Source organism: Pleurodeles waltl, chromosome 3_1 (assembly GCF_031143425.1).
Source record: "Pleurodeles waltl isolate 20211129_DDA chromosome 3_1, aPleWal1.hap1.20221129, whole genome shotgun sequence".
In the NCBI taxonomy this organism is placed as follows: domain Eukaryota; kingdom Metazoa; phylum Chordata; class Amphibia; order Caudata; family Salamandridae; genus Pleurodeles; species Pleurodeles waltl.
This window is the reverse complement of record NC_090440.1, coordinates 807,526,091-807,598,179: the sequence shown is the minus strand read 5'-3', so window position 1 is coordinate 807,598,179 and position 72,089 is coordinate 807,526,091.

The window sequence follows — 72,089 nt, the reverse complement described above, 5'->3', positions numbered from 1 at the left end:
CCATCCCTGGCTCCAGACACACTACAGGGGGTTATGTAGCCCTTCGTGAGGGCACTGCGCCCACCCTATTAAGGTGTAAGTGTCAGCTCCTCCCTCCTATATTTCCCAGGGTGACACTTCAATATGGTAATGGCCTATCAGGATGTGGATGTCCCATCAGGCACAATTAGCTCTCTTTATGTGTGGCTGTCTGGAAGGAATGCACTAGAGCCCAGCTGTCACCAACCTAGATGTGTATTCAGAGACAGGCAGAGGTACAGAATGTTTAACACCAGCATTGGTGGACTATTATTGTTTCTCAGACTCTCCGCATGGGTGGAGTCATCCTGCTACTGCAGGACACAACTGAACCTGAAGGCTCACTCTCTGGAATTTTCTCTTAGTATTGGCTGGGCCATAAGGTTCCCATAATGGCTCCCCACGCACTGTGCTTTGACGCCTCTGACACCTCAAGGAGTTATGCCCCCAACACCTGCAGCACTAACCGCTCACCCCTAGCCTCACTGTGCTTGTGCACCTGTGCTATTTTCTTTCAGAAGTTAGGAGTGGGTTGCAGCAGCTAGAGAGTTTTGAGGAGGGTTCTATACCAGGAGTGAATATCAGTCCTGACTGGCTGTTTATTTGCAGTAATGCACTGTTGGATTTTAGGATACCAAAAAGCAGAACAGCTGCAGTGTCGCTCTAGGCAGATTATTATGGTGTACTCCATAACATCTGGAGCTAATGTTATGCTAAAAAGAAAAACAAAAACCAAAATACAAGAAAAGAAAAAAGAAAAGCAAAAAATACAAAACAACCTTGGATATTTCCAACTTTTTTCCTGCCAAAATACCGCAACTGAAGGCAGGGATTTGACTGCCTTCAGCACGATAGGCTTGTACAGAACATATTTTTTTTTCAACTCCAATAAGGGTGTAAGAACATTTCTGGACTGTTCTCAGCATGTGTACTATCCATACTACAAGACATTGACCCTGAGGAGATGTCCTATATCGATGACATCGACCTGAAAGGATGATGACCTGGTCACACACCTGCAACAGGTGGACAGCATTGTGTTAGGGTTTGATGAATAAGGCTACAAATTTAATTTCAAGAAAAAAAAATTGCCTTTCTCATTGTCGTGCTTCTGGGATGCAAGTTATCAGATTAAGTAAAGTGCCTAGTGCCCCACTTTCTCGAAAAGTGTGTTTGATTACAGCCACCAAACACCATCAAAAAGCTACAATCATTATTGGTCTTTTACAGTTTTGGCAGAACATACATTCTTGATTTTGCACAATGCATAAAACCACTTCATGATCTGATATGTCCAGACTTTTCAAGTAAATATTAAACAGTTGAAAACTGTTAGAAATGGGGTCTTTTGTTGGCAGTCGGGTTACACACTGTCCAAGCAAGGACCCTCACTCTAGTCAGGGTAAAAGAGAATCACCCTCAGCTAACCGCTGCTTACCCCCTTGGTAGCCTGGCATGAGCAGTAGGCTTAACTTCAGAGTGCTAGGTGTAAAGTATTTGTACCAACACATACAGTAACTTAATGAAAACACTATAAAATGACACAACACAGTTTTAGAAAAATAGAGAACATTTATCCAAACAAAACAAGACTAAAATGACCAATATTAACAATACACAAGTCAAGTTATCAATTAAAAAGCAAAAAGAGTCTTCATGTAGTTTTGAACACACACTAACACTGTTAGCATGAAAATGTACCTTGGGTGCATCAAAAATAACCCCGCACGGGCGAGTGTGCATCAAAAAGGGCTTGTGATGCGTCGATTTCACCAACAAGGAGACTTTGCGTCATTTCTCCTTTTGTCAGGTCGGGCGAGTTGTTTCTTCTCTCCAGAGGAGAGCGATGTGTCGATGCCTTGCGTTGTTTTTACACACCCAGCGGTGTTTGCATTGGAAATCCAGCCGCATGATGATCTGAAAACCACGCAGCGCGGGTTACGATCTCCCAGCCTTTGCCAGAGATGCTGAGCATCGTTTCTCCAGCTCCGTGCATCGATTCTTCGGTTGCATTGCAGGCGAGCATTGATTTTTAGCTGCAAAGCCGGCCGTGCGTCAATTTTTGCAGCGCAGATTGGAGTTGCGTTGATCTTTTCCCTGCACGCCATTCTGTGCGTGGATTTCTTCCTCTTAGGCTGCCAGCTTCTCCTTTCAGGATTCCAGGAACTGGATGGGCACCACAGGGCAGAGTAGGAGTCTCTCCAGAGATTCCAGGTGCTGGCAGAGAGAAGTCTTTGCTGTCCCTGAGACTTCAAACAACAGGAGGCAAGCTCCAAATCAAGCCCTTGGAGATCTTCACATGATGAAAGGAACACAAAGTCCAGTCTTTGTCCTCTTACTCTGGCAGAAGCAGCAACTGCAGGATAGCTCCACAAAGCACAGTCACAGGCAGGGCAGCTCTTCTTCCTCAGCTCTTCTCCAGGCAGAGGTTCCTCTTGGTTTCCAGAAGTGTTCTAAAGTCTGTGGTTTTGGGTGCCCTTCTTATACCCAATTTATCCTTTGAAGTAGGCCTACATCAAAGCAAAGTCTCCCTTGAATGTGAAATCCTGCCTTGCCCAGGCCAGGCCCCAGACACTCACCAGGAGGTTGGAGACTGCATTGTGGGAGGGCAGGCACAGCCCTTTCAGGTGTGAGTGACCACTCCTCCTCTCCCTCCTAGCACAGATGGCTCATCAAGATTTGCAGGCTACACCCCAGCTCCCTTTCTGTCACTGTCTAGTGTGAGGAGCCACCGGCCCAACTGTCAAAGTGACCCAGACAGGTGAATCCACAAACAGGCAGAGTCACAAAAATGGTATAAGCAAGAAAATGCTCACTTTCTAAAAATGGCATTTTCAAACACACAATCTCAAAATCAACTTTACTAAGAGATGTATTTTTAAATTGAGACCCCAAACTCCACATTTTCATCCGCTCCCAAATGGAATCTACACTTTAATCAGATTTAAAGGTGGCCCCCATGTTAACCTATGAGAGGAACACGCCTTGCAACAGTGAAAAACGAATTTAGCAATATTTCACTGCTAGGACATATAAAAAACATTACTATTGGCCTCATTACCAACCTGGCAGCCGGCGGGTAGCTGGCGGTAACACCGCCCACAGGCTGGCAGAGATCCATCAGCTATTCTGACCGTTGCGCAATAGTCACTGCCATACCACCCACCTCTCCAACATAATGCCAGGCTTCCGCCTGGCGGTCATTATCCCCAACCGCCAGCCTGTCCACGGCGGTAAACACCGCCATGGAAAGGCTGGCAGTAAGGGGGACTTGGGGTGCCCCTGGGGGCCCCTGCACTTGGCAGGAGTAGTGCAGGAGCCCCCAGGCACAGCCCCATTGCGCATTTCACTGCCTGAATTTCTGGCAGTGGAATGCGTGACGGGTGCTACTACAACCGCTGCACATCAACATTGCCGCCGGCTCTATTACAAGCCGGGGGCAATGTTGATGTGACTTTTCTGATGGGCCAGCGGACAGAAACACTGTTACCGTCCGCTGGACCAGCGAAAGATTCATAATAGGGAGCAAGATATACCACCAGCACTTGCGGTATACTGGCGCCCACAGCTTCGGCGGTCTTGGAGGAAGACCACCGAAGTTGTAAAGAGGGCCTATATGTCCTATCTTAACCATACACTGCACCCTGTCCTTGGGGCTACCGAGGGCTTACCTTAGGGGTGTCTGACATGTAAGAAAAGCGAAGGTTTAGGCCTGGCAAGTGGGTACACTTGCCAAGTCGAATTTACAGTTAAAACTGCACACACAGACACTGTAATGGCAGGTCTGAGACATGATTATAGAGCTACGTATGTGGGTGGCACAACCAGTGCTGCAGGCCCACTAGTAGCATTTGATTTACAGGCTCTCGGCACCTCTAATGCACTGTACTAGGGACTTACTAATAAATCAAATATGCTAATCATGGATAAGCCAATTACATACACATTTTGTTTGGGAACACTTGCACTTTAGCACTGGTTAGCAGTGGTAAAGTGCCCAGAGTAACAAAAACAGCAAAATCAGAGTCCAGCACACATCAACAACCTGGGAAACAGAGGCAAAAAGTCAAGGGAGACCTCACCAAAGATGAAAAGTATAACAAAAACACATTTATTCTCAGAGGATTACAGCAGGACATGCTTAAAGCACAACATTTACACACACATGGCACCAAAACAAATTTGGTCATCAGAGTAATTGCTGGCACCGTTGGGTTAACCTATGTAACATTCAATGAAGGTGATACCGTTACAATGGCATACAAATCACATTTATATTCCATGGCTGAACAATGCTTTTATCCCACGGAGAAAGTTCTGACTGCTGTTCAGATGGCTCTCATAAAGGAGAGACCTCTGGCCCAGGGGAAACACATTATCATCTTGAACTCAATACCAGCCTTAGAGGCTGTCATAAAAGTCAGCGTTCCAGTTGCAAAAGCATTATATCCATGTGGGATCCAATGAGCAATGTCTCTGACGGTCACTGATGTTGATTAAGTTTTTGATTCAAAACTTCAGACTCAAAAGTTCCTTCATTATGAACTTGAATACCCAACACCTACAAACATTTTGGCTCTTGATCAATACCAAATGATTACCTTCATTGATGGTTCAGCACAAGCAGCAGTAGGCATTAAACAACAATAAGCCACCACATGCGCAGCTGTGAGCTGTTAAATGAGGGATAACAAGTTCAGATGGATCCTGAACTTCTAACACTCATTGTGTGCAATTCATATTATTGTGTTATTGTGGTCCATCTTTTAATGAATATCTGCATTACTGGAGAAAGAATGGGTTCAAAAATTCAAAAGAGAACACCATCAAACACAGACTTCTGGGTGAGAAGGTAGAAGATCTAAAAGAGACATTAGCAAATACCCATGTAGTACATACAATCACCCATCAATGTGTAGGAATACACGTTGCAGGAAACACCTTAGCTGATGAGGCAGCCAAGTCCTCAGTAGCCACGGCTTCTGTTGCTGCAGTTACTCATTCTAGGACGAGGTTTGATGATGAAACACTAGCTGCTGTGAAAGCTTCAACTGACAGCAAGCCTTTGCCAAAGGTGTATCCTGCCAAATATTCGAACCATCTAAGCTCCCAAATTGTTGCATTCATAACAATACCAGGGGTGGGTGATTGCTTGATTCCCTACCAAGATCAAAGTTTAGATCTAATAACAGCAGAGCATGACGGAGCCACTTCTGCCCATGCAGGTGTAACTGCTACAATTTTGTTATTGCAAAAATGCTATTGGTGGCCAGCTCTATACAAACAGGTCAGACAGTATGGGGGTCGTTCCGACCCTGGGGGTAAAACCCGCCAGGGCCGTGAATGACGGAAAGCACCGCCAACAGGCTGGCGGTGCTTTCCTGCCCATTCTGACCGCGGCGGTAAAGCCGTGGTTAGAAAAGGGGATCCGGAGGTTTCCCGCCGGATTTCCCCTGGCTGGGCTGAACCTCCATGGCGGCGCTGCAAGCAGCGCCGCCATGGGGATTCCGACCCCCTTCCCGCCAGCCTGTTTCTGGCGGTTTTTACCGCCAGGAACAGGATGGCGGGAACGGGTGTCGTGGGGCCCCTGGGGGCCCCAGCACTGCCCATGCCACTGGCATAGGCAGTGCAGGGGCCCCCTAACAGGGCCCCAGCATGATTTTCACTGTCTGCATAGCAGACAGTGAAAATCGCGACGGGTGCAACTGCACCCGTCGCACCCCTGCAACACCGCCGGCTCCATTCGGAGCCGGCTTTTGTGTAGCAGGGCCTTTCCCGCTGGGCCGGCCGGCGCTCCCTTGGCGGGCGCCCGCCGGCCCAGCGGGAAAGTCTGAATGGCCCCCGCGGTCTTTTGACCGCGGAGCGGCCAAGTGGCGGCGTAAGTTTGGCGGGCGGCGACTGCCGCCCGCCAAACTTGGAATGACCACCTATGTCCTTTGTTGTGACATCTGCCAACAAATAAGAGTCCACCCTGAAACGCCTAATGAAGACACCCATACTAATTTCCAATAAACCATTACAATGTGTGTCTCTGGACCATTGTGGTCCCCTGACACCTGATGGTGCATAAAAATACATCTTAGTCACTGTTGATTCTTGCTCCAGATTTCAATGGGTAAGGCCACAATGATCAGATGATGCACAAACTGTAAGTCTTCATCTGGACATATGCAGTTAAGGCATTCCATTCAGACCATGGTCCTGCCTTTGCCTCCATGCATTCAGGGACACCACGGTGATGATGGGTGTCCAACTTCATTTCTCCCCACCATCCCAAGGGAAATGCAGAAAAAATGAGACTTGAAGCAATCCTTAACAGCAAGGTTACTAGGTACGGACTGTAGTTGACTTAGACAACTGCAAGGAGTCCAAAGAGCACTCATTAACCTGCCCAGAAGGTCCATGGGAGGGCACACCCCATATGAGGTTCTGTTCGGCATACCTATGTATGCCCCAGATCTTGATGGTTTTGGTGCAGTAGCGGTTGACACACCTTTTGACTTAAATGAAGTTGTCAGTTTCTTGCAGAACGTACAACAGTTCTGTAATGAAAACTCATCTGCATGTGCCACAGCCTTGGGAATGACCGGCTGGATTAAAAAAGTTGGGGATCTAGTGTGTGAAAAGATTGTTGTATAAACATAATTTGGCCCTGCATATCGAGCTCTGGTTCCAGTCCTGGGAATACATAGTACCAGACTTGTCCTTCTACCACCGCTGCCTGGATTGAAAGAAAATTGCATTGTGTCAATTTACAAGGTCAAGTTACACCATGTGGCCAGTTCTACACAGTAGACCACGAGGACTCCTGGGCAGTTCTCAAACCCTTCTCACTCCAAGCCAGGATGTGCCTCTTCAAAATTTAAGCAACAATGATTAGAATTCTCCGAGCTTGGGGCGGGTGGAAAATGAACTTTCATTAATACCTATCTTTACAGCATCAACACAAGAACTCCAAATTCTGAGTTGTTTTTCTCTGACTCTACACAAAGATGACATTGTTTACTACAAACCACCAAGGGATACATCTGACAGTTTTCCTTCTCTGACACCAGCTCCAGTCTTTGCACAAACTGCTTCTGGATATTTTGCCGACATCAACAACTCTTTTTGAAATTCTTCAGCATCTTCAACTGCACCTGTATCAAAAGCACGTAAACCATTCAATTGGCTTAAAACTAACTGTAAGGAAATGCCTCCTTGGCATGGTTGCCCCCTGACTTTTTGCCTTTGCTGATGCCAAGTTATGATTTGAAAGTGTGCTGGGACCCTGCTAACCAGGCGCCAGCACCAGTGTTCTTTCCCTAAACTGTACTTTTGTCTCCACAATTGGCACAACACTGGCACCCAGGTAAGTCCCTTGTAACTGATACCCCTGGTACCAAGGGCCCTGATGCCAGGGAAGGTCTCTAAGGGCTGCAGCATGTCTTATGCCACCCTGGGGACCCCTCACTCAGCACATACACACTGCTTGCCAGCTTGTGTGTGCTGGTATCAAACTTCTCAGCACAATAAATGCACACTGATGCCAGTGTGCACTTTATTGTAAAATACACCCAGGGGGCATATTAGAGATGCCCCCTGAAAACATACCCGACTTCCAGTGTGGGCTGACTAGTTTCTGCCAGCCTGCCACACACCAGACATGTTGCTGGCCACATGGGGAGAGTGCCTTTGTCACTCTGTGGCCAGGAACAAAGCCTGTACTGGGTGGAGGTGCTTCTCACCTTCCCCTGCAGGAACTGTAACACCTGGCGGTGCGCCTCAAAGGCTCACCCCCTTTGTTACAGCACCACAGGGCATCCCAGGTAGTGGAGATGCCCGCCCCCCCGGCCACTGCCCCCACTTTTGGCGGCAAGGCGGAGGAGATAATGAGGAAATCAAGGACGAGTCACCCCCCAGTCAGGACAGCCCCTCAGGTGTCCTGAGCTGAGGTGACTCTTACTTTTAGAAATCCTCCATCTTGTAGAAGGAGGATTCCCCCAATAGGATTAGGGATGTGTCCCCCTCCTCACAGGAAGGAGGCACAAAGAGGGTGTAGCCACCCTCCAGGACAGTAGCCATTGGCTACTGCCCTCCCAGACCTAAACACTCCCCTAAATTCAGTATTTAGGGGCTTCCAGAACCGAGGAAGATAGATTCCTGCAACCTAAAAAAGAAGAAGGACTGCTGACCTGAAGCCCTGCAGTGAAGACGGAGACGACAACTGATTTGGCCCCAGCCCCACCGGCCTGTCTCCCTACTTCGAAGAAAACTACAACAGCGACGCATCCAACAGGGTCCAGCGACCTCTGAAGCCTCAGAGGACTACCCAGCACCTAAAGCGGCCCTGTTCAACAAACTGCAACTTTCTGCAACAAAGAAGCAACTTTTAAAGACCACATGTTTCTCGACGGAAGCGTGAGACTTTCCACTCTGCACCTGAGGCCCCCCCGCTCGACCTGCAGAAAAATAACACTACAGGGAGGACTCCCCGGCGACTGCGAGCCAGTGAGTAGCCAGAGTTAACTCCCCTAAGGCCCCACTGCGACGCCTGCAGAGGAAATCCAGAGGCTCCCTCTGACCACGGCTACCTGTAACAAGGAACCCGACGCCTGGAACTAGCACTGCACCCACAGCCCCCAGGACCTGAATGAATCGGACTCCAGTGCAGGAGCAACCCCCAGGTGACCCTCTGCCTAGCCCAGGTGGTGGCTACCCCGAGGAGCCCCCACCCCTGTGCCTGCCTGCATCGTTGAAGAGACCCCCGGGCCTCCCCATTGATTCCTATCTGAAACCCGACGCCTGTTTGCACTCTGCACCCGGCCGCCCCTGTGCCGCTGAGGGTGTACTTTCTGTGCCTGCTTGTGTCCCCCCGGTGCCCTACAAAACCCCCCTGGTCTGCCCTCTGAGGACAAGGGTACTTACCTGCTGGCAGACTGGAACCGGAGCACCCCTATTTCCATTGAAGCCTATGTGTTTTGGGCACCACTTTGACCTTTGCACCTGACCGGCCCTGAGCTGCTGGTGTGGTAACTTTGGGGTTGCCTTGAACCCCCAACAGTGGGCTACCTTGGACCCAACTTTGAACCCTGTAAGTGTTTTACTTACCTGTGAACTTAACATTTACTTGCCTCCCCCAGGGACAGTTGATTTATGTGCTGTGTCCACTTTTAAAATAGCTTATTGCCATTTTTGTCAAAACTGTACATGCTATTGTGATTATTCAAAGTTCCTAGAATACCTGAGTGAAATACTTTTCATTTGAAGTATTACTTGTAAATCATGAACCTGTGGTTCTTAAAATAAACTAAGAAAATATATTTTTCTTTATAAAAAACTATTGGCCTGGAATCAGTCTTTGAGTGTGTTTTCCTCATTTATTGCCTGTGTGTGTACAACACATGCTTAACACTACCCTCAGATAAGCCTACTGCTCGACCACACTACCACAAAATAGAGCATTAGAATGATCTCTTTTTGCCACTTACCTCTAAGGGGAACCCTTGGACTCTGGACTCTGTGCACACTATTTCTTACTTTGAAATAGTATATACAGAGCCAACTTCCTACACTAATTATCTGATTCAACGTTGTCTATGGGTCCTGTTAAGTCTGCTTGCCTTTTTTTATTTGGATTGAGTTTGTCAACTTTTTTTTCTGCTGATACATGGTCACTGTCTTCCTGAACGCCCTGCTGTCAAGCTGGTGGATGAGGTTTTAAAACCTTACCTATCCTCACATAAAGTCTGAAGAGACCTGCTCCTAGTGAACGTTTCTGCTGTTCCAGTTCCAGATGGGATTGTTTGGGATAAAATTGCTTTTGATATATTTAGGCTGACAGAAAGGATTCACGTTCCATATATATTAAAAGTTTCAATGAATGATGTAATAACACATGGGATTGTTTCTGATGACTGGGATATGAAAAAAGTTTATTCTATGGATTCTCAGCTTGAATACTATACTGTGTTTGAAAGTGAAGATGTTTACCAAATACCAACAAATTATGGGGAAATGTTCTGTTATCATCATTTCGGACATCATTTTATACATAAAGCTATCACCCCGAAAACTGTTTATAATTACACACAATGAGAACATCTTTCAACTGCGCCAGTGGGTATTCTAAAACATATGTAGAAAAGTTTGCATATTTTACTGGGCATGATGTTAAAGATGCTGAGCCTTCTTATTTTAAATTGCCTCCTATGAAATTGACAAATGTCCTGTTAGGAAATACCAAATTAATTTATTCTGATTCTTTTGTTTCCCACTTAGCTATTGAAGGCTATGAACTTTGGTTGAAGTCAATTGACTTAAAAAGTACGTGGGGAACTAGAAATTGGCAAATACAGGGATGAGAAGCTTTGTTTAGAGCATGTCTTATTCTATTGCAAATTATGGGGGTCATTCCGACCCTGGCGGTAAATACCGCCAGGGCCGGGGTCGGCGGTAGCACCACCAACAGGCTGGCGGTGCTCCGCCGGGCATTCTGACCGCGGCGGTACAGCTGCGGCCAGAAGCGGAAAGCCGGCGGTGTACCGCCGACTTTCCGCTGCCCATGGGAATCTGCCATGGGGATTCTGACACCCCATACCGCCATCCTGTTCCTGGCGGGTCGCCCGCCAGGAACAGGATGGCGGTATGGGGTGTCGTGGGGCCCCTGGGGGCCCCTGCAGTGCCCATGGCATGGGCACTGCAGGGGCCCCCGTAAGAGGGCCCCACAAAGAATTTCAGTGTCTGCTTTGCAGACACTGAAATTCGCGACGGGTGCAACTGCACCCGTCGCACCTTCCCACTCCGCCGGCTCCATTCGGAGCCGGCTTCCTCGTGGGAAGGGTGTTTCCCACTGGGCTGGCAGGCGGACTTTTGGCGGTTGCCCGCCAGCCCAGTGGGAAACCCAGAATGACCGCCGCGGTCTTTTGACCGCGGTACGGTCTTCTGGCGGTTCCCGCTTGGCGGGCGGCTCCCGCCGCCCGCCAAGCTTAGAATCACCACCTATATTGGTAAATGACACAGTACAACAAACAAGTTGTTTAGCCTTAGCAAAGACCTAGGGTTAACCTGATAGCCTTAGGGTGGTCACCCTCAACTTTTTGCCTGCCTTCCTCTCTCCAATTTTTGGACACTGTTTTGTTGGGTTTAGGACTCTATGCACTTTACTACTACACTACATGGGCCCAGGGCCTGTAGATTAAATGCTACATTGGGCCTGCAGCACTGATTGTGCCACCCACATAAGTAGCCCCTCAACCATGTCTCAGGCCTGCCTTTACAAGGCCTGTGTGTCCAGTTTCACTGCCAATTCAACTTGGCATTTAAAAGTACTTGCCAAGCCTTAAACTCCCCTTTTTCTACATATAAGTCACCCCTAAAGTAGGCCCTAGGTAACCCATATGGCAGGGTGCTAGGTAGTTAAAAGGCAGGACATGTACCTGTGCAGTTTATATGTCCTGGTAGTGTAAAACTCCTAAATTCGTTTTTACACTACTGTGAGGCTTGCTCCTTTCATAGGCTAACATTAGGGCTACCCTCATATACTGTTTGAGTGTTAGAATCTGATTGGAAAGGAGTAACAAGGTCATATTTAGTATGGCAAACTGGTATACATAATCCTGCTGACTGGTGAAGTTGGATTTAATATTACTATTTTAGAAATGCCACTTTTAGAAAGTGAGCATTTCTCTGCACTTAAATCCTTTTGTGCCTTACAATCCACATATGGCTGAGTTAGTTTACAGCTCTCTTGTGCATTTCACTCAGACAACCCCAAACCCAGGACGCTCAGTCACACCTGCACACATCTGCATACTGAATGGGTCTTCCTGGGCTGGGAGGGTGAAGGGCCTGACACGTGTCAAAGGACAGTGGCCTGCCCTCACACAATGGACTGCCAAACCCCCGACTGGGACCCTGGCAGAGACAATGGAACTGAAAGGAGACCTTGTGCACTTCTAAGCCACTCTTTGAAGTCTCCTTCACTTCAAAGGCACATTTGGGTATCTAAAATAGGGCCTCTGACCCTACACACTGAGACACTTCTGGAACTGAACCTGCAACCTGTCAAGAGGAACTGCCTGACTGACTGCCCAAATGACTCACCTGACTGCTTTTCTGGAAAGGACTGATGCCCTGCTGTTGCCCTGCTGCCTTGCTGCCCTCTGGCTTTGCTGAGAAGTGCTCTCCAAGGGCTTGGATTGAGCTTGCCTCCTGTTTTCTGAAGTCTCAGGGCCGAAAAGACTTCACCTCTGCAAAGAACTCCTTTTGCGGTGACTTTTTGACGCACAGCCCAAGCCCTGCATGCAACACCAATGCATGGACACCCTTCACAGACCTGCAATGACACCCATCACTAAAGCATGCACATTAGAGAGAATCACCGAGCCCACAAAATCACTGCTCACACAAGGCAAAGCTGCCAGGGCAATAACAACCATATAGGGCAACACACCCATGCACAAGAATACACACAGAGAAACAATACCACTGCATTTACATCCTCACAGGTCCCCCACCCAACGTCACCGGAGAGGAGGTGCCAGCAACTTCCAGTCCACCCCCAGAAGAGGCCCACAGTGATGACAGCAGCTTTGGATGCCTGGATCTGGATGATCAACCTGGCCCATCAGGGATCTCCAAGACAGTCGGTAACCCAGACACAGTCCCATACCACCAAAGAGCCTCCCCCCTGAGGAAACGCCAGCACAGTACCCACCCAGCAGGCCCATACCTTTGTCCCTAGGACACTTCAATCAGCAGTGTGTCCACCACTACTGGGACCCCAGGCCACCCCGCAAACACAGGATGATAGGGGACCTGGGGTGAGTGACAGTGGGCACACGGTTCAGGGGACAGAGGCACAGGACAACAGGGAAGCTGGGGGGACTGCTGTGTGACAGGGGGAGGGCAGGCCCAGGGAACCAACTCTCCAGGAGGCACTCACCAACATCCTGAGAGCATACCACCATTCCTAGGAGACGATGGGCCAGATACTGGACAAGTTGCAGGAGACTCAGCGGCTGTGGGAGGGACAGTACCTGGGGATCAGGGAGGACTTGAAGGACATCAACACCATCCTAGTCTCCATTGCAGGGGTGCTGGCAGACATGGCGAACACCATGAGGGAGGCAGTGGCACACCACAGGGCCCCTGACACTAGACAAACGGATGAACAGCCTTCCACCTCCGCTGCCGCTAGTGGACAGGAGGCCTCGCCACAGGAACAACAGGCCACCAGCACCCCATCTGCCTGCAGAAGGAGAACCACCCCACAAACGATCCAGGCAGAAGCCAGAGAATATTGCCAAGATCCCAGCCAGGAAATAAGAATCTCCTGAATGTCACCCTTGTGTCCCACTCTGTCACCCTGTCCACCTTGAACTGCCATTGCTCCCCTTCTTATGCCCCCTTGGACAATGCACCTGTGATACAAATAGACTGGACTCTATCCTGGACTTTCCTCCTTCATAACCCCAGCCCATTGCACATCCCCCTCTAATCATCAGCACTTAAATAAACACCATTTGAATAAATACAAGTATAGAGTATGTCAAATCATTTAACCATGTATTCATTTAACAAGCTTTAAACACTGCAATATAACTGTACGGTAATGTTTACATAGGAATGACCTGAAGCTAGCTGCAGTCAACACACCAGGAGTGATAGTGGGGCACAAATATCTGAAAATAGAAATGGCAAAGGGTACAGTAAGTGGCCATAGAAGTAGGAAAATCAGCCTGCCAGTGACAATGTCAAATACAAAACTATCAATGTAAAGTGTAATTACAGTGTCTTACCTGTGTATTATTGCACTTCTGCTGTCCTCATCCTCTGCCTCCTCATCTTCACTATCAACAGGGTCCACTGCTGCCACATGCCCATCTCCAGCCTCATCCTCCTGCAGAAAAGGCACCTGGCGACGTAAGGCAAGGTTGTGCAACATATAGCCTGCCACAATGATATGGCACACTTTCTTGGGTGAGTAGTACAGGGATCCACCTGTTAGATGGAGGCAACTAAACCTGGCTTTCAGGAAGCCGAATGTCCTTTCTATTATTTTTCTTGTTCGTCCATGTGCCTCATTGTAATATTCCTTTGCCCTTGTACTGGGATTCCTCACAGGGGTCAGTAGCCATGAGAGGTTGGGGTAACCAGAGTCACCTGCAAATATCGAGGGACCACTGTTAGACACACACTAACCCTTAGGGCCCACACCATACCCATACACCAACAACCCCTGGGTGAGAACCAGGGCTCACCTATTAGCCACACCCGGTGCCTCTGGAATTGAACCATCACACATGTGATGCTGCTATTACTCAGGATAAAGGCATCATGCACATACCAAGGCTATTTTGCATTCACATGGAAGATGTACCGGTCCGCCAGGCACACTATCTGCACATTCGTGGAGTGAAAGCTCTTTCGATTTCTGAACACCTGTTCATTTCTCCGGGGGGACAAATGCAATATGTGTACCATCAATAGCCCCAATAATGTTGGGGATATGTCCCATTGCATAGAAATCAGCTTTCACTGTGGCCAAATCCTCCACCTGGGGGAAAACGATGTAGCTGCGCATGTGTTTAATCAGGGAAGACAATACTCTGGTCAGCACTATTGAGAACATTGGCTGTGACATTCCTGCTGCCAAGCCTACTGTCACTTGTAAGAAGCCACTTGCCAGGAAATGGAACACAGATAGGACTTGCACAAGAGGGGGGATCTTGGTGGGCTGACGGATAGCAGATATCAGGTCAGATTCCAATTGACAACACAGGTCTGTGATTGTGGCCCTGTTCAGTCTATAGGAAAAGATAATGTACCAGTCCTCCATTGTTGCCAAGTCCACCAGGGGCCTGTACAAGGGGGGGATGTCTCCATCTCCTACTCATCCGCAGCGGTTGCAATCTAGGAGGCAAAAAGTTAGTAGCTGGTCAGTATTCCACATTTCGAAACACTACACTGCATTGCATGTTGTGACTGTAACACAATATTTTTGTATAGGTCCAAATGGTGCCTATGTGTACTGTGATGCAGTTTGGTGCCATGGCCTGCCCCCCCTGAAATGTCATCCGCCTGTCCTGTATGGGGAGACAGCTGTGAATGAGGTAATTCCGTTGACGTTCCGTGCCGTTGCGGGAGGCAGTCGAAAAGCACATTGCAAATCCTCATTGGATCCCATTGGGCACTATGGGTTACAGTGGCCAATGGTGATGTACGCCGGCGGTGAAGGTGCGCACCGCCGCAGAGGTGACTGCCATTTTTTATCAATTCACCCACTGGCTACCTGACCTTCAACAGGAGAGGACCTACACTGCAAGTGCTACTGTGACCTGTGTCTAGAACCGACCATGGCTCGTGTCACTATGGAAAGGGCCCCTGCTTTCACTACTGCGGAGTTGGAGAGACTGGTGGATGGGGTCCTATCCCAGTACTGAATGCTGTATGGGCCTCCAGACAGTACACTGTGAGCACGATAAATGGGGAATTAATGCATGGAGTGCTGTGTGTGAGGGCCTCGTGTGAGGGGGGTTGGGGTAAGGGCCCTGGGCAGCGTGCTGCATGTATGGTGGACAATGTCTGTGTGTAAGGGGATGTGAGGGCTATGGTGGGCCATGAGTGTAACAGGTAGGATGGTCTGACTGATACCTTTTCTGTATGTATTTCTCTGCAGGTCAGCGCCCATCAAAAAAAGGTATATGGCGTGCCATCGCCAAGGACGTGCGGACCCTGGGGGTCTACGGCAGGCGGAGCACCCACTGTCGCAAACGGTGAGAGGACCTGAGATGCTGGGCATGGAAGATGGTGGAGGCCCAGCTGGGGATGGCCTCCCAAAGAGGAAGGGGTGCCCATCGAACCCTGACCCCCTTGATGGCCTGCATACTGACGGTGGCCTATCTGGAGCTGGATGGGTGCTGGGGGGCATCACAGCAGCCACGAGGGGGTGAGTACAGTGCCCAAATATACTACTTGCGCGTGGTGGGGTGGCATCCGGGTGGGGGATGTGGGCCTGTGGGTACCCCTAGGCCATGCCAGACAGTGCAGGGTAGGGCCCATGTTGGGTAGGGTCTGATGTCAACATCCTCCAAACAAGCTAGTATGCCTCCACTATTGGGCACAGGTCTGTGGGTCTCAGGTATGCTCCAATTGGCGTTAGGTATCCCTGTCCATAGGCTGGTGACTAGCATTGTAACTGGTGGTTCATTGCCTAGTTCGAAGGATTGTTCCCTGTGTGTGAGTGTGTTGTGTTCGCCAACTGTGGTTTTGTTGCTGCCATTGACCAATGATATCCTTTGTCTCGTTCCCCCCTTTTTTGTTTTGTCACCCTGTCCTTATGTGCATTAGCATCCTCTGGCAGAGGAGCAGAGGCACCAGTGATGGGGAGAGCTGAGTCCCCCAAGGCCCAGGAGGCCGAATCCACTGACAGGGAGGGCACCGGTGGGATGGAGGGCGAGGGGAGCACCACGGCGGAGACTGGAGGGGACAGTTCTGACAGTGATACCTCCTCCGATGGAAGCTCCCTGGTGGTGGCGGACACCACTGTACCCACCTCAACTACAGGTACAGCTGCCACCCTGTACCAGCACCGCCCTCCCAGCAGCCCCTCAGCATGTTTCCCATGCTCACTCACCCAGGAGGGTGGGCATCTCCTTTGCCCCAGGCACCTCAGGCCCTGGCCCAGTTAGCCCAGTTAGCCCTGCTGCCATGAGTGAGGAGGCTATTGACCTCCTGCGATTCATCTCTGTTGGGTGGTCAACCATTGTGAGTGCCATCCAGGGGCTGGCAGCCCGTTTACAACAAACAAATGCATTCTTGTAGGGAATTCACACTGGCATGGCGACCCAAAAGAGATCAATCCAGGCTCTGGCCTCCTACCTGATGGCAGCCATTCTCCCTATTTCTAGCCTCCCCCCTCCAACCTCCTCTGCCCAATCCCATTCCCCTCAACCCCACCCTATCCCAAGCACACAGGCAGACCAGCATGCACCCAGGACAACACACATGAGTGGTTCAGGCAAATACCAGCACCACAAATAATCACACAGGCACTCACACAAACACCATCCAGATGCAGACATACCAACATCCACTGCCTCCACTGTGTCCCCCTCCTCCTCGTCATCCACCTCCCTGCCAGTAGCGTCTGCACTTACACCTGCATACACTACATCCTCATCCACCACCACCATCACGCCTATCACTACATACCACTCACTGGCAGTCACCACCCCCACTTCCATGCACACGTCCCCTGTGTCCTCTCCCACTGTGTCTGTGCTCCCTCCTCCCAAGGTACCCAAATGTAAGCACTCATACACCAAACAGCCATCCACCTCACAACAGCAATCAGCCCATGCACCTGCACCCAAACACAGCAGACAGACACTTCCCACAACCACTTCCTCTTCCTCCTCTCCCAAACCATCACCCTTTCCCACCCCAATGTGCCTAAGAAGCTTTTCCTCTCCACCATTGACCTCTTCCCTACACCTTCTCCCCCCCATCCTTCACATCAAGCCAGGGTGAAGAAAACCCATGCAAGCACCTCAGCCACCCAGTCCAGGGGCACAGTGGTGTTGACAGCTTCTGCAGGTGGGAGAGGATCCCGGGCACCAGTCAGCAACACTGACAGGGTGCCTGCACCAGGTGCATCAAGCAAGGGCAAGGAGGCTCCGCCAGCTGCGACTAGGAAGGGTAACGAGGCACCACCAGCTTCACGTGTGAAGGGCAAGGTGCAATCCCCAGCTGCTGACAGGAAGGGCAAGGGGCCTGTACCAGCAGGCAGGAAGGACAGGAAGCCTGGTGCTGGGACTCATTTGGAGCCCCCACCACCAACCATAGTGGTTCAGCTATCCAAGGCTGTAGGGGATGGGCTGGAGCCTCCCCCACCACTGCCAGCACCACCACCAGCACTGCCACCAGCACTGCCACCAGCACTGCCACCAGCACCACTGCCAGCAGCAGCCCCAGTGGGCAGCCATCCGAGGCTGCATGGGATGGGATGGGCTGGAGCCTCCGCCCATCACTGCCAGCACCCCCACCAGCACCCCCACCAGCACCCCCACCAGCACCACTGCCAGCAGCAGCAGACCCAGTGGGCAGCCGTCCGAAGCTGTAGGAGATGGGCTGGAGCCTCCCCTTCACTGCCAGCACCAACACCAGCCATGCCACTGCCACCACTGAGCAGCCGTCACTGCCAGCGGACAGTGTGTAGTGCTACCTCCATGGGCTGTTGTGCGTCCTGGCCCCTGCAAATTCAGTGGGTCTGACAGCCAGGTGAGAGACTGTGGCCTTGCACTCTGCAAAATCTGCATCACAGGGCACAATTGCCCCCTCCAGAACTAGTTGATGAAGCCATCTACTCACCGCATCCTTCCCAGGATGAAGCACACTGGGCGCAATGCCCCCTCCAGAACCAGTGGAAGAAGCCATCCACTCACTGCATCCTTCCCAGGATGAAGCACACTGGGCACAATGCCCCCTCAACAACCAGTGGAGAAGCCATCCACAAGAGAGACTGTGGCTTTGCACTCCGAAGGACCAAGCAGTGGGCAAACCACCCACTTGAGAGACTGTGGCCTTGCACTCCCCAGGACATAGCACAGGGCATGTAGCCCCCTCCAGGACCAGTGGTAGTGTACCATCTTTTTGCTGAGGGCCCCCCATTCCCTGTCCCCCCTGAGGTGCCTGTGTATTTTTGTCCTGATGCCCCTGCAGTGTTCTCTCTGTGTTGTTGCAGAAGTGAGGAGGGGCTTTGGCCAATGTGTTATGGCCCTGTGGCCCACGGACATTGAGGACTGGGCAGTGTCCCTCCATTTGTAAATATGTATATGCGTTTGAAATTAAATGCACTTATTCATGTTTTTTTATTGTATTACACTCACTTTCTTCCAATCATTTTGTCCTTGCATTATTCCTGAGGGGTACGGGGTGGATATGTAATGTTACTGCATCTGGTTGAGTGTATGGTGTTGGGGGTGTTGCATGTTGAGTGTGTGTGTCACTCTCTTTTTCCTCCCCCTACCTTGTGTGCTAGGCAGCAGTACTCACCGTGGTCGTCTTCACCAGCGTCGGGCTCCATGGCATTGTGGTTGTTCCCTGTGTCTCCACAGGTGAGTCCTTTGACTTCTGTGCTCTGTTTCCGCTGTGCTTTTGATGTAATTGGTACTGCCCCAGGAAAGCTGCCGGATAGGCTGGTCATATTGCAGTGGGCGGTACATTGTCTTCCGCCTGGCTGTTGGCTGTTACCGCTGTGGTGCTTGTTGCTACTGCTGTGGCGATCGGTGTGTTAAAGTGGCTATCTGTCCAAGCGGTTTCTGCCGTGGTCATAATTCCATTTTTGTTACCTCCGGCCTGTTGGCGGTACTACCGCCGCTATATCACTGACTGCTAGGGTTGTAATGAGAGCGTATTTGCCCAACAATTACTCATGATGTGGTATTCAGTATGTATACTTATGCTGATTGTAGGACCTTGTGTTGAATCTGTGACAATGAAGTTAGTATTGCCATAATAATTGATGCCAACAGGTTAGTGAGCTGTACTTCAAGAGCCAAACCATTCAAAGTGACAAGGTCTCCTACTTGATCCAGGGGTATTGAGATTGGAGAACTTCACTCATGTAATTGTAGTGTTATGTGAATCTGATTTTCCTGTGTGCAAATGTTTACAGTTCATGTAGCATGCATGCATATGGTATAGTAAATGTTGAAGGCACTTTGGAGGATCTTGTGGCTGGGGGCTACTATACATTTTGGTAATGTTTTATGATCAAAGCTGTTGTTCAAGTTTGTTGAGGCACATGGAATGACCCTATTTGTATTTGTGATTACAGCATCATCCCAGGCAAGCAGAGGAGACAGGGCTGACATTAGTGGGGAAGCAGTTGGTCATAGTACCTCCAGTCACGAGACAACAAACATAGAGGGTCACTGGCTCCACATCACCATCTTCAGAGTCGACCTCCAGTGGACACTCCCTAGTGGTGTCAGAATACTCAGGACCTGCTCCTGTTTCATCCTTGTCTGCCACCCCCAGTTCTATCTCCATCCTCCCTGTTGTTCTCCGCCCAGTGAGGCAGGTCCTTTCCCCCAAGAAGGTAGGCATCTCCTTTGCCCCAGGCAGCTCACCCCATGCCCTGTTGCCCCTGCTGCCTTGAGTGAGTAGGCTATTCACCTCCTGAGGAATATCTCTGTGGATCAGATTGCCATTCTGAATGCCATCCAGGTGCAGGGCAGCCAGCTCCAATAGATATTGCATTCCTGCAAGGTATTCATAGTGCCATGTCTGACATAAAGAGATCTTTTTAGGGTATGGCCTGCTCCCTCACAGCGGCCTTCCACCCCCACAATCCTCCCACCCACCGCCTTCCCCTTCCCCTTCCAACTTCCCTATCCCCAAACCTGTCCAAAGCGCACTCACACATACACATGCAAACACCTCAACAGCTACAAGCAGCACACGTAAACACACACACCACACAACAAACAAACATGCAAGTACTCAACAGTCACTCATCCCGCTCACAACCACCACTACATCCACCATACCCCCAAAACACACCAACACAGCCACCACTCCCACCAATTCCCCAAATACCACCCCAACTCCACACACCCCAGATACCACCCCAACACACACAGACACCTACCACGCCCATTTTACCCATCAAATCCAGATCCCAGGACACCAAGAAACACAAACACCCACACTCACACATGCAACTGACACCAACAAAATACAAACATACTTCAGATACACATGCACCAACAACACACAAAGCCACAGCAGACACAGGCACTTCCTCAACCTCCCAACCCCTAATCCCTCTTGTACACCCTCCCCATTTTCCAAAGGAAAATGTTCCATTTGGCCTTGCCCCTTCCCCTGTGAAATCCCCCCTTTCAAACCCAAAAGGACCCCGCCCACAACCCAAGTCTTCCCTTTTAGTTTTGGGAGGGGGAATTTCACAGGTGTAAGGGCAAGGTCAAAAAGGAATCTTTCTTTGAGAAAATGGGTTGGGTCTGTAGAAGGGATTAGGGGTTGGGAGGTTGAGGAAGTACTTGTGTTGGCTGTGGGTGTTGTTGGTGCTGGAGTGTGTGTCTGAGGTATGCTTTTATGTGTGTGTGTGAGCAGTGGCATTTGTATCTCTTGGGGGGCTATGAGGTGGAGGTGATAGCTAAGGTGAGTGTGATAGCTGTATCTGTGGGTGTTGTGGTGGTGTCCTGAGGTATGTTGTGTGGTGTGTGGGTATTGGGGTAGTATCTGGGGGTACGGTGTGGTGTGGGTCTGTGGGTATTAGAGTGGTGTCTAGGGTTATGGTGTGTGTGGTGGTGCGGAGTTGGGCGGTGTCTGTGGGTGTGGAGTCTATGGTGGCTGTGTCTGTGGGTGTCGGGGTGGTATCTGTGGGTATGGTGGGTATGAACTTTGGGCCTGTGCTTGTTAGGTTGGTGTCTGTAGGGATAGTGGGTGTAGTGGTGTGTGTGAGTGACTGTTGAGTGCTTGCATGCCAGTGTGTATTGTGCTGCTTGTGCTTATGTGTGCTGCTTGTGTGCATTGAGTTGAGTGCATGTCCATGTGTGTGTGTGCTTGGGACAGGTATGGGAAGAGGGAAAATGGATGGGAAAGAGGTAGGTGGTGGGGGGTAGAATTGTGGGAAGTGGATAGTAGCCATCAGTGAGGAGGCCAGAGGCTGAAAAAATCCCGGTAGGCCAGACATGACACTATGAATGCCTTCCAGGTTCGTAACCACCTGCTGAAACTGGCTGTCCTACACATGGATGGCATTCAGACTGGAAGTCTGATCCACAGAGATACTCCTCAGAGGGTTAATAGCCTCCTCTCTCAGGGCAGCAGAGTTAAAGGGGCAGGGGTTAAGGTGCTGGGTGCGTAGGAGACGCACACCCTCTTGGGTGAGTGGGCGCAGACAACCAGGTAGGGAACAACAGGGAGGGTGGAGATGGAACTAGGGGTGGCGGACATGTATGGAACAGGTGCAGGTCCTGATGGGTCCTCCACCATTAGGGAGTGGCCACTGGAGCAAGAATCCTAAGAAGAACATGTTGATCCTGTGTCCTCCATGGAACTCCGGGCCACTGGGTCCCTCCGTGTCTGATGTCTCTTGACAGGAGGAACCATGGCCAGCTGCTTCCCCACTGGCTCCGGCCCTGTCTCCTCCACATGCCTGTGCTGATGCTGAAAATAAAAAGGCAAATAGGGTCACTATATGTGTCTGATCACACTTGAACAACAGCTTTGATCTCCAAACAGTACCATAATTTACAGAAACCTCCACCCACAAGGTTCAGCAAAGTGGTTTCAACATTTGCTAAACCATATGCATGCATGCTACATGAACTGTGAACAGTTGCCCACATGAAAATCAGAAACACAGACTACTCCAACTGCATGGGTGAAGTTGTGCAATCACACCACCCAGGGATCAAGTAGGAGACCCTATCACTTTGAATGGTTTGCCTTCAGTAGCACCCCTCAGTAACCTATTGTCACAAAATAGTATGGCAATGCCAAGTTTAATCTCACAGACCCCACACAACATCATGCATCCAGATAATCTTCATATATCCAATACCACATCATGAGGAAACGATGGCCAAATATTTCAGCCATGTTGCAGCAAGAAGTACAGTAGCCAGAAGAAAGTGAAATAGAAACACACATGTCACACTGTGAAAAATCCCCAATGGTAAATTCACAATATGTCCATTGACTAAATAGACTCATGTATGTTGTGCTAATGTTGCTCTGATAGATAACACATCTTGCACAGAAAAGTACACTGAAGACAATTTGTTCAAAATGTCTGGGAGATGTGTCTACAAATATTCATGCCACAATGAATCAGCTAGCCCCAGGGAAATCACTTGTCTTGATTGGTATTGCTGGGAACACCCTACTCATATTGCATAAGTAAAATCCAATAGTGTATTGAATATTGTAGAGGCTCAGGGAATCTCCAGTACCTGCAGAGGGCCTTTAACATGTTACCCAATGGGAAGACATGTCACTATCCCTTTTTGTATTACAAGCACAGATTCACTTGGATCGATGAGTGTACACAACCACATATGATTCCCACATGCCGGCAAGTCACTCCCTGATGCATGTCAAATGTTAGGTAATGAACCTTCACCATTTAACATGTGCTAAGAACTTTGCCAAATGATTATACATCAATGGCATGGAAATGCACATTGCAAGTAAATACTGTAGTCCTACCTGCCATGTCCTTCATTGCTTCTGAAATTGTATATGCCAAATTACATGGAGTGATGTTTGAGGGGATGTGTGAGCCACCAATCAATGATGACCCACTCCTGTCTGTGGCACCACATGAACTGTAGCCCCAAAATATATGTTCAATTCCAAACACATGCTGGCATGCACATATATGTGAGGGAATCAGACATCATCCCGTGAAGACAGGTAGAACATGCATGAAACATGAAATGGCAAAAGTGAAAGGTACACACGCTAACATATAGGCACAGGGAATGATGGCAACAGTGGTGTGCTGGACATTCACTACTTACCAACGGAAAGTATTGCTCTGCAACTGCACCAAAAGGGCAATGTATACTTTGTCACAAATATGATGGCCACATTCACATTCACATGAGAGACAGTAGTGAGGCACCAACTCTCGTTATACACTAAAGACAAGTGGCCTGTGGGGGACAGATGCCAATACACTCACTTGAGCAGACACATGGCTGAGTACAGTGATCTATTACATGATACTGTTTGTTGTGGCTGACACACTGAAGACAAGTGGACTGTTAGGTAAAAACAGCACAAACAAAAACAAACAACATGACCTGATTGATCACTGTACTCAGCCATTTGTTGGCTCTGGAGAGTTGGTAGTGTACTGTACTTTGATGTGTCCTAGGTCACTAGTCCAATAGGCAGGGCACATCAGCATGCACCAACTTCCATATCTGCACAAACAATTACTCATCTTGTGTGTCACACATGGCCCATCTCCAATCTTCAGGGGGAGATGGAAGACTCTAACAAAGTGGTTCCCTGCCTGCGGTCTGGGGACCCCAGGGGTTCTGCAACTGCCTAGAAAAATAAGTCTAGAAAATTAAATAATATTAACAGATTAATAAAGTATATATATAAATAAAGTGGCTAAATGTACAACTGATTTTCAAATGTACTGTAAATGTCAAAATATCTAAAATTGGAGGCAAACAATGCAATTAGTGACCTCAGATTGATTTGTGGGGGCAGTGTAGGTGCATCAAACAGGGTATAGTATGGATGATGTGTGGCTTCAATTCAATTTAGAAAAGCTCCAACCTTCTTGTTAAAATTAAACTTATGATTCTTTTTATTTGTTCAGAAAAAGAGCAACCAGGGCACTCCAAAGAAAAACGAGTCCAAAATCGCAGTTCTAAGATGTTCAAGTCCACAGATGAAAAGATATATACGAGTTTAACAAATGTCTGAATCCTCAGAATTAACAGGTATATAAGAGTAACAAAAAACAGCCAACACGTGTTTCGTCCTCATGGACTTTTTCAAGGCTCGAGAAAACTGTGATCGAAGCTAAAGTTGTTCTGTTTGCAATCCAAATAGGTGAGACTAAGTCAGAGACTAGGAGGTCAAAAAAGTTATACGTGTGTTCCATCTGTATATGGAACAGGTATTTCTCATGTGTGACAATCCTGGAACCAATGGTGTGTCCGCATTACGGGGCATGGAATAATTTCAAGGTCTAAGTAGACCCTACCTGTGCCGACCGTAAGTTTTGGCTAAGCAAGTAAGAAACCGCGTAAGCGAAGTCCCGCAGCGCCTGATAACGCTGCCGTGTTGTCGGAAGGAGACAACACGGACAACACGGCAGCGTTATCATGCGCTGCGGGACTTCGCTTACGCGGTTTCTTACTTGCTTAGCCAAAACTTACGGGTGGCACAGGTAGGGTCTACTTAGACCTTGAAATTATTCCATGCCCCGTAATGCGGACACACCATTGGTTCCAGGATTGTCACACATGAGAAATACCTGTTCCATATACAGATGGAACACACGTATAACTTTTTTGACCTCCTAGTCTCTGACTTAGTCTCACCTATTTGGATTGCAAACAGAACAACTTTAGCTTCGATCTCAGTTTTCTCGAGCCTTGAAAAAGTCCATGAGGACGAAACACGTGTTGGCTGTTTTTTGTTACTCTTATATACTTGTTAATTCTGAGGATTCAGACATTTGTTAAACTCGTATATATCTTTTCATCTGTGGACTTGAACATCTTAGAACTGCGATTCGACTACCGATCACAAAGGAATAAAGTGTTGTACACAAAGCCACTCAACTTTGGACTCGTTTTTCTTTGGAGTGCCCTGGTTGCTCGTTTTCTGAATTTGTAACTTACAGCGCATGACATAGGTGTTTTTTATATCCACCTCTGTTTATGTGCACCGCAAAACCCTTGGTGGTTGGGTTTTTTGGCACCAGGTTGGCACCCGCCACAGGACTCAGTGATGATATGTTATTTTTGTTGTTACTGGTTTCAGATGTGCGTCGTTTAGCATCAACCACCTTTCTTTAGTATCTTTTTATTTGTATTAGCTTTCAAAATAAAATGTGTTATAACTTGTGTATGTGTTTGATGAATGATTGTTTCTGTACTGTTTTCAAATCATTGACAATGTTTGGGCCTAGGGCACCGGCCTCCTGTACTGACTCAGTAGAGGGGTCCTCATATTCCAGTAATGATTCAGTGGGGGTCCCTGGGTTCCCGTAATGATAAAGTGGGGGTCATCAGAAGTCAAAAGGTTGGGAACCAATGCTTTAACACTTCAACTTGCCAATGTAACAGGCAGGAAAATGCCCAGGACTCACCCCCTTGTAGCTGCTGTGCTCCCCTCAAATTCCCATCCAGCTCGGGATAGGGGGTCACGTTCTGGCATTTGCCCCACCCATGTTGGGATGACAGCCCCAGCTGGACTTCCGTGATCTTCCGGTCATAGCGTCTCAGGTACTGCCACCTCTTGTGACAGTGCACGCTCCTCTGGCTATGGACCCGCAGGTGGGTTATGGCTTTCCAAATCCCTTTCTTCTGATAGGCATTAACCTGATATATGCAATAGACAAATGGAAAGGTTACAATTCCATTTCTTTGTCCAACTGGTTGTGTAACACACATTTCAGATACACCAGGCACAAAAATGTTGTAATTGTCAACTTACCACAAGTGTGAAGCACACATGCTGATAAGTACAGACACAGAAATACGCCTATTTGGAGTCACCTGCAGACTAACCCACTACCCAGCCACTGAACAATACAGGATTAAGTTCAGAGACACCAGAAAAGAGTCCTCTCAAGACTGGATAGACTTTGTAGACTGTTCAGTGTAGGCCTTGGAGGGTTGGCTATATGGCAGTAAGGTGACTGACGATGAAAGCCTGTATAATCTAATCCAGAGAGAGCATATTTTGAACACTTGTGTGTCTGATTTGTTGCACCAGTACTTGGTAGACTCAGATCTGACCTCTCTCCAAGAATTGGGAAAGAAGGCAGACAAATGGGTTAGAACAAGAGTGAATAGAAAAGTTCATACAGGGGGTGACAAGGATGGCAAGAAGAAGGATGGTAAGTCTTCTGATAAGGGTGGGGACAAAGATAAAAAACATTCTGAGTCTTCATCGGGCCCACAAAAATCCTCTGGGGGTGGTGGGTCCAAATCCTCTTCTCACAATCAGAAAAAGCCTTGGTGTTATTGATGTAAAGTAAAAGGCCATTGGGCAAGTGAGTCCACTTGTTCAAAGAAAAACACCAAACCTCCCACCACCACAACCCCAACTGCAACCTCTAGTGCCCCTAGTAATAGCAGTGGTGGTGGGAAGTCTACTACAAATAGCCAATCCATGGGTGTAGCTGGGCTCACTATTGGCAGTGTAGTTGGGGTTAGTCTTGTTAGGGAGACCACAGAGGCTGTTTTAGTCAATGATGGTGGCATTGACTTTGCCACCTTGGTTGCTTGTCCCCTTAATATGGGTAAGTACAGGCAACTACCCCTATTTAACAGTGTTGAGGTTGAGGCCTACAGGGACACAGGAGCCAGTGTAACTATGGTTACAGAGAAACTGGTTCACCCTGATCAACACCTACTTGGTCAGCAGCACCAAGTGACTGATGCTCACAATAACACACTTAGCCGCCCCATGGCTGTTGTGAATCTCAACTGGGGGGGTTACTGGTCCAAAGAAAGTTGTGGTAGCCACTGAATTACCTGTAGATTGCTTACTAGGCAATGATTTGGAGACATCAGCTTGGGCTGAAGTGGAGTTGAATGCTCATGCAGCAATGCTGGGCATTCCTGGGCATATTTTTGCTTTGACAAGGGCTCGGGGCAAAAAGGACAGGGGAACTTGGATCCTGGAACAATGGACCAAGGGCTCCCAAAAGCTAGGGGTAGGAAGGGTAAATCCTTGCCAATATCCCTCCCTCACCAGAAGATTGCCCTTTTGAGGAAGAGGAATCCTCTCCCTGTGCAGAACCTACACCAGATGTCTGGCAGCAGACACTGTTGAGCTTTTGGGTGCAGGGGGGCCTGCTAGGGAAGAGCTGAGTGTGGCACAGCAGACCTGTCCCACACTAGAGGGGTTGAGACAGCAAGCCGTCAAACAGCAGAATAGGGATGTCAGTGATAGCCATAAGGTGTATTGGGAAGACAACCTCCTGTATACTGAATCAAGGGACCCTAAACCTGGATCTGCCAGGAGATTGGTCATCCCTTTGCAATACAGAGAGTTTCTTCTTACCTTGGCACATGATATTCCTTAGGCTGGGCATTTGGGCCAAAGTAAAACTTGGGACAGGCTTGTTCCCCTGTTTCACTGACCTCATATGTCAGAGGACACCAAAGAGTTTTGTCGCTCTTGTGTGACCTGCCAAGCCAGTGGCAAGACTGTTGGCACCCCAAAGGCCCCCTTACTTCCACTTCCTGTGGTTAGGGTGCCCTTTGAAAGGGTAGAGGTTGACATAGTTGGCCCCCTTGAGCCTCCAACAGCTTCAGGCAATAGGTTTATCCTTGTGGTAGTGGGCAATTCCACTAGGTATCCTGAAGCTATCCCCTTAAGGACCACTATAGCTCCCATAGAGACAAAGGCCCTCCTGGGAATCTTTTCCAGGGTGGGTTTCCCTAAGGAAGTGGTGTCAGACAGAGGTAGTAACTTCATGCCTGCATACCTTAAAGCAATGTGGAAGGAGAGTGGTGTAACATACAAGTTCACTACTCCTTATCATCCACAAACGAATGGTCTGGTTGAGAGGTTTAATAAAACTCTCAAAGGAATGATAATGGGACTCCCTGAAAAACTCAGAAGGAGATGGGATGTCCTGTTACCTTACCTCCGTTTTGCTTACAGGGAGGTACCCCAAAAAGGAGTGGGCTTTAGCCCCTTTGAACTCCTCTTTGGGCACCCTGGACATTGTGGACTATGCACTTAGCCTCAGATCAAGAATAGCTGAGTACATGAAAAAGGTCAGTAAAAACCTTCAGGCCAGCCAGGAGCTGCAAATGCAATGGCATGACCAGAAGGCTGTCCTGACCCAGCACCACCCAGGACAGAAGGTGTGGGTATTGGAGCCTGTGGCCCCAAGAGCACTCCAGGACAAATGGAGTGGACACCATCTAATTGTTGAGAAAAAGAGTGAGGTTACCTACTTGGTAGATGTAGGCACTGTCAGGAGTCCCCTTAGGGTGCTCCATGTCAACCGCCTAAAACCCTACTATGACAGGGCTGATCTCATCCCGCTCATGGCAACCGATGAGGGACAGGAAGAAGAGAGTGACCCTCTCCCTGATCTTTTCTCCACCACTGAAGCTGATGGCTTAGTGGAGGGAGTAGTACTGGCAGATTGTCTTACTGCTGAGCAGAAAGATAACTGTGTAAATCTTTTAAGTCAGTTTTCTGAACTCCTCTCACTGATACCAGGTACCACTACTTGGTGTGAGCGTACAATCAATACTGGAGACAGTCCACCTGTCAAAAGTAAGATTTATAAGCAGCCTGACCATGTCAGGGACTACATTAAACAAGAGGTTCAGAAAATGTTAGACTGAGGAGTGATTGAGCCTTCAGAAAGCCCATGGGCTAGCCCAGTGGTGCTTGTCCCAAAACCTCACAGTAAGGATGGTAAAAGAGAGATGAGGTTTTGTGTTGACTATAGAGGGCTCAACCAAGTAACCAAGACAGATGCTCACCCTATACCCAGGGCAGATGAGCTGGATGAGCTGATAGATACACTGGCTTCTGCCAAGTATCTAAGAATGTTTGTTTTAACTGCAGGGTATTGGCAGATTACATTATCAGAAGATGCTAAACCCAAGACTGCATTTTTAACCATTGGAAGGCACTATCAATTCACTGTGATGCCCTTTGGTGAGAAGAATGCACCTGCCACTTTTCAAAGGTTGGTGAACACAGTCCTGCAAGGGTTGGACGCTTTTAGTGCAGCACATCTGGATGATATAGCTGTCTTTAGCTCCACCTGGGATGATCACCTGGTCCACCTGTGGAAAGTTTTGGAGGCCCTGCAAAAGGCAGGCCTCACTATCAAGGCCTCAAAGTGCCAGATAGGGCAGGGGAAAGTGGTTTATCTGGGCCACCTGGTAGGTGGGGAACAGATTGCACCACTGCAGGGGAAGATCCAGACATCATGGAATGGGCTGCCCCTACAACTCAAACCCAGGTGAGAGTCTTTCTAGGCCTCACAGGGTACTATAGGAGGTTTATTGAGAATTATGGCTCCATTGCAGCTCCTCCTAATGACCTCACTAGTAAAAAGATGCCTAAAAAGGTACTGTGGACAGCCAGCTGTCAAAAAGCTTTTGATGAGCTCAAACAGGCCATGTGCTCTGCACCTAAAAAGCCCTTGCTACTCCAAAAAGTTCATAGTCCAGACTGATGCTTCTGAATTGGGGGTTGGGGCAGTGCTATCACAGCTTGATAATGACGGCCAGGATCAACCTGTTGCTTTTATCAGCAGGCGGTTGACCCCTAGAGAAAAGCGTTGGTCTGCCATAGAGAGGGAGGCCTTTGCTGTGGTCTGGGCACTGAAAAAGTTGAGACTATACCTGTTTGGTAGTCACTTTATTGTTCAGACAGACCACAAACCTCTACTTTGGCTAAAACAAATGAAAGGTGAAAACCCTAAATTATTTAGTTGGCCCACAGGTAATGGACTATACAGTGGAATATAGACCTGGGGGTACCCACTCCAATGCAGATGGACTCTCCAGATATTTCCACTTAGACAATGAAGACTCATCTGGGCAAGGTTAGCCTTATTGGCCCTTGTTTGGGGGGAGAGGGTTGTGTAGGAAAGTACCATCTTTCCTGGCATGTTACCCCATTTTTACTTGTATATATGTTTGTTTTTGCCTGTGTCACTGGGATCCTGCTAGCCTGGACCCCAGTGCTCATAAATTGTGCTGTGTATGTGTTCCCTGTGTGGTGCCTAACTGTATCACCAAGGCTCTGCTAACCAGAACCTCAGTGTTTATACTCTCTCTGCTTTTAAAATTGTCACTGCAGGCTAGTAACTAATTTTACCAATTCTGATTGGCACACTGGAACACGCTTCTAATCCCCTAGTATATGGTACCTAGGTACTCACGGTATTGGGGTTCCAGGAGCTCCATATGGGCTGCAGCATTTCTTTTGCCACCCATAGGGCGCTCAGACAATTCTTACACAGGACTGCCACTGCAGCCTGAGTGAAATAACGTCCACGTTATTTCACAGCCATTTTACAGTGCACTTATAAGTCACCTATATGTCTAACCCTCACTTAGTGAAGGATAGGTGCAAAGTTACTAAGTGTGAGGACACCATGGCACTAGCCAAGGTGCCCCCACATTGTTCATGGCAATTTCCCCGGACTTTGTGAGTGCGGGGACACCATTACACGTGTGAAGTACATATAGGTCAATACCTATGTGCAGCTTCACAATGGTAACTCCGAACATGGCCATGTAACAGGTCTAGGATCATGGAATTGTCACCCCAATACCATTCTGGTATGGGGGGACAATCCCATACATCCCCGGGGCTCCAGCATGGACCCTGGGTACTGCCAAACTAACTCTCTGGGGTTTTCTCTTCAGCTACCACTGCTGCCAACCCTCAAACAGGTTTCTGCGCGCCTGGGTTTCTGGACAGCCCAGTCCCAGGAAGGCAGAACAAAGAATTTCCTCTGAGAGAGGGTGTTACACCCTCTCCCTTTGGAAATAGGTGTTAAGGGCCTGAGAGAAGTAGCCTCTCCTGGCCTCTGGAAATGCTTTGAAGGGCACAGATGGTCTACACTGGTTCAGGGATCCCCCAGCCCCTGCTCTGGCGTGCACTGGACAAAAGAAAGGGGAGTGACCACTCCCCTGTCGATCACCACCCCAGGGGTGGTGCCCAGAGCTCCTCCAGTGTGTCCCAGACTTCTGCCATCTTGAATGCAGAGGTGTGAGGGCACAATGGAGACCTCTGAGTGGCCAGTGGCTGCAGGTGACGTAAGAGACCCCTCCTGATAGGCTGTTCCCTGGTAAGGTAGCCAGTGCTCCTCTGAGGGCTATTTAGGATCTCTCCTGTGAGTTTCTCTTCAGATAACGAATGCAAAAGCTCACCAGAGTTCCTCTGCACTTCTCTCTTTGACTTTTGCCAAGGATCGACCGCTGACTGCTCCAGGGCGCCTGCAAAACCACAACAAAGTAGCAAGAAGGCTACCAGCAACATTGTAGCGCCTAATCCTGCCGGCTTTCTCAACTGTTTACTGGTGGTGCATGCTCTGAGGGCTGTCTGCCTTCACCCTGCACTGGAAACCAAGAATAAATTTCCTGTGGGTCGACGGAATATCCCCCCTGCCAATGCTGGCACCAAACTTCTGCATCACCGGTCCTTTGGGTCCCCTCTCATCTTGACGAACGTGGTCCCTGGAACACAGGAGCTGGGTCCAGTGGTCCTTCTGTTCAAATTTGATGGAGGTAAGTCCTTGCCTCCCCATGCCAGCCAGTAATCCTGGTTACTGTGTGAACTGCAGCTGCTAGGGCTTCTGTGCACTTTTGCAAGACTTCCTTCATGAACAACAGAGCCCAGGTCCCCAGCACTCCGTCCTGCATTGCCCAAGTCACTGAGTTGACCTCCGACGTCATGGGACCCTCTTTTGTTGTGCTGAGATGACTGCCATGCTCAGATTTCCTGAACGCCTGTTCAGGTGCATCTGTGGGTGCTCACTGCTTCTGCATGGGTTCTATGTGTTGCTGAGCACCCCATCTGTCTCCTCCTCCAAGGGGCGACCTCCTGGTCCTTCCTGGGCCTTGGCAGTGCCCATAATCTTGAACCGCGACTCTTGTAGCTAGCAAGGCTTGTTTGCAGTCTTTCTGCATGGAAACAACTCTGCATCCTCCAGCACACCATGGGACATCTTCTGACCAAAGAAGAAGTTCCTGGCACCTTCCGTTGTTACAGAATCTTTGGCTTCTTCCACCCGGAGGCAGCCCTTTTGCACCTTTATCCGGGGTTTAGTGGGCTCCAGCCCCCCCCCGGACAATTGCGTGACTCTTCGACTTGGTCCCCTTCGTTTGCAGGTCCTCAGGGCCAGGAATCCATCTTCAGTGCTTTGCAGTCAGTTGTTGCCTTTGCAGAATCCCCTATCTCGACTTTACTGTCTTTCTGGGGTAGTATGGTAACTTTACTCCTACTTTTCAGGGTCTTGGGGTGGGGTAACTTGGACACCCTTAGTGTTTTCTTACACTCCCAGCGACCCTCTACACACTACACTAGCCTGGGGTCCATTCGTGTTTCGCATTCCACTTTTGGAGTATATGGTTTGTGTTGCCCCTATGCCTATTGTCTCCTAATGCATTCTATTGTGTTCTACAGTGTTTGCAACAATTTTCCAAGTGTTTTACTTACCTGATTTTGGTTTGTGTGTATATTTTGTGTATTTTACTTACCTCCTAAGGGAGGGTATCCTCTGAGATACTTTTGGCACATTGTCACTAAAATAAAGTACCTTTATTTTTAGTAACTCTGAGTATTGTGTTTCTTATGATATAGTGCTATATAATATAAGTGCTATAGTAGGAGCTTTGCATGTCTCCTAGTTCAGCCTAAGCTGCTCTGCTATAGCTACCTCTATCAGCCTAAGCTGCTAAAACACTACTAATCTACTAATAAGGGATAACTGGACCTGGCACAAGGTACCCATTATAAGGCAGGCCAGCCTCCTACAGGCCTACCCTGACTAAGCAAGCCCACCAACACCTGGTAGCCCAGGCTCAAGCAACATGTACTTTGATGTGAGCCACAATGAAGCACAACACACCAGTGTGCCCTTCTGAAGCGTAAACTCCTTGGGCCTGACTAGACAGGCACATTTACATCCAGCCACATTGATTCAATGCTTACAGTCCCTACATGCAACTCGAATAGTACAGACTACACCCTAAGACTTAAGTGACAATGAAAGGGCTGCCATGGGTGGCACAGAAAGTCTCTTCCCTGTGCATGCATGGACATGTTGCCTACCCCATGTAATCTCATACCACTTCAGAGTGGGTTTCTATGGTATGTACTTGTAGCAGGAAACACACCTTTTACCATATGTGGCAATCCTACAGAGATGGCATCCAACATACTAAGTTATGTTTGGTCTGATGTAACCAAGCCAATGAGTCACATGTCATGCCCTCCCCTGACTCAACCAACTATCTGCACTGTAGGTTTGTCACTTGTTTAATGCGCATGTACTGTACAAATATTACTTATGGAAAGGTGACAATAGAGCTACAGAGTAAGGGACCTGTCAGAAGTCAATGACACACATTGACAATCAGGGTCAATGCAAATATGTGCTGGGACAGGGGGCTACATCTATAGCCATTCCTAATGTAATCAATTTACAAAGGCCTTCAGGCCAAGTCTTGAAGTCTCATTTTGGTCACCTCCAAGGATCTGCAGGTCTACAGGGAGTGGGACAGGTGCCATAGTTGCATTGCCACAGTAACTTTACCCCAGCGTGGTCTATGTCTCATACTGTGAGAAGCATTTGTTATGAAACCCACATTTCCACCACTTATGTGCATGACAGTATATCTTGGGCCCATCTTTCATGTGGGATCAGGGTTGTGTGGCACTCTGAAGGGCACAGTGAGTTTTACATAGTTCTCATACACCAGTTTGGCAAGGCCAGATGTGACTGAGGGATCTGTGGGAACATACACATTGCTAACAAGATCCTAAACTAACTCAAACAGTATAGATACAAAGGTCATGCTGTAATGTACATACATGTTGTTTTACATTTACAAACATCATATCCAAAGATATGTCATTGTATGGCTTTAAAGTCTCCCTACCTAGATATATAAATGCAACAGAAGGATGGTCTAGGGCTCATCACACATCACACAACACAATAGTAATGTGGAATGGATAGAGTACTTGTCTCCACTACCAGCACAATGTACATCCCATGTATGGAGCACAAGATGTAACAACAGACACCTAAAAAGTGTCACTGGCACTCAGAGGCATATTGTAGCCTATGAGGAAGGAACGGATGGTGTCAAACAGAGTAAAATATGCCTACCAGGTTCTTTCCTGCTCCTCTGGTGAGCTATAGAACTGACCATGTAGGGGAAGAAGCTCCTCGACAAGCCTCTCCAGGTCCTCAGGAGAGAAGGCAGGGGCCCCCTTCCCCTGCTTGGCCCGACATAATTGCTCCCAGAGGCGACACACCACAGCTGAAGTGGTGGAGATGTTGAAGGCAGCAGTGTCAGGAGTCAAGTCAATGATCTAGCAAAATGTAGCATACTTGTACACCACGTATGTGGTCATCACTGCCACCGGCCACAGCCATTGGCCCACAACCATCACAGTCATCAATGTTCGCCTATGGCTGCGTCTGCCTCTGTTAAAGCCACCTACTGCATGGTCAACTTACACTGCCAGCCACGGGTGGTACCTAAAATCCAGTGAACTAGGTCAGGCATCCTCCATTTTGGCAGCTGTAACTACACTTGTGGGCCCTGCTAAATTAATCACAACATCAATATATGGGTCTGATCATCTCAAACAATGTAAAGCAGCCTTGTTATGTAGGTTATCCTACACAATCACCTTTGTAGTGTAGTGCTAGTCTCAGATGAAATATTATGCTGGTGCACTGTCCACACCTGGTGAAGGTTTTTTTGACAGTCCGAACAGACTGTTAAATTTCTAGAGGAACGTGGGGAGCAGATAGTTGGGTAATGCCCAGATCCATGTTGTAGACACATGTGTAAACAACCATAGGGCTCACATTTGGCCCTTGAGTAGTAGACAGCTTTGATGTGTAATGGGTGAAATGTTTTTCCAGTCAGTAATGCTCTATCACATGATTTTGGTCCCTTTCATCATGTATGTTGGTGTGGACACAGTGACTAATGTTCCTACTCATTGAATTTCACAAATAGGTACCCTGGGCTGGGAGAGGAAGGAGGTGACAAGCTCCACTGTACCAACCATTGCCAGACCTTCAAACAATGGAAGAACTTCACACCATCAAACAGTTCCGACTGAATAAGCAAACTATTGTGGATTTATAGCATCAGTTGGAGCCAGATCTGATGCCTGAAAACATAAATCCAACATGCATACCACCCATTGTTACACTCATGGCAGTATACACTTCCTGGCCACAGGGTCCTTCAAATATACAGTGGTCATTTCTGGTGGTATGACCCAACCCATGTTCAGTGGTGTGTTAAGAGACGTGCTATCAGCAATGATGAAACACATTGACAGCCATGTCATTTTCCCCCGACGTGAGGATTTTGCCAATTTGAAGGCTGACTTCTATGGTTTTGGTCACCCCCCACATGTGGTGGGAGCAATTGATGGTGCACATATTGGCTTGGTGTCACTGCTAGCCAGAGAACAAATCTATTGCATCAGGAAGCACTTCCATTCTATCAACCTGCAAGTTGTCTGCATGTCAGATCTCTACATCTCAAACGTCTATGCCTGGTTTCCAGGTTCAGCCCATGATTCCTTTGTAATGCGGAACAGCACCATACCCCAGCTGATGTCACAACTACAACCAGAGAGGGCATGGCTGGTTGATAAGTCACATCTGTCCTGGTTTTTTGTGTGCAATGTAAGGTGTTACAATCATGAAATGAGTGACTCCTTGTGGCACTTATGTCTCATTCCAAAACAGGAGACTCAGCAAATTGAAATTGCCCTTGGTTGTTGACAGCACTCAGTAATCCAACCATGCCAGAGGAGGTCTGCTTCAATGAGGTCCATGGAAAAACACATAGGGGAGTGGATTGGGCTTTTGGACTCATGAAGGTTAGATTTAGCTGTCTGGACAAGACTGGCTGAGCCCTCTTCTACTCACCTGGGAAAGTGTGTCAGATCACCATGGCATGATGCATGCTCCATAACATCACCCTGCTGAGGAATTTCCCTTACATACCATAAGAGGGGGAGTCTGCAATGCCACTGGGTGAGAATTCTGAAATGCCAATGAAGTTGATCACGGTGAAGAGGAAAGAGCTGACTTGTGACAAGATCTCATCAACAGCTTCTTCTGATGAGTGTAAATATGTAATGAGATGTAATGACTTGGACTGTGCAATGAACTGTAGGTGTGATAATGTGTAGAGTATATTTTTGGAAATAGTGATGGAGCTGATGCTCAGGCAAAATCTGCCAAAGGGTGTTTGATGAGGAAGCTTTTGACACATTCATATTTATGATGTTGCTTTGTTTGCATCAGATTTTCTACTGGACTTTGTTCTCCAGACTTTGGCTATGTGACTTGTGTCATATGTATGGTTTCATAAATATACTCCCTGTTTTGTTCTTTGTTCAGGCACCTTCACCATGAGATCTTTATTTGGGCATAGCAGAGTTGTGGCATTGGCAGGTATATTGTGCTGTTTGGACATACAAAGTGGATAAGGATGGTTCCTGGGAATGTATTTCACAGACTCTAGGTCCCATTGAGTCTTGTGCTTGTTGTGGAATCCTAAGGGCACAAGACTCGACGGAAGAGAACAGACGGGAGAACGGTTGGGGACTTGGATGGAGGTGGTTGTTGCAGTTGTACTGTCCTGCTGTCTCTGACGAAATAAACGTATCTGGTCTTCAGGACTCTTCATTTGGCAACAAGTGACATGGCAGGACAGCACGTGTTTCTTGCGTGCTCTGTCCCAGCGTCTTGGACATCGGAGCTGCCTCGCTCATCGGATGGCTTCTATTGGAGGGCTCATTTATCGATGACTTCTGCTGGAGGGCGTGTCTGCGCTTTCTCCGCCTCATCGTTGGTGGTGTTTCCGCAGAAGTGTGTGGCCCCACGGACTTTCGGTGCTGGTAGGCTCGCAGAGGCAGGAATTGGTGAGCTCACGCAGATTCAGAAACACTCGCGCCACCCTCGGCTGTGTTGGGCGTGTTGCGCGCCCCTCGTCATCGCACGTTGCTGGGAGACTTGTATATCGTCTCCACAGCAACAGGGATGCCTCATCATCACACATTGCACGTGCTGGGAGACTTGTTATTGTCTCCACAACAACAGGGACGAGTGAGCTTCCCTTCCTGGTTAAGGCGCGAGGTGTAGGAGCTGCCTCGCGCGTGCTGTGGCATCTGCACGTTGCTAGGAGATTTTGTTTACGTCTCCACAGGAACAAGGAGGTAATTTTTAACGATGATACGCACACCCTGTTTAACAAGCGTATCATTTTATTTTGTTTTATGGTTGAATTAAATTGCTTTAAGGTGATATGCACACCATGTGGACTGAAAATTGTTAACCCTTTCCAGTTCTCTAATCCAGGCCGTTTAAATTTTTCAAGTGGTAATACTCAAACCTTGTTGTGCGCCTTGTTACGTACACCATTTTGGGGGAAGTTGTAAACTTTGCTATGCAGCACTCAATTGCACCTCCTCCTGCTTTTTCTCCTGATCCAGTTTCTTCAGAATCTGATTGGGAGTCATGGAAGGAAGGGATTGAAGCCTATTTGGACGCTCTTGATGGTGACTCCTTTACTCATAAGAAAAGTTTTGCTATTCTACGTCATTGTTTGGGACCTGAAGGTCGTAAAATTTTAAAACACATTCCTCAAATTAGTGTACCATTAGCTGAGGCAGAGGGGGAGGGAGGAGTTGATGAATATGCTTCTGCCATCAAGTCACTTGATGTTAGATTTAAAGCGTTTAAAAATGCATTATGGAGAGGCATAAGTTTTATAAGAGAGTACAGGTTCCTGATGAACTGTTGCGAGCTTTGTGGGGGCTTTAAGAATGTTAGCTGGTTCGTGTGATTATAAGGCATGTGAGGATGAAATGAAGGCGGTGGAAATTGCCACCAGAATTGAAAGTACTACTGTGTTAATGGAGCAAATTAACACATCTAGTGATAAGGACTCACACCAGAGTGTACCATTAATTAAACAGAAGTTTAACAAAAATCAAATGAATGTTAGACCTGAAACATCTGCTAAAAAGGAGAATTCCAAGAAACTAGAATGTTTTAGATGTGGTAGTTCTTCTCATTTAGGGAATGCAAGTGGCTGTCCGGCATTAGGAAAGAAGTGTTCCAAATGTTATAAAGTTGGTGATTTTGCTAGGGTGTGTAGAACCGTTAGTGGAACGGGGTCTTGTTCAAAAGACAAAGGGCCAGATGTAGCAAAATCCGTTTTTGCGACTTGCAAATTGCGAGTCTGAGCGACTCGCAATTTGCAAGTCGCAAAAACGGATGCAGAATGGTGTCTCAGACACCTTCTGCGACTCGCTATGGGGTGGCAAAGACCCACCTCATCAATATTCATGAGGCGGGTCACATTTTACGACCCCATAGCGAGTCCCTGCACTCACAGGGATGGTGGCCTGCTGTAGTCAGCAGACCTCCATGTCTGTGACTGCTTTTTAAATAAAGCATTTTTATTTTTCATTTTGCAGCCCATTTTTCTTAAAGGAAAACGAGTTGCAAAATGAAAAAAAATCCGATACCATTTGGTTTAGTTTTTTTCAGAGTAGGCAGTGGTCCATAGGACCACTGCCTGGTCTGGAAAAATATTTATGTCGACATTCACAAAGGGGAAGGGGTCCCCTGGGGACCCCTTCCCTTTTGCGAATGTGTTACCACCAGTGTGACACTGGTGGTAACTGCGAGTTGGTTTGCGACAGCATTCGTGGTCACAAAGCAACTCTGAATTGCGATACGAGTCGCAAATAGGAAGTGAACACCCCTTCCTATTTGCGAGTCGCATTCCCAAATTGCGAGTCGGTACTGACTCGCAATTTGGGAATGTGCATCGCGCGAGGCCATTTGCATGGCGCAAACTGCGTTTTAATGACAATTTAGGTAGTTTGGAGTCTACAACTAGCGAGGAGGATGAAATTCTAACTGTCTCCAGTATTTCTAAATCAAGCGAAGGTAATAGTGAAGGTATATTTTCCAATAAATCTAAAAGACCTTCCTGCAAATTCTTAATCAATGAATGTGAAGTTGTTGTTGTTGCTGATTCAGGTTCACCCTATACTCTCTTGAGCGAGAGGAAATGGAAGGAGTGTTTTGGCCATATTGAACTTAGGAAGTCTCACATCAGGCCAGTGGGGTATGGAGGAAAACCGGTGGAGGTCTTGGGTGAGTCCGAAGTTGACTTTGGTTTCCAAGGAAATATTGCTAAAGGTATATTGTATGTGGCTAGGGATGACACATGCCTGTTGGGTTGGGAAGAATGAATTTTATTGGATCCCAATAACCCTGAACAGGTAATTTTAAGTAAGAACTATAAACATGTGTTGTTGGTAGGATCTACATGGGTTGATGGTTTTCCTGATGTTTTCAAGGAAGGGATTGGAATGTTCAAGGGTTTTGTGCACAGGATTAAGTTAGCAGATAATGCTGTTCCTAAAGTTCATAAAGTACGTTACGTACCTTTAGCGCTGAGAGCAGAATGGAAGAAGGAACTTGACAGATTGTGTGAACAGCACATAATTGAGAAAATTGAAGTGTCTGATTGGGTGGCTCCCATTGTGATTGCTCGTAAGGCTAATGGCTCGATCCGCATGTGTGTGGATTTGCGTGATCTCAATGCACCAATTTAGGTGGATCGCCATCCTTTGCCTAACATTGTTGAAATGTTTTCTACACTTGACAGTGCTAGTAAGTTCAGTTTGTTAGACACGGCCTCAGCCTATCATCAAATTAATTTGCATTCTGATTCTAGACATCCTGATTCTAGAAACTTAACGGCTTTTGTTACGCCTGAAGGGTTGTTCCAATTTAGACGCATGCCGTTTGGCTTAGCGTCGGCTGTATTTCAAAGAGTGGTGGACAGCTTGTTCAAGAATATGGGAGTAGGTATTGCTTTCCAGGACGACATTTCAATTTTTGTGAAGGATCAGAAACAGCATGATGAAAGGATGAAATAGGTGTTGTCTGTGTTGAGTGATAAAGGGATGGTTCTTAGAGCGAACAAATGTAAGTTGAGTACATCATGCATTGATTATTTAGGTTACAAAATATCAGAACGAGGGGTGGAACCGAAGGAAAGATTGGTTAAAGCTATTGAGGATTTCCAGTCACCATGTAATAAGGATCAAGTTAGATCTTTTAAGGGGTCTGGTTGAGTTTTATGCCAGGTTCATCCCCAATTGTGCTAGTAAAACTTATAGTATCAGGAATCTATTAAAAAAATGTTAAATTTGATTGGTGACATGAATGTGAGCAGGAGATCGTAGCTATTAAAAAAGAAGTTACATTGGCCATTCCATTGAAAACATTTGATACTAAGGATGAGATTATAATTATGACTGATGCTAGCCCACTGGGTTTGGGGGCTGTTTTGCTGCAGCAAAGGAATGGTAAGATGAAGTGATAGCTTTTGCCTCACGAAGTCTGAGGGGGGCTGAAGCTACTTACTCGACCATAGAAAGAGAGGCACTTGCATGTTTGTGGGGAATTATGCATTTCTAATCCTATCTTTGGGGTGTACATTTTACAGTCAGAATGGATCATGAACCTTTAATGCAATTATTTTCCACTTCAGGTGCACAACGTGCTTCTCCAAGAATTGCCAAGTGGCAATATAGATTGCAGATGTATGATTTCCATGTGGAATATGTTCCAGGTGCGAGAAATTTGCTTGCTGGCTGCCTCTCTCATCATCCTCACAGAAGTGTGAATGGTGACGAGGGTGCAGATGGAGATGATGTTTTGGTGTGCTCCCTTGAGTGTCATTTGGAAGGTGCGGTGACGGAAAGTGAATGGAAGGAGGCGTGTCGAAGGGATGAACAAATAAATGAGGTTATGGAAGGCATATTGCAAGGGTAGTCTACCTGCAAATCTGTAAGATGTGAAGCATACAAGCAAGTCTTTGAGGAGTTGTCTGTAGTGAACAACATTGTAATGCGTCCTGGTGTTTTGGTTGTGCTGGAAGGAATGAGGAACAAAATATTAACCCTGGGGCATGAAGGACACATTGAAATGCAGGCCATGAAGAGGAGGATTAGGGAGAATTTCTGGTGGCCTGGTTTGGATATGGAGGTGGAACACTTTGTGAGAGATCGTTTGGCGTGTACAATTAGTGACAAGTCCCAAGTCACTCTGCCCTCTCCAGTTTTCTAATTTTATGGTGCACATGGGAATTAGGCATGTTAAAACTTCACTATATCACCCTAGGAGTAATGGACTGGTTGAACGCTTTAATAGGGTGATTAAGGAGAATATACCACTGGCTAAGGCCAGAGGTTTGCATTGCAAGGTGGAATTGAGGAAGTTGTTGTGGGCAGTGTGGACCACTCCAAATGCAGATACCGATGTGTCCCCTTTTGTGTTATTGAGAGGAAGAGTTCCTGCAACCAAGTTGACGAGACAATGGATGGGTGAATTTGTGGTTAAGAAAGAATTGATTGAGAAGGTGAATGAGAAAAGGGTTTTTGCTCAAAATAAATATAAAGGGGGTCTAAGGAACACAATTTGTGTCAAGGCGGGTGATTTTGTGAAGATCAAAAGTGCTTGCATTGTCCAGAAGGGTGACTCTAAGTTTTTGTGCCCTAAAAGGGTCATTAAAATTTGCAGAAATGCAGTCAAATTGGAAGATGGCAATTGGTGGAATAAGGAGAAGTTATCCTTAGCTCGTGATGTGGAACTGTTGAGTAAGCCATTGGAAGAATCCACCATGGTGAGGCTTGGAACAAAGGACATGATACGAAAGACTTTGCCTTGTGATATGGAGATGTGGGGTAAGGCATTGGATGGATCAACCAAGGAGAAGCATGGAACAAAGGACATAATGTGAAAAACTTTGTCTAAGAACAAGATGCCTCCCAGGAAATACCTTGATTATGTACTTTTTGCATGAAAGTAGGATAATTGTTCTTGTAGTGTCCTAGTGTTGATGTACATTTTATTCCAATTTATTTAGTGTTGTTAAGGGGGAAGATGTGTTGGGTTCCATTGAGTCTCGTGCTTGTTGTGGAATCCTAAGGGCACGAGACTTGATGGGATACTTGACGGAAGAGAACGGACGGGAGAACGGATGGGGGCGTGGATGGAGGTGGTTGCTGCAGTTGTACTGTCCTGCTATCTTTGACAAAATAAGCTTACCTGGTCTTCAGGACTCTTCAAAGACCTGGGTCAAGACAGCTTGCACAGTGATAGGATGGAAGTGCAGAAGACTCAGTTGGACTTGTTCGTTGTTGTGTGGTGGCCATGATGCATCATGTATGTCATCATGTGGTCAATAAAATGTTGTTGTAGGCCAAATTCATGTCAGTTCCCCTTCACATTAGCAAAGCACACTTTTTGTCTGACCTGTTTACAGCTGTTAATGTGTTTCATCATTGTAGGCCAAAGTGCCTGTGGCACCTCACTCATATTTATGTCCCTGTGATTAGGAACTGTTGTACTGCCATATGTCTGGGTATTGTATTATATGAGGCGGGCTTCCTTTTGAGAGCTAGGAAATATGGCTGCAGCTGATGACATCAACCATATCCATTTTTGCCTATTTAACAGGACAAAGTCTGACATGTCCATTCCTACAATGTTCGGGGGGTCTTTACTGGTATATTTTGTGGCCTGCACAGTCTGATATAGTCATGTATGACTTTCAATGTGTTCTTACATCTTGACAACCTATGTGTGGAACAATGTAATCAAATCTTTTCTGAAACAAGACACTTGTATGTATGTGTTAGTTTGTAATGGTTGTAATCCTGAGTTGGACACTGTGCATGCAGCTTGCACACGTAACTTGTATCTTCATCCTATGGTTCACACGGTCTTATATATCTACATAGCTAAATGTGAATTTTAAGAAAGCAGACAATGAGTCTATAACAGGTGAATTTATTACAATGCTATTACAGAAAATAAATTTGGGACATAAAGTAACAAAAATGTAAAGTGAAGGGGTCAGTCATGGTGAATGAAATCATTGGAGTAGATGCCACACCATTGGAAGTCCAAAGTCCAGGGTACTCCTTCCATTAAAACTGGAATGTGGTTCAGGATCAGTCCACAGAATGTCAGAGTGTATGTGTGACACACAAAGGAGGGCATTAAAGAATAGGTTTCTTGCAGGCAGTGGTAGGTGTCTTGCCATATGCACCTCCTAAATTCTTGCATGGAATTCCCCACGGAATGCAAGGGGTGGTCAGCTGCTACAGAGGCAGAAGTGTGGAGTGTGGTTAATATCAGCTTGACCTGTTGAGAAAGAGTGTACATTGTTATTCGTTGAAGTGTGACATCTACCTCCAGAGGTTTTGTGTTACAAGAAGTAGAGACATTGGACATTTTTGAGTGATAGGTTAACATATTGTGCCATGTTAACATCTTATTGGAGTATTTGTGATGACGTGTGAAGCTTGCCTAAATTACTAGACTCAAGCAGCTCATTAGATGTGCTGATCAGTTGCACTTTGGATGAGGGAATGAAAATGACATCTTACCAACAGTGAAGCCAACATAGTGGAGAGTCAACATGTACATTTGACCATTCGGAGGCCTAGTTGTATGTGATACAAGCAAACACACACTTTTGTTGTATCTGTAACTGCAGATATATTGTGTGCAGTGCTGTGTCAATGTGTTTGCTGCTGTTATCAATCTGCTGATGCAGCTTAAGGACTTAGGAATACTTGGTCTAGAGAGTTGGTAAGGTGTCATTCCTGTCCTCAATGGTTTAAACTTGGCATACCATGTCAAGATGGAGTTAGGTAGACGTACACGTCTCTGAGTTGAGCATGATCTGTATATTGCTCACTCTCAGGTGAGTAAACTTAATTTGAGAATTCACAAACAGGTGCATTTGGGCAAGTGAACACTGGGCTGGCACGTACTCCCAGTTGAGTGAAGAGCATTTGAGAGTTCACAAACAGTTATGTTTGGGCTAGTGAATACTAGGCTGGTGGTAGGAGTTGCGGAAACAGAGTCTCCTGGGAGTTGCAGCCAGGTCGCTCCCTCAACTTCCAAACTCTCTAGACAAATGGTATACTCCCTGGTGAGTAAATGTAATTTGAGAGTTTACACACAGGTGTAGTTGGGCAAGTGAACACTGGGCTGGTGGATGGAGTTACAGAAATAGGCTCTCTTGGGAGTTGCAGTCATGCCACTCCCTCCACTTCACATACTACACAAATGGTATATCCCCAGGTGAGTAAACCTCATTTGAGACTTCACAAACAGGTGTATAGGGGCAAGTGATTACTGGGCTGGTGGTTAGAGTCACAGAAAGAGGGCATATTGGGAGTTGCAGTCAGGCCACTCCCTCTACTTCCCAACACTTGACAAATGGGGTACTCCCAGGTGAGTGAGGAGCATTTGAGAGTTCACAAACTGGTGTATTTGGGCAGCTGAATACCGGACTGGTGGTAGGAGTTACAGAAAGAGGGTCTCCTGAGAGTTGCAGTCAGGCTACTCCCTCTACTTCCCAACACCTGACAAATAGTATACTCCCAGGTAAGTAATCTTAATTTGAGAGTCAACAAACAGGTGTATGAAGGCAAGTGAACACTGGACTGGTGGTTGATTTACAGAAACAGGGTCTCCTGGGAGTTACAGTTTTTGAGTTGTAACTTACCAGACTCTGCTCCCCCAGGTATTCCTGTCAAGCCCTCAGGATGCAGGATGGCAAAGAGGGCACTGGGAGGGCAATTGCCAGTCTTGTTGACCTCCATCTGTTGCCTGGAAGCCAGGGAATGCACCTTGCCCCTCAGGTCCTTCCAGCTCTTTCTAATGTCACCTTTGTGCAGGGGCTGGTGCCTACAGCATTCACTCCGTCTATGATCCTTTGCCAGTTTCATTTTGGACTGAGAGGAGTGTGCTGGACTTGGGATCCAAACAATTGTGGCTCTACACTTGTGATTTTATCCACCATGAGTCTCAATTCATCCTCTGAGAAACAGGGATTTTGAAATGTGACATGGTGGGGAATTAAAGTGGTGACAGGGAGTTACTTACAAAAGAAGAGTGATGTGAAGAATAAATGGAGAAAAGTGTGTGAAAGGGATTTTAGGGATATTGAAAAAGGGGTGCCTTATCTCTCTGAACAAAATCAAATCTTGGTTGCCATGGAAATGCAAAGGATCATGGTCTGTGAAGGGGCGTGTTTTACAGTGTGATTTGCAGGCGTGTTCACTGGTTCCATGATTGTCAGCTGTTTTGTTTTTGAATTCATCCAATGGGCACTTATCTGTAGCTTTGCTGAACGCATGCAGCGGTTGTTGACCGCCCTGGGCTATCTGCCGCAAGGGGACTGCCATGTTGACTGTGTTTGTAATTGGCTCGACGGTTGGCTGCGGTGCTGACGGGGCTGGAGTATGGAGCGCCAAGGTAACAGACTGCCACGTCGCTGGCAGTTGGCACTTTGGCTTCGTGGGTGGTGGTTCAGCCTGTAAAACGGTAATCTCGGGACGGCCGGTACAACGGTCTGGCCTCCAAACTCATACTCAGGCCCTTAATCAATAAAACATAATTAACAACACCTATATCATAAAATAATTGTATATTAAAATACAATTTAAACGTGTGACACACAACATAGTGCAAAAACCCATCTAAACATCCCAAAGATCCTTTAAAAACAATATACCCAACTGTTGCACATTAAGCCTAAATTCCACCTACCCCCAAAACCCTTAAACCCCCCTAAAATGGACTTGCCTGTTCCGAAGAACAGTAGCACCTAACCATGACTTTGCTCCTGGAAAAAGACCCAAAATAACACATATTGGTCTGCAAAATAGAAGCTAGTGGTAAAAGAAAATGGCTGCCAAATGAAACTAAAAACAGTCTCATATAAATCAATCAGAAATGTAGTAAAAATGTTCAGTAAATGTTATAAAAAATGTAAAGAAATTATATTAAAAAGTTATACATATCAAACAATGTTGTAAAAAATGTTCCAAAAATTGTAACATATAAATTAAATAATAGTATGAGATATATACAAATATTTGATATATACTCATTATAAATAAGGTAAATGAAATTTGACAAATTTATATTTAAAAAAGCTAAGAATATTTTCAAAAATTATATTAAATGTGAAATAATAGATGTCAATTTACATTATACAAATATGTATAACATTTGATTTATTTCTATGTATTTACATTTGAAAATAAATTATTTCATTTACTTCGGTTTAAGATTGCTATCATTTTAATTATAAAAATGGATTTGTCAAAAGGTAAACATATACAAAAAAAACAAAATTGTCAAAAAAAAACATTACAAACTATGGGGCTCATTACGAGTTTGGCGGTCAAACAAGCCGATCGCCAAACTTGCGGGAATGAGGCTGCCATCAACCCGGCTGCCTCACCCCCTGTCATATTACGATGTTCCCACCGGTCTGACCTGTGAGAACATGATTTTACGACGTTCCTGCCGGTCAGCCAGTGGGAACAGTGCAACGATATTGGCCTCAGCTCCCTTGAGGGAGCCTAGGCCAAAACTGTAGCACACCAGCACCATTGTGGCTTACCAAGTCTCTGACCGTCGTCAGCCTAGTGGGAAACATGTTCCTGCCGGGGACTCTAGTCCCCTGGAGGTCCGACTGCCAGGGTCGTAATGTGGTGCTCGGACGCAGGAGTGCGGTGACCCATCTGCCACCACAGCATTGACAGTCCTAGGACCACCAATGTTGTATTGAGGCCCTATGTGTGACATTTTTTTATTATACCAAATGTGGAGAAACTGTTACACACTAAAAGGGTCAGTTACCTTTACCACTCTCATCTAAACTAACTTGAGGAAGGAGATGGGCATTAATGGGTGACATTTACTATTCTCACTCCAATGTATACCATCTCGGAGAAGATATTGGACACTAAAGGTGTGACATTTACTACTCCCACTGCAATATAAATCAACTCAGGGAATGTGTTGGATACTAAAGGGGTAAAAATTGCAATTCTCTTTACAATACAAACCAACTCAGGGAAGGTGTTGAACACTAAAGAGCTTATGTTTTCTATACCCACTCTAATCTAAACAAATTTGAGGAAGGTGTTGGACACTGAGGGAGTTACATTTACTATTCCGATTCCAATCCAAACCAATCAGGGGAAGGCGTAGGACACTAAAGGGATTATATATACTATTCCCACTCAATCTAAACCAATTTAGGGATGGTGTTGGACACTAAAAGGGTGGCATTTATTATTCCCACTCCAATCTAAACCAATTTGAGGAAGGCATTGGACACTAAAAGGGAGTAACTTACTATTCCGACTCCAATATAAACCAACTTAAGGAAAGGTGTTGCATACTAAAGGGGTGACATTTACTATTCCCACTCCAATCTAAACAAATTTTGGAAAGGTGATGTACACTGAAGGGGTGACGTTTACTCTTTCCATTTCGATCTAAATGAACCTGAGGGAGGTTTTGGACACTCCAGGGGTAATATTTACTGTGCCCACTTCAATCTAAACCAACTGAGGGAAGGAGTTGGGCACTTAGAGGGTGACAGTTCGTTCGTTCGTTCGTCAGCTTTATTTCGGTAAAAGTAAATACCATAAAAGCACACCACAATTCACAGTTTTACAAAGCAGCAAATTATAAACAGAAGATTTCGAACATAAGAAGTTGAACTACATAAGAAGATGTTAAACATGGGAGTTTTTCTTCTGGAAATTCGAGCCATATTATAAAATCATATGATGGTGCAAAGATTTGCATGTTGGGCATCAAGATTCAAATACAAGCCTAACCGAACATGTCACAAAAGGAAACATTTCTATTTAAGAATATAAGAATATCCATACATTAAAAATGTTTTTAAATATTAAAAGTGTATATATTAACCATAAAAATTCTTCCTTTAAAAATTTCAAACAATATTAAAAGATCATGTAGGAATACAAAAATTTTGCATGATAAATATCGAAAATCAGATACAGGCTTTGCCGGTCATATTAAATATAATAAGACATTTCTGCTTAAAAGAAAAAAAATATATAAAAAAAAGTCTAGGCATAAAAATACTTTAAGCAGTAAAAGGTAATAGGTGCCTGCATTAAAATTCACTGATGAGTTCATCAACAACCGCTCCCCACATCTATGGTCGAGTTTACCTCTATTTTTTTAAGCATGTTCAATCTACAGTGCCAGATGGAATCTAAGTATTTTGCCAGGCAACAAACCACTAGAACGGATGGATCAGATAAAAAAATTCTCAAGGCCAGTGGACAGTTCTTAAAACCCATTTTCCTACACAAGGGGATAATCCAACGAGCTCTCTGGTTTTGGTATGCAGGACATTGAAAGAGAATGTGGGTAAAAGATTCTTCCCTGGCACAACCCATTGGGCACATCTTCGAAGTGCAGCTAGTGTTGGCCCATTTATGTGTTAAGATGCGCAAAGGGAGAGAACCTACCCTAAATCTAATGTACAACGCACGTGGAGAGAGAACTATGTCCATAAATTGCGCATATTCATAATGGCATTTTATTTGTAAGAAACTGCCTGTCATGGATGATGGTGAGACAGCAGACAGTTGTGAAAGATGCACATGGAGCCAAAACGCATCCTTCAGTGTCTGTGTTGCGTTTTTTGGAATGGATAGCGGATCCTTCCAGTAAGACCCCAAGCCAAGTAGTGTGAAAATCCCACCTACATACAAACACCACTTGATTTTTGGACTAGTATTATTGGCCATCAGGTTGACTAGCCCACATCTATAAGGAATAAGAGAGTCTAATGACCATAGACGGATCCAATACAACAAGGGCCTAAGCGCAGCAATCTGGCAAATGGGAGGCAAGTTTAGGTCCATTCGAATGGGGAGCATTGGGGTGCTAGAAGGAACTCTTAGCAGGGACCTTAAAAAAGAGTTTTCCACTTTTATCAGATCATCTAGATTACAGTGGCCCCACAGCTCGGCTCCATGAAGGGCTCCCCCCTTGCTTGTGATTTGTAAATTTCAATTGCGGGTGTCACGACAAAGCTGGGAGATCTAGCTGCAAATATTATGATACCGCTCGTCCGTTGTTTCAAGCGGACATTTGCTTTCTGAAGATGAGAATGCCATTTGTGCGAATCTTCTAGTTTCAGGCCTAGATATTCAAAATCGCCAACTCTTTCCAATGCGGCGCCCTCTAAATAAATGGGGCGCCGCATCCTACCTTTTTTATCCCCAAACACCATACACTTAGTTTTTGATCGGTTGATTTCCAAGCCGTGGTCATTACAAAAGGTCATAAATCTTGAAAGCAGGATTGTGAGACCTGTGGCTGTTTGGGATATCAACAAGGTGTCATCAGCAAATAGGAGGCAGGGGATCTTCTGCCCTCCTATTTTGGGGGCATCATTGGAGCACTCCATAAGATACGGAATGCATGCGTTTATGAAAAGGAGGAATAAGGTAGGGGCGAGTACACAACCTTGCCTCACACCACGAACAGTGGGAAATTTTTCAGTTAGTTCGCCATGCTGGCCCCATCTGATTCTACCATAATTTCCAGTATAGAGATCTCTAATGATATTTAAAATAGGGCAAGGGACTACCATTTTAGACAAGACCTCCCATAGTTTATTGCGAGGTACCAAATCGAAAGCTGATTTTAAGTCAACAAAAGCTACAAATAGGTGGCCTGAATTCACATCGACAACTTTCCATTTAATAGAGATAAAGTGAAATATCTGGTCTATTGTGCTGATTTTTTCTCTGAAGCCCGCTTGGAGGTGATTTAAAATTTGGTTATCCACTATCCATTTACTCAGCCTGCTCAACAATTGGTGGCAAAATATTTTTTGGAGATTGTCAAGGAGGCTGATGGGTCTGTAGTTTCCCGGGGAATTCCTCTCTCCTTTCTTATAGATAGGCACGATAATAGTCTCTTTCCATGAGTCAGGGTAGGATCTGGTAATCAAAATGGCATTAGAAAGCCTATTAATATACGGGCTCCAGGTATTCAGGTCCGCTTTAAACATATCAGAAGGAATCCCATCCGACCCAGGGGCCTTCGCTGCTTTTTGGGCTGTGATGGCCAGGGCGGTTTCGTTCAGTGTAAAGAGGGGCAAAGAGGACGCGGGTGAATAAGATGTTGTCAACTGTGCCAGATTTGGGGCATCGAGGGCCAATGGAGAGCCGTACAGTTCTTTAAAATGGGAAAGCCAGGCATCAGGAGTAATATGAGACTCCAAATAAGGGGCTCGGTTCTGATCACTATGAGATACCAAAATCCAAAATCGTTTGGAGTCATGAGCTCTAGCTGCCTCAAGTAGGTCACTCCAGAGCTCCTCTTCATGCTCATGTTTGCTCTTATTGCATATAAAAGCATAATTACGTCTAGCATTAATGATACCTATTCTGTCCTTTGTCCTTAAGATGCTAACCAGGGTATTTTTAGCCTCTCTACACCTCTTGTTGAACCATTTGGAGCAGGGTTGGGGGCAGGAGTTAGTCAGCGGCCTTGGGCGTCTAGAAAACAGCTCTTTCAGGGTAGTGAAGAGGTCCAAATGAAGGGACGTAACTTCAATTGGAGAAAAAGTAAGACTATGGTCAAATAACTGGTAGGAAGAAATTAGATCACACAGTTTTTCTCGGAGCTTGTTCGATTTCTCAAAGGAGTCCCATCTTACTGTGCGCCTATTGCTAAACAACTCCATAACAGCAGGTAAAACAGAAGGAAATACAGCTCCTGCTAGAAGAGGTCTCTTGTACGTAATCTGTAGAGGGGCATGATCGCTAGTGTATGGATTGCCCACTTCCACATCTAGTATGTAGTGCCAAACTCTTAAATCAAAGAAAATGTAATCTAGTTTACTACTATAGGAACCCCTGAAAAAGGTTGGTCTTGCGGGGGTGTCAGCTGGGAAACGGCCATTGCCAAGACGGAGACCATGTGATATCATAAGATCTATTACCTGCATTGCCCTAGCGCAAGGTTTGTATGAGTTTTGCTGAGTGGAATAGGGAGGAATGTTCCAAACACTATCTTCAGGTTGCATGACCTCTATAAGATCTAAATTGATTTCAAGCTGGACATTAAAATCCCCTGCTATTATAATATGATATTTAAGACGAAAGTCTGAAATAAGAGTATTTAAAAGCTCAATGATAGTAGAGCAATTATTGGAGGGTCCCGGCCTGCTATAAATATTTATACAGAGAACGGGGGAGCCTGAGATTGGTTGGATAGCAATAGCCAAAATGTCATGGGAGTCCACGTATATCTCCTTAATTCCTCCCACCTCTGTCGATTTTACCCAAGTACATAAGCCCCCTACTGCCTTACCTGCTAAAGACGGCATAGCCGGTTTAAAAAAGGAACTAAACCCCTGTCTATATGTGCAGTTTTTGGCCCATGTTTCCTGGGACATACATACATTAAAATTTTCAACAAATACCCCCCACTCAATGTCTGCAAGTTTGCCATTGATGCCAGCCACATTCCAGGACAAAAGTTTTGCTGGTGTCTGGGCAATAGAGCAGCTTGGTTTCACGAGAGTGTCATCTGGAAGGTTGCTGTCAATAAACTTCTTCATACGCGGACTTGTAAATTGATTGATATTAACGAGTCGTGAACCCAGAGGGGAAGCAACACCTGGGCTAAGTGGATAGGATGAAGAACCTGTAGCCCGTCGGTCTAAGCTAGGAATGGGGACGCAGGAATTAGTAGAGTATAGTCAATCGATGTCGGAGATGGCCCCCTGGAGATCGAAATCAGGTGCTAATTGGCCACTAGAAGTAGGGCCGGACCTGGTGTTTGGGACAGGGTCAGATGGTACACCTTTTGGGGCCTGATGGCCTAATGGCCTGAAATCTCGATGGTCTATAGAACGGCTCGAGACCCAGCTGGCTGTTCTAGGGAGGAGGTTCGGCTTCATATAACCATCGGTGGGTCGATTGGCGCTGAGAGAAATAGCAGATGGCTTCCTATTTATATTGCGTGCTTCCATATCTAGAAGACCTTTTACCAGATGGGAGTTTTTGAAATTGAGTTTTATGAAGTCTCGACAACCTGGAAGGCCATTCGCTCGTTCGGCAGATAAAATGTCGTCGTGGATGACTGAGCCACAGCCTCTAACGTGTCTCAGCCAGTGCGTGGCCTTATTGGCTAGTGAGGCTTTGTCTTCTCGTGTATTTGGGGGCAGAGGTGGAACATTACACATATATATATAATTATTCTTCGTTGGGTCAAAGTTTTGACGGGAAGCTTTAGTAGTGTCCCATTTGAGAGGGACATTAAAGGAAAGAGGAGTGTTACGTTCAAAAGAGGACATATTCTGCCTGTAAGAGTGCTGCCCTTCATAAAGGCTGCTGTGCTTGATGGCGGTGGCAGAGACTCAGTGGAAGAAACAATTTTTACGTGTGACTGGTTGGATGTTGTAGAGTTTGGTTTGGGCTCACCAATAGGGAGAAGAATTTTACCTTTGAGAAGAGTAGTAATTTCAAACAGTAAGGATTTCAGCTCGCCTATTTCGCTCTTAAGACTAACCACCAATGCTGGCAAGTCATTTAGTGAAGGAACACTCTCCGTATATGGCAAGGTCGTAGAGATTGATATAGGATTTTCCAGAACTTGGGGGGCCAGAGAGGAAAAACGGTTAGAACAAGGAATTGAGAAATGTGTAATATTGTCGTTTGGTACTTCAGGATCAAGATGAAATGCAGATGGGGAAGAAGAACAACCAATATTAGTAGGGCCTTGGGGGGCTGATGCCTGATGAAGTGACGTAACAGTTTGTGGTTTGGGGGCAATATGCAAACTTGGAGTCAAGAACGGGATGAGAGTACCAGATTTCGACTCCTTTCGCCTGATCCTCTCCTTATTGTTTAAAATCTGTTCAACTTCTTCAATCAAGTCATCTATTTCCTTGGCAACACAGTTAGCATGTGATAACATGACTTTATTGGTTTTAAGTATATTAGATTTTGCAGATCCCAGTGCAGGGCTACCTTTCGCCTTACGCTTCCCCATTGAGGATTAAAGTTACAAAAGCAGGGCAAAACTGAGTTTTAAAGTTGCTTCCCAGCACTATATGAACTAGTAGCGTACCTTAGGGCCCAGAGGGGGGGCCCAGCCCGGCCTCCTTCGGTCTCTGACGGGTGCGGACGGGCCCGCCCTTGGCCCGGGCTTTGCCCGGGCGCGTCCCGCGCAGCGGTGTTGCGCGGTGCGCTTTATAGCGCCCGCGATCAGCAGCAAGTGGCCCCAGGTGGAGAGGAGCAGGCAGAGGCAAAAAGGAGCCTGGGACTTGGAGTCCCACCAGGCTCTATGTGGCAGCAACCAAGAGGAGTGTTGCGCGGTGCGCTTTATAGCGCCCGCGATCAGCAGCAAGTGGCCCCAGGTGGAGAGGAGCAGGCCGAGGCAAAAAGGAGCCTGGGACTTGGAGTCCCACCAGGCTCTATGGTGTATCAATAGTGCTTAAACCTTAAATAATTCAAGCATATGCAATTAGTAGTCACACCTGCAAGACATTTCTATGCTTGCAGTTGGCCTGCGTAAAACATATCTTGCCTCGCGTGGTAAAATACTTTTTCATGTATTTTTCTGCTTTGTAAACCGCTCCATATAGTATACATCTCTAACGTCGGTGCTGGAAGCAATCTACCCGAGGAGGAGAAAAACTTTCATAATCCATTAACGGAAGCAAAACAGGTGACAGTTACTATTCCCTCTCCAATCTAAACCAACTCAGTGAAGGAGTTTAACACTAAAGGGGTTACATTTACTATTTCTGCTCCATCTAACCCAATTTAGGGAAGGTGGTTAGACACTAAAGGTGTAACATGTATTATTCCCACTCCAATCTAAACCCATTTGAGGAAGGTGTTGGACACTATAGGGGTGACATTTACTATTCCCACTCCAACATAAACCAATTTAGGGAAGGTGTTGGATACTAAAGGGGTGGCATTTACTATTCCCACTCTAATTTAAACAAATTTGAGGAAGGTTTTGGACACGCAAGGAGTTGACATTTACTAGTCCCACTCCAATCTAAACCAACTCAGGAAAGGTGTTTGACATGTATAGGGCAACATTTACTGTTCCTATTCCAATCTAAACCAGCTTAGGAAAGGTGTCAGCACTGAAAAGGATGACATTTGTTATTCCCACTCCAATTTATACCTATTTGAAGAAGGTGCTGGACACTAAAGGGGTGACATCTACTATTCCCACTCTAACATAAACCAACTCAGGGACAGAGTTGGACACTAAAGGGGTGACAGTTACTATTACCACTCCATTCTAAACCAACTCAGTGAAGGCGTTTGACACTGAAGGGTTGGCACTTACTATTTCCACTCCAATCTGAAACAACTTGGGGAAGGCATTGGTCACTAAAGGGGTGCAATTTACAATTCCCATTCTAATCTAAGCCAACTTGGGGAAGGTGTTGTACACTAAAGGGGTAACATTTATTATTCCCACCTCAATTGAGATCAATTTAAGGAAGGTGTTGGACAGTGAGGGTGAGATTTAGTATTCCCACTCCAATCCAAACAAACCTGATGAAGGTTTTGAACACTCAAGAGGTGATATTAGCCGTTTCCACTGTAATCTAAACAAACTTGAGGAAGGTGTAAAAAACATAAAAATACAAATTAATTAAATCCAATTCAAAATAAAATGTCTCAGATAGAATATTATATTTTATAAATGCAAAATACAGAATAAATACTACACATTATCACACTTTAATATTTGTTTTAAAAAATATAATATAATAATACACTAATATAAACTACAAATATTAATATAAACATTTAAATTTGTTTTTAATAATTCAGTAATAAAACCTGCAAAATTGTAATAATATGTTCTACTATTCCTATTTTTTGTTCCAAAAAATGCAATTAGTTTTCAAATAACAACATTTTAAAAATAAATGTACACAAATTGTTCTTATTTTGTAACTTCACAACAATTATTTTTTTATTCTAATTTCTTTTCTGTTTCATACAATTATAGAAAGTTCATAAAAAAATTCAAATTCTTAATTGAAACACCTAAAGACAATGATAAAACATTATAAACTTTTTCTAAAATAGTTTTTCTAAAAACATTAAAATACACCTCATTTCACAATACATTTAAAATAGAATAACATTTTAATATAATAAAATACATTTACACTTAATAAAAACATGTACATATGTTAAAAAATATTCACTTAAAATTAAAAACTAAAATATACAATTTTATTAATCTCTCTACCCTTATCCTGCATTAACCCATCACCATGCTACTAAAGAAATCTATACATAATTAACAAACAAATTTAATTTCTAAAATATTTTAAATGTTTTTAGAATATGTTTTTAATTGCTTTAACACATAAAATAAATCTTATTTCACACTAATTCTAAGAAATAAAACGCAACTTAAAATAATAAAGGACATTTTACAAATAATAGAAACATTTTCATAACGTAAAGATTATCATCTTAAAGTTAAAAATTAAAATGCACATTTTTTATAATCTCCCCAACCTTATCCCCTATTAACGCAGCATCCCCCACTAAAACAAGTCTTTAAGTAATAAAAAACATTAAATTACTTAAATACTTATTATTTGAAATAAATTCACAAATAAGAACAGATAACACATAACATAAAAAATAAAAACATAAAATACTGTTTAACACTAAAAAACTAAATTATATCCAATTATATTTCCTAACAATGATATGTTTTTTACATCAATATTAAAGATAACAATTAAAATGATATTTTTACCTTCGATATTCCTTTCCATGATATATTTGAAATTATAACATTCTTGACACAAGATTTCTGCAACACATTTTATTTTTATCCAATGTTTTGTCCAAACACCTCAGTGACACATGTAAATGTTCAAAAAGTCCACACCAATGGCTTATGTTGCACATCTTCCCCTGAAGGCCTTTGCCTTATAAAAACTAGCTGCTGAAGTCAATATTGACTATTTCTTTTTTTTCTTATTTAATGAAGCGCCCTCTCATCAGTCTTCAGCCCTCAGCGAGCAGATGTCTATGCTGGCAGCTCCTTGCTGCATATTGCAAAACAGTTCTGCCCACCCATCTCAACACAAATGTCTTAGTACTCGAAGAGGGGAGCTGTAGTTTCCACTATTCCTGTGGTTCTATCCTTCTTACAGGAAGTGGCAATGGATGTGAGGTGTGCAGTGGTGCTTGAAGGTGGCCTATGGATGGCCGCCTGTACCATTAGGAGACTTGATACTTCACTCTCCCACTTGAAGACGAAAGAATAGACAAAGCACACTGTAAGAAATTAGGTTGTTGGTTGACTGGAGTGTGAGTCCTGGTCAAGCAGCAACCACCATTCTTGTCAGGGTAAGGCACAAACAAATCCCAGATTAGCCTGTGTTCACCCTCTGGAAGCTTGGCTCAGAGCAGTCAAGCTTAACTGTAAGGCAATGTTAAAGTGATTGTGCAACATTTTAAACAATATAAAAGTTAAAATGCTACACAAAAAGAACCCCACACCTGGTTTGAAAAAAAGACCTTCATAAATAAATTGAATATGTAGACCTTGGTTTATGGATTTTTAAAAATAACCTGTAAAATAGCATTTAGAAGACAAAAAGCTAAAGTACCAATTTGGGATATCTGGTCTCGCCAGACCAAGACAGAGTCAAAAGTTCAAGCTGATGGCGTGCATGCCGACTTCAGGGTCCCAGTTGGGCCCGTGGAACCAAAGTACCTTAAATCCAAGTTGCGTTGTGATGCGCCAATTCTGAGCCACACAGTAGTGGGGATATGTCAATGTTCAGCATACATCAGTGGCAGGCTGATGGTTCCAAGATTTAGAGAGGCTGGAGTGTGAGCTCCTGATACATCGACATCGAGGATGCATTGAACAGTTTAGGCGATGCATCGGTTCTGAAGAGAGCAGAGGCTGCGATGTGGGGTTTTGTTGTCATTGAGTCTGCCATTGATGGGGAAGTAAAGATCTTGCTCTGGGAAAAACGTCACAGTGTTGGTTCTGAAGGCGATGCCCTGGTCTTGAGATGCGAGATGCAGCAGCAATGGGATTCTGGTTGGGTCCGTTCCGATGTACGCAGTAGAGAGGATGTGTTGAGTTTCCCCAAGCACAAAAGATGATGCTTCAATTCTGCTCCTGCAGCAGAGAATGCAGCAGTTTCACTGGACCAATCACCTTAGATTCACTTCCAAGGGTCCAGGACTGGAGTGGCACCATTTGGCAAGGCAGACTCACACATGGCCGAGTCCAGGTACAGGAGAAGGATGTTTGGAAGTCTGTTTCAGGTCCAGTCCTTCTCACTCCCAGGCAAGAGGGCAGCATTCACAGCGCAAAGCAGGAGTCCAGCGAACAGCAGTCCAACAGAGTGCAGTCCCGCAGAGTGGTAGTCCTTCAGCAGCACAGCAGTCCTTCTTCCTGGCAGAGTATTCACAGGTCCTGAAGGGTACTGAAGTGACTGTTTGAGAAGTCCAGTACTTTTACCCAATTTGTTTGGCCTTTGAAATGGGGGAGACTTCAAAGATTTGACTTTGAAGTGCATGGAGTTTCTGCCCTTCCTTCCCTAGTTCCAGACCCACTACAGGGGGTTATACAGCCCTTTGTGTGTGGACAGGGCACAACCTGTTCAGGTGTAAATGACACTGTGCCCAATGACTTCCTCCCATACTGCTCAGGATGGCCCATCAAGGCCTATCAGGTCACACAAAAGCTCTCATTGTGTGTGGCTGTCTAGGACACCAAAGCCAAGCTATTACTCTACCCCTGGCATGTGACTAGAGGCAGACAGTGGGCATCAAATGGCTAAAGTACGAAAATGCCAACATTCTAAAAGTGACATTTTCATTATTGCGATCTGACTTCACCATAAGTTAGGATTTTAAATTGTGACTTCAGGGACACCAAACTTGGAGGGGTTATCTCTTTCTATTTAGAAATTAAGCTTGTAAAGTGTAACACAATCACTCCAATGTTATCCTAAGTGAGAAATAGGCCTTACAGTAGTGAAAAACAAAATGTCACTACTAGGACATGTAAAACGTAAAAGTACATGTCCAACTTTTTAGATACACTGCACCCTGCCCTTGGGACTGTCTTGAGTCTACTTCAGGGGGGACATTTGTGTCTAAAAAAGAACAATTTGGGCCTGGTAGAATTTTGACCTTGCCAGATCTACATGGCAGTTTAAAACTCCATCAACATCACCTTATGGCACTCAAGGCAGGCAACACTTTCTAACTACTCGCCCCAGGCTCCATAACATCCTGTTCACTTGTAGGGCACCCATGCAACTTGCAGCAGTCTGTGTAATCACTCCAAGGGCACCTCTAGTTCAAACTCATTCACAGAAGTTCGAGGGAGACCATCTCCTTCAGCTAGTCCATTCACTACTGTCCCAGAAAGGGGGTGGGGAGGCCAGTGCCACTGGTTCTAGAGGCACAAGTTCAACAATGTCCAGGTCAGTACAAATCCATGTTTCCCTTCATTCTAGACAGGAGGTCGATTGTCTAGGGGTCTGTCTATCTTTGGGCTTCATTACGAGTTTGGCGGTCCGAGTCTCACCATGTTGGCAATGGTGGATTGACTGCCAACAGGCTGGTGGAGTGGACCACCATATTATGAGTTTGGCAGTGGAGGCAACAGAAGACCGCCACGGCCCACCGCCACTGGTAGGCAGCACAGACTGCCTCGGTCTGTCAGAGCCACAAACAGACTGGCAGAGACCATGTTTCTGCTGGACCTATTAGGAAGTTATACACGCCAATGTGACCGCGGAGGTCCAACCACCATGTGTCAGGAGGTGGAAAGGAGCAGCATAAATAGAGATACTCACCTGCCGAAAGCCATACATTTACAGAGCCACCATGGAGTCATTCCTCAATGTCATGCCTCTGCTTGCCAAAAGACACCGGAATCTACCCCGATGACACCAACCGTAAATACTCACACCTATCTGTAATGTGAACCCTTTAACAACAGCACTCTGCGCTGGCAAACACATCATAGGGGGGTTGATGACCAGCAGCTACACCTATCATTGTAGACACACTTTCACACAATGCAATGAGGACACCCACACATGCACAACATGCATACTTCAGCCCGCATTCAAACACACTGCGCGGCAATATGACACAGATACACACGGCTACACAACACAGGCTCAGGGACACAGATGGCCACATACCATACACACACAGCAAACACAACACAACTACTGCACAAATTCAAATACATTCTACACACTCACACCCAGCATGGCCAGGGACGGACCACACATACAACTCACATATACATCCATGTGCCATGGAACACACCACACCACCATCAAACAACCCTGTAATCGACACACACATCACACACACACACATTGCACAGTGAAAGAACGATGCATGCACAATACACACAAAGACACATAGACAAATGATGCAAAGCACACCACCGCAACAAGACCTGCACAGCTGTGATGGGAGTAGCAGAACAGTGCATGGAAGGATGCTGCACTGCAACACAAATCAAGTTGAACAAAGGCCCCATAAAACATGCACACAGGAATTGCCCACAAAATTGGATCCCAGGGACAAGCAATACCAACATCAATTGTCATGCACAGTCACGCAATGGGTGAAGGGCAAGGCAACAAAGCACACACAATTCACACTCCATGGGACATACTCCTACACCAACTAGCTAAGATGGACTCACAACTAAATAGACACATGTGCATACAAATGCAAAGCAAACTATCACAAATCAACACACTCAATGCCTTCACTGACAAAACTTAGCACTCTGTCCATCATCCTTTTGTGTTGCCAAAGTTGCCCAGTCCATGGATGGCATTCACGATGTTGGACTGATCCATAGAGATTGACCTCAGGAGGTCAATAGGCTCCTCACTGAGGGCATCATGGGTTACAGGGGCAAGGGCAGAGGTGCCTGCAGCAAGGGAGATGCCCACACTCTTGGGTGAGTGGGTACAGCCAACTGGGTCGGGAGCAACAGGGAGTGCGGTGATTGAACAGTGGATGGAGGACAAAGATGGTACTGGGGTAGTCGTCAATGGATCTACCACCATTATGGAGTGCCCACTGGAGGAGGAATCCGAGGATGTTGATGAATGATCGGTCTCCCCGCTTACTGGTGTCATGACCGGAGGCCCCGTGGCCATATGCTTCCCCACTCGGTGTGGCCAGGTCTCCTTTGCCTGCCAGTGCTGATTGTACCTAAAGAAAGTGAAATAGGGTCATATTATGTACATGATAACAAGTCAATCACAACTCTGAGACACAAAACATACAATCATGTCAAGTGGCCCCCTCACATGAATTGACAGCAAAGGGGCACCATCATGTGCCAACACAAAACCATTCTCGCCACCTTGAATTACAAAGGTGACATGTAAGCAAATATTGGTCACTCATGACTACAATAGCAGGGTAGAAGTCTAGCTAAAACACTAATCATACCACAACTAGGTGACCACTGCACCCCAAATCTGTCCCACTTCCAGCACAACACAGTGAACCAGTAGCCATCAATTGGATACCATTGTAAGGTACTCTACCAATTACACAGAGAGTCCTATGCACACATCTACCTTGCACTGATATCATGAGTCAACAAAAACATATGTTGCTAGGGAAAGGCAGACAACACTGGTACCAACATGAAATGTCTTCATTAGGTGACATGGAAACATCCATGTCACTATGGACACATACCAACAAATTACAGCTCTACAAGCAAGGCCTGCCCGAATTGAGTTGAGGAGGCAGTCACTAACAGGAGAGCACCAAATTGTTCTACCAAGAGAACCAACATCACTCGTCACATATCAGACATGACAAGCATGGCATTTGCCTATGGAAGAATCCCTGACCCCAAACGCAAGTAATGCAAACATCACTGCAAATCATTCCATGATGCATCACAACAGTCAGGGCACATTTTCCAAACAACACACAGGTGTTGTGCACCTGCATCAACATACTCCATCAAGCTTACAATAGATCATGAAGTGGAGCAACACCCTGTCCCTACCTGTCATGTCCATCATAGCTAATGCAGTAACAAATGACAAACTACACACCATGAGGTATGAATGTATCTGTCTGACTACACGTGATGGTGACACTGTCCTGTCTGTGGGATCACAGTGAATGGACAACCACTGCAGAAGCATCATATCAACAGCAAGACCCCATGGGCATACATGTGCTAGATTTCAGATATCATGCCATCTGCATGGCTAGCACAAGCTTACATCTAGTGCATACATATGTGTTCTAGCGGAAATGGAACACTTGCACCCAGGTATGCACAAGGTATGTTGGCCACATCTATGAGACATCATCCATGACAAAGCACATGCCTCACGTATCAAGGAAAAGAACCTTTGCTACAGCTACCAAAATTTTTTCATGTAAGTCATGCCACGTGTATAATGGACACCCATGCATCACAGACCGAAGTGAGACATCAGCACCCAACATACAATGAGGAAAATGTGCCCCTGGCTTGAAGATTTCAACCTAGACATATCAACAGATACATGGCAGAGGACAGTGAGCCACATTCTACCCACCTTTGTTCTGCAACATCTGGGAGGAGTGATTTGTTGGTGGAAACTTGCACCCACCAGAGTGGTACTAGCAGAAAAGTTGAACACTAATCACAGTCATATATGCTTTCTGCTGTGCAAGTGGACTGATGGATCCCCACAGTTCAGTCCCAGAACCAAAAGAATGAGAATAGCAGTTGGGAACACATGGCCTATCTACACCAACATGATCACAGATGATCTGTGAGACCGGGGGAGCATTTTGTCCGTCACTCAATCATCTGGTAAGGGATCAATAATGTAATTGCATTGTACTCACCCCATTGTGGCTGCTGTGCTGCCCTAAAATGCCCATCCAAGGCCGGGTAGGCCACCACCAAAATGCAGACTGTTAAAGGGGTCATGGTCTGACGGGCACCCTGTCTTCGTTGGGAAGACATCCCCATCTAGGCCTCTCCAGTCTTCCTGGCCAAGCATCTCAGGTCCTTCCACCTCTTCTGACAATGGATGCTCCATGGGCTATGGACCCCCAGTGTCCGCATCTTCTTCGCAATGGCTCACCAAATCCCCTTCTTCTGATGGACGTCGACCTGCATGGATGCAAAAGACAGTACAAGAAATTATGTTCACAAGCCCTACACAAAATGGCTGTTTCACATGAATGTCAGTGCACCTAACTAACAACATCCTGTCTTGACCATCCTCTCCACCTGTGGCACAAAGCAGTCTTTGGACACAGGGACTTGACTGCAAACACTCCCCAAAGGAGTGCCCTACACACCCCACAGATCAGGTCCTGCACTGACCAGGTTGGAAAACAGTGTATTTTGTCGGACAGGTGCTAACCACATGACATTGACCTGGAGCATGATAGAAAGCAACACAGAAAGTGGCAAATGGCAGGTTCACCACACAGCTAACAATGCACAAAAATACCCACTACCTCTGATTGTCACCCACTGCATACATTCCCTATAGGTCACAGCCAGCCTATAGACCCATTGTGCTTGGACCACATTGAAGGGAGTGACATGTAGAGCACAAAAAGAGGCAAACCTGGTCATATGTGGATATGTGCAGATACAGATGCAGGCATCTGCTACTTCAGGTGGTGAGGGTCTGGGTGACACATCAACATTGACACACTTCTACTCGTATGTACACACTTCCACATTGACACACTTCCACACATGTGTGTCCGCAAAGCCCATAGCACTTTAAGAGAAATCTGGCCATACATTGTACAGGTCCTGCCTCAGGGCCAAACCACAGAGTCCAATATCATGGCACATCAATGAACAACACACAGTTGGCAGTTCTGCAGTGTCCAAAATGCAAGACGCCTGCAAAGGACACATCATAACTGGATGAAAGCGACAACAGGGCTGTGGAATCAAGGGACCTGTCAAGGATATGTGACACACATTGTCAGAGTTGAGATGAGCACATCAGTCACAGATCAACACCATGTCCGCAATGCAATTTCCATAGTAATCAGTGGACATAGGCTCAAGAAGCAGTATATTTGGCATTGAGGCATGATTTAACAGCAAAACATGCTGTCCAGGGATACAGGGTGTGGGCACAGTGTCACACTTGCAGTGCAAAAGAGAATCTATATCAGCCCAGATTTCTGGTTTTGCAGTGAGTAAAAATTGACAATGCCCGTTCTCTGCAGGCTGAGCTGACAGACCTATACAATACACTATGTTGACTAAATCACATGCAACACAGAACATTATGTAGCCCACAGCCAATTACTAATGGGTGCCTATGTGCAGAGCTGAGGGACATCGTAAGTCATTACCTGGCTTCATTAAAATAGTCAGACAAGGCCAGATGTGGCCAGATATCAATGTGCAAACACAGTAAGGCCTCAGATAGTGAGCAACCAACCAATAGAACAAGCATTCACCGCTCCTTCTGTCATGCAACCACATGCACCACACATTTTCTACATAATCTGGCAAGATTTGACTAGGGATATCTGTCCAGACACCCCACCTAGAAATCTGCATCAAACGCAATATGGACCAGGGAACACTTAATGCACAGCCACCACATTGCCTCAGGACTCCAAACCTGTCACTTGACATAGGTACATTCCCATTAACTCTACTATTGATGCACACTGACAGCACCTACAGAACATTGAAGACAGTAGCTGACAAAATGGGACTAAGCCTAGCTTAACTAAAGCTAGAGAAAAGTATGCACATGATACACTTATGTGCTCCTCTGGTGCACCATAGAGCTGTCCACACAGGGGTAGGGCATCCTCTACAATCTTCTCCAGCTCTTCTGATGAGAAGGCAGGGCCCCTATCACCTGTAGGATGTGACATGATTGCTCCCAGAGGATGTAAATAGCAGCTCAGATCGTGGAGGTCGTGCTGGCGGGAGTGTCAGGAGTCAAGTGAGAGGTTCAGAAGAAGATAGCTCTCATATCCGCCACGTACACTACTGCCACCAGACACTAGCATTGGCCCGAGACCCCCACAGACAGCAATGTTATCTGATGGTAGTGTCCACCGCAGTAGCATCCGCCGACCGCCATGACTACTTCCGCCTGCTGTTGGGTCAGTTCCTAATGTACAGTGGAGTAGGGCAGGCAACCACAATTTTAGAGGCATACATTGCTATTAGACACTCATTTTGGATGTATCACAAATGTGAAAATGTTGTCTGGCCAATTTCTGGGTGCTGGCCTTGTCCGGTCATGTAGGTCAATTGTTCAGTGATCATTTTGTTATGCTGTCCAGCACATATTACAACATATTTGGGGGTACAGTCATTACCCACTCGCCCCAGGGCAATCCATGATCTTGGGCATTGACTCACAAGCAGAGTAGAAAGTTAGTTGCACATAATGTTGCAGTCAAGATACATGATTTGTACACATTTTTTTAAACAGAAGGGGTAACGTCATACAGATGTGCTATTATTAGCCTTAGCGTGTGGTGTGTATCATATTTTCAGTGACTCACATGACATGTCACAGTTCGTATATGACATATATTATATAAACTGCACTGGACCCAGTGAGTGAGGGCCATATCTTCCATTTGTCCCACATAGTTACCGTTGGAAGAGAACGATCAGAAAACCTCCTGTGTACCGTCCACAAGCCGACTTGCAGGCCATGGAGAACAGGCATGTGATTCAGATCTACCGCCTGGTTTGGTAGATAATCATTGTCTCTATTGTCAGTTGGAGCCAGATCTGATGCCAGCCATCAATCATCCAAATAGCATACCACCATTGCACATAGGCATGTCAGTGTTGCACTTCCTGGCCACAGGGTCCTTCCAAAATACAGTTACTCTAACTGCAGGGATGTCCCAGCCTATATCCAGTGTGATATTGAAGGATGTTCTCTCAGCAATGTTGAAACACCTGGATAGCTACATTCATTTTCCTCAATGTGAGAATTTTGCCCATGTGAAGACAGAGTTCTATGGTTTGGAACACAGCCCACATTTTGGGGGAGCCAGTTATGGTACCTGTGTAGCCTTGGTTTCACCACATGGTAATGAACAGGTCTATTGGAACAAGAAGAACTTCCATATCCATAAATGTTGAAGTATTTTGAATGGCGAACCTCTACATTTCCTAAGTCTATGCCAGATACCCGGGTTCATTCCATGATGCCTTCATCATGTGGAACAGCGCTATTCCCCAGTGACTATATGACTGTACCCAGCAAAGGCCTGGCTAGTTGGTAAGTAACATATGACATATATGTTTGTATGCTGTGTCCACTACCAGTGAGACGATGTTCTGGACTCATGTTTGCACGTGTTGCATTCCATTGCAGGTGACTCTGCATACCTAAACCGCCCCTGGTTGTTGACACCAGTGAGGAACCCAACCACAGCAGGTGAAGTCCGCTTCAACAAGACACATGGAAGAACACGGAGTATCATAGAGAGGGGTTTCGGGCTCCTGAAGGCAAGATTCTGCAGCATAGAAAACACAGGTGGAGCCCTCCTCTACTCACCTGCAAAAGTATGTAAGATCATTGTGGCCTGCTGCATGCTCCACAACCTTGCCTTGAGGCAAAACATTCCATACATCCCTGATGAGTGAGAGCTGACAGTGCCACTGGGTAAGAACCCTGGAATGCCAAGTGTGGATGACAGTGATGAGGATGAAGGTGGAGACATGCAGGCTGATCTCATCAATCAGTACTTCACTTGGGTGCAAGTATGGGGCATATTGTGATTTCAGTGACTGCATAGGGTACTGTAGGGGTCAAGATTTGTAGAGAAGGGGATCTCTGTCACCAGGAGATAGGGCATCTGATGCTATATATCGTACAGCCAAGATTTGCTGAATACATCAGACATGAAGATGTGTCTCTTTTGAGGATCTCCTTTGTTTGAGGCAGTCACATTGCTTTGTCTGAGAAACTACAGTATCTTGAGAAGAGTTTACTGTCTCATGTTTGCCGTTACTGGGATAAAGTAACTGTTTACACTTTTTGCTTGCAGATCTCTTCAGCAGGCCATCCTCGTGTGGGCATTTGAGAGCAGTTTCATTGGCAGGTGGCTGTTGCTGGTCTGACATGTGAAGTGGACAGGAATTGATCCAGGTACTGTTGTTTTCAGGTTTGGGGTGTATAAGTCCCATGTGCAGGCTGCCTTGACAGTGGGAGGGCCAATATCTGAGCTACACTAATTACATGTTTGTCGTACTATGTTGGTCCAATGGTCTCATGTGTATGATCTTGTGTCATTGTCACATGTCATCCTGTGAAACTATTTCCTTTACCTTCACATTGTGTTGACAAGGATCATGTATGCCCTCTATGTGGCTGTCAATGTGTTGCTTCATTGCAGGCCACAGTGCCTATGCCACAATACTGACATAAGTGTGTAACATGCCAACAGATGGCTGACCATTGTAAGGGGAATGCCGCCGGAGAAGGAAATGTTGTACTGTCCTATGTCTGTGTCATAGGGTAGGTTAAGTTAGTAGACATGGATTTCTTTTGTGATAAGGGTCACGCTGGTTACAAAATCCACCAATCTGTTAGCCTTTTCTAAAAGACAGGGTTTAACATAGCCCTTTCTTCTCTGGTCATGGGGATGGCACTTCGAGATATCTGGTCAGAAGCAACAATGTTTTGTCATTTTGGCTATGACAGTCCAGACATTTGGCAGCCTATGTGCTGCACAATATGAATAAAAAAGTTTTGTGTGAGTGTTATTTGTGTCATTGTGTTGGTAGTGATCCTCAACATGGCATTCTTTATGACATATCCTTCCTTATATTACCATCTTATGAGTACCTCACTTGCATCACATGATTTTCACATTGAACATCTCACATTGATGAAAAATTTGTAGTGTGCATTGAATGTGCATTAGGTGTGTTTATTCATGTGTGCACAGGAAATAAGGGTGAAATTGTGAAAAATAAATGACAAACAGTGAAGGGGTCAGTCATGGTGGATGTAATCATTAGAGTAGCTGCCACAACATTTGAAGTCCAAAGTCGAGTGTCCTACTAAAATGGAAAGTGGTTGAAGAACAGTGAGTGAATCTGTGGCACACAAAGGGGTTCTATCAGTAAGAGCTCACTTCCTGGCAGCGGGTGTGATCTTGCCATCTGCACCACCTGGATGTTTGGGTGGATGTCCCCGCTTGAGAGGGTTCTTCAGCTACAGAAGCAGGGGTGTCTGAAGCAGGTCCTTCCTCCAGAAAGGCCTCCCTTCCACTGGCTGCCACAGATGTAGAAGGGGCTGTTGTTAGTTGGCCAATGGAAAGGTTCTGGTGCTGTTGACGATCCCTGCTCAGGGTGGTATGATTGTCTCTCAGCACCTCTGTTAGGGATACATTGTGGGCATTGTGGGCCTCCCACTGTTGTATAAGGACCTGGTGGTCTCTGCAGCTTCTGGATTTCCCTGAGAATGGTAAGTACCTGGACTATCATCACTCTTTGGAACTGTTGTTAAGCTCCTAAGACTTGGGTGATAGTGTCCTGGTCAGAACTATTTCCAGTAGCCTCATACCACTGGCCCACAGCATCCCTTGCACGCACCCTATCCCCACGTGCCTGCACCCTTGGCATAGCTTGCCCCCTACCACTGGTTCCAGGTCCTTTATTGTCAGGTTGTTGTAACTGTCCTCGGGACACAGGTTTGGGGGAGACTAGTTGCCTTTGATGTTGATGCAACAGGGCTGGGAAGAGTCATTGTGGGCAGGCTGAGGCTGACAGGTGTCATCTAACTAGGTTCCCCAGATGGGCAAGAGCCATTCTCAAAATCTAGGGGTGTCATAATCACTGAGGGCTTTATCCAGGACGGAGAGTAGTAGTTTCTGGAATTATCTCAATGATTCCAGTGGCAAGTAGACCTGCTGAAGTAAGAAACAGAATGTTACAGGTTGTATTGTGACATGTAGCTCCAACAGTTTACAGTAACATTTGTTTACAGCCATCTACACATCGACTTTGCAGTTTTCCCTTATGTGACAGGCACACCTGCTATCAACCGTTTAGAGCTGACATTTGGTGAACAGACCATTTCCAGTTAAAGCCAACTTGTAACAGGATATCTGTGTATCTTGGCACTTGGAGGTCTGTTCATAGACTCATATCTTTACAGAAGTGCAGTCAAAACAGTGGTTGGGCATGATGTGGCTTAGATCATCTTAAGACCTAGTTGACTGCAATGCAGGCAGACCAGTAACCATGTTGTTGTATCTGTTAGTTATTACCATGTGCTCAGTGCATTGTGGATATGTGTTCTGCCACAAGCATTTAGATGATGCATTTTGTGACCTTCGATTTGTATTTAATTGATTTGGCACACCGTTTGGGCGGTCCTTCCTGTCCACATTATTTTCCTCTTGGCTTAGGTACTCAAGATGGATCTAGCTTATTTGGCACATCACAGGGTATTGCATTATTTGTGTCTGGGTACCTCCCAGGTATGTAAACTTAATTTGTGAGTTCACAGACATCTGCACAATGTCATGTGGACACTGTCCTGACCATTGGAGTTAGAGGGACTGGTCCTCCTGGGATTTACAGTCATGTTACAGCAAGTACTACACACAACATACATGAGTCATCCTCTCAGGTTAGTACAGTTCCATTGTGAGTTAACGTATAAGGAAGATAGGACAGGTGCACAGTGGGCTGGTGTTTTGCATTGGGCAGACAATGCTTGCTGGCTTTAGCATTCCTTCCATTGGCTGTCCTATACCCACATATTATACAGTTGAGATTCCCTCAAGTGAGTATAGTTCAATTGGCGAGTAGTGGCAGAAGGGTCATATTATCAGAGAACAGTGTTGTTGCTGAGTATAGTGTGAGTCCCAGTGCCTGCTGGCCTTAGCATTCCTGTCATTGCCTGTCACATACCCACACACTATACAGATGAAATATCCTCAGGTGAGTACAGTTCAATAGCTGAGTAGTGGGAGAAGGGTCATAGTAGCAGAGGACAGTGTTCTTGCTGAGTAGAGTGTGAGTCTCAGTGCCTACTGGCCCTAGCATTCCTGTCATTGCATGACCTACCTACACACTATACAGAATGGATCTTCTCAGGTAAGTACATTTCACAAATTATTTGCGCAACAAGGTGATTTTGGGTGTGGCACATTGTTGTGGCGTTTGTAATGGTAGAACAATGCCTGCAGGGAGTTGTAGTGCTGTCAGTCCCTGTACTACACACACCACACACAAATGTTGGACCCCCCAGGTGAGTCTACTTCACATGTGAGATGCCAGACAGGGGTATGTGGACAGTTAGACACAGGAATGGTGAGTGGAGTGACAGTTACAGCTCCAAAAGGTGATCAATGAGCATGCATGCCAATACATTTTTGTGCCATTTGTATTGTTGCGACTTACCCAACTCCAGTCCCCCAGGTATTCCTGTCAAGCCCCCACGATGCAGGATGGCCAAGACCCTGATGTGTGATGTGAGCTGCAGGGGATAAGTGGGGGACCACTGCCAGTCTTGTGTACCACCAGCTGGTGCCTAGATGCCATGGACCATACCTTCCCCTCAGGTTGTTCTACCTCTTCCTGATGTCGTCCCTTGTGGGCAGGTAGCTGCCTACAGAATTCACTCTGTCGACTATTCTTTGCCACATTTCCATTTTCCTCACAATTGTAGTCTGCTGGATTTGGGCCCTCAAATAAATGTGGCTCTACTCTAGTGATTTCATCCATAACTTAACTCGTAATCTGTGAAACGGGGAAGTTTCTATGGTGACATGGTGGTGGGAAACAAGGAACAAAATGAGCAATGAAATTTAGGTGCTGTGTAATGAGGGGATGATGGGGAGGAAATTTCATGCTGAGGTGCTATTATGTGTGGTGGGGGTGTTGTGAGGGTGTGGGATGAGAAGCCCAGTGAAAGATGGAGGGGAGCCTATTCTATGGTTCTATATTTTTAAATGGCGCTCTGTCTTCTGTGTGGGCCACTGTAGAGGCAAAGAATTGTGTGTGTGAAGGGGTGTGTCAATTGTGTGAACGTGTGTCAGCTGTGTTGTTTTCAAAGCTCACCAATGTGGTGCAGTTTATTACGGTGGGGACAGTCAGTTCACACAGCCATTGGAAAACCACCATGGCATGACCACCATGCTGATTTTCGACTTTTAATAGGTTCAGTGGTAGGCTGACGGGCTGAAGGGCTTGCGGCTCCGGTGATCGGACCACCTATTTCCCACCGTCCTGAGTCCAGCCGCTGTCAGGTTTTTGTCTGTCCTTTGTCCAGCCTGGCTGTGTGACTCGTAATATGGCAGCCTGTGAGACCAACAACATGGTGGTCTTTTGGTGGCTGCCACCATGGCGGTCTGGCGGTCCGACTGTGAAACTCGTAATGAGGCCCCAGGTGTTTCCAAGCTCCACTGTCAGCAGCACACATGCTAAGTTGTATATTTTTAATGTTAATATATGTTCCATAGACAGAAAAAAAGAAATGTGAAGACCCTTTGGGTCAGCACTAGCATTGGTATCATGATACAGCCCCAGAGGTTTAGAAGTCATATCATGGTATTTTTACAGCACGTCAATGGCCCTCATGGAGGGGTAACCTCAGGTGGATACTGCTAAAAAATAATTACAAATCTGGTGGTGTCTTAGAACCCGTATATATCTGCTCCTCAAACTCTGGCTCCAATAATTACAGGCCCGGAGATACCAGACCAGGAGCTGTGAGTCCTGCAGGCAGCTGCAGTGCCCAGTCGTTCCCCACCTACATATTTCAGCAAGGTCCCCCTTGCTGAGTATAAAGAGTACCTTCCCTGCTGCTACCCCTAGGCACTCTTCTGCCTGCCCCAGGGCAAAAGGAAAAGCTTCATGAATTTGGGCCCTGAAGGTAGGAAAAATGCAGACTTGGACCCAGCAGTACTGGGTTCGCACCTTATTCCCCATTCCATGGGAAACAAATTTTAGTCCTCGTCCTTATGCAGAGAGACTGCATGCAGCGCTACCCTGGCTGATTGCAACTTTGAACTGCCGTCAGCTCATCAGGATCTCCGATCCCCACAGAGATAGAGATCTCTTGGCAGTCTGACTGCTAGCATCGTAATGTTTTGGTCGGACTGCCACAGCAGTGGCAGTCTGACCGCTACCATGGGTCTGGCGGTCCTAGGACTGTCAGACTCGTAATTAGGCTCTAAGGCGGTCATTCTGACCTTGGCGGGCGGCGGATGCCGCCCGCCAAAGTCCCGCCGTCAGGTTACCGTTCCGCGGTCGAAAGACCGCGGCGGTAATTCTGACTTTCCCGCTGGGCTGGCGGGCGGTCGCCTTCAGACCGCCCGCCAGCCCAGCGGGAAAGAGGCTTCCACGATGAAGCCGGCTCGGAATCGAGCCGGCGGAGTGGAAGCTGTGCGACGGGTGCAGTTGCACCCGTCGCGTATTTCACTCGCGTATTTCACTCGCAGCAGACATTGAAATACATGTAGGGGCCCTCTTACGGGGGCCCCTGCAATGCCCATGCCAGTGGCATGGGCATTGCAGGGGCCCCCAGGGGCCCCGCGACCCCCCCTACCGCCATCCGGATCCCGGCGGTCGGACCGCCGGGATCTGG